This window comes from Phyllostomus hastatus, unplaced genomic scaffold (assembly GCF_019186645.2).
Source record: "Phyllostomus hastatus isolate PE091 unplaced genomic scaffold, TTU_PhHast_1.1 phas_contig_38, whole genome shotgun sequence".
Taxonomy (NCBI): domain Eukaryota; kingdom Metazoa; phylum Chordata; class Mammalia; order Chiroptera; family Phyllostomidae; genus Phyllostomus; species Phyllostomus hastatus.
Genome location: NW_025333869.1, coordinates 17,797,335 through 17,867,809, shown reverse-complemented (window position 1 = coordinate 17,867,809; position 70,475 = coordinate 17,797,335). Strand labels below are relative to the sequence as shown.

Here is a 70,475-nt window from a genome sequence, read left to right as displayed (position 1 = left end):
AAGAACCAGATGACTGTCTGAGCCATGGACTTCGTTTTCCTTCCCTGAGATACGGTACTTGGGACTGGGCAAAGGGGGAAGGAAGGAAGGACTGCGTGTTTGGGGGTGTTTTAAGGGACTTTGGGGTTTTTGATAAAGACATTAGGTCACTACTTGAAGTTTGTATAGCATTAAATAAACATTTCCTTTCCTTTTCACGAATCTCTGGCATTGAGAGATGTCTTTCCTCGGGCGGTGGACATGACGGACCTGGGGGCCTTTTAAATAATAGTATATCGTCCCAGGCCCCCCCTTGTTCTGTTCTGTAACAGAACCACCCTGGGCACAGATGAAAGAATGCTGCAGCTTTTATCTGATTAACTTGATCCATGAATTCCAAACCCCTTACCTACTTTGTTCTTCTTGTAAAAAGGGTTGGTTTAAAATGGAATTTAAGATGGTTTGTTAGGGTATAAACCTGGCAGCTTCTCAGATCGCTGGCCATCTGAATAAAGTGCCCATGAAGATTCAATCCCTGTCTCTGCTTATTGGGTCTGGTAGGTGACAGACTGCCAGCTACATGAATGCCAGCTTTTCGGTTTCTTGTTTATACATCAAAATCAAAGAGGAGGACAGACACAAGGGGGTTACATGAAATTCACTGCTGATAGATTAGGGAGGTGGGAGAAAGCAAAGTAGGAGATCTTTTGGGATTGGATAGAAAGTAAAATGAAAAGACACTGTACTTCTTTTACAGAGGCAGGTATATGATAGTTAAGAGTCAACAACTGACACCTAACAACAATGATGGGATTTGTGGTCTTCCCTCCGGGGTTTTGAACAGTCCAGGGAAGAAGAAATTACTTTGTTATTCCAAAGGTATGTTATCAAGCATATTATCCTAGAGGCAAAAAGACAACAGACAGGCTCAATTAGGCAAAGACTGACCTTTGTTAGGAAAAAATACTGCCCCAGGACATAACTACATGCCCTGAGCCACTTTTAGGAATTTTAATTTCCAACCATCCTAATGTTACAGAACACAACAAGGGGGGCCTGGGACAATATACTATTATTGAAAGAAGGCCCTCGGTCCGTTATGTCCACCGCCCTAGGAAAGACGTCTCTCAATGCCAGAGATTCGTGAAAAGGAAAGGAAATGTTTATTTAATGCTATACAGACTTCAAGTGACCTAATGTCTTCATCAAAAATCCTAAAGTACCTTAAAACACCCACAAACAGACACAGTCCTTCCTTCTTTCCCCCTTTGCCCAGTCCAGAGTACCATATCTCAGGAAAGGAAATAGAAGTCCATGGCTCAGGCAGTCCTCTGGTTCTTCCCAGTTAGTACTCCATCTCGACTGGGAGACCTCCCTGGGTTTCCGGCACCCTAGGCTGAGTCGCCGGGATCTCTGCTAAAACCAGGTGGTGGTTCCCCTTCTAAAGCTGTGGGGGTCCCCGCTCTGTCCAGGCCTCGTGGTTCTCCCTCTCAGGGCTGCGGGAGTCTCCACTCTGTCAAGGCCGCGTGGTTCTCCCTCAATGGCTGAGGTCCTCCCCATTCTGCTAAAGCCGCCATGTCTGGGTTTTAAATCCCCGCGGCCAATTTTCTTCTGCAGCCTCATTTCCGACTCCTCCCACACTCGGCTTCACATGCCTGAACTCATACCCTTCCAGCTTTACTGGGCTGCCATCATGAGTCTGGGCAGGTGTGGCCCCATGTCCTGGAGTCAATCATCTCCAAGCTCCTACGCAGGCGCTGTAACTCGGGGGACCTGCCCCCCGCCCCAGTTATGTCTTGGTGGGGAAGTTACTTCCATTCCCCTGGCTCAGGGCATGGCCACAGCTATTTAACATATCTAAGCAACCAGCCAAAGGCTATAGATATGTTAAATGACCACACCAGAGGGTAGCTGCAAGGCTGTTGCTATGCAAAACAGCTCTCAAAGGCCCTGCTCCATTTGTCCCTTCCCCCAACCCACACCCTGGGGGGTGGTGGAGACATCTTAAAATCTGGACACCTTAAGTTCTGGACCTTATTTCAAATGCCCATTTGGCGTCCCCCCTCTTGGCTGCACCCTGTAACACTAAGAGGTTACTTTAGGTCTCTGAGCTTGTCCAGCCACCATGTGGGCCTCACCTGAGCTTATCAGGTTTAGAATGTGGTCCCTTTTTCATACACAAGTTAAAAAAAACTAACAAAAAAATTGGGATATAAACAATTTAAATAACCAGATTAGCAAACTGGCTGAAAAGATGTAGAGAGAGAAACTTCTACATGTAAAGAATAAATATACACTCACAAAAACTGGGATGCTCAAGAAAACTGTATATAGGCCATAATAAGTTTCAATTCTAAAAAAATCACATTTTCTCAATTCCAAGCATTAAAGTTAGAAATCTATGACAATTTAAATTTTTTTTACTTATATTTTTAAAAAGAGAGGACTTTTTATTGCTGTGGGGGAGAAGAGACCTATTATTATTAGTAGTATTAGTATTAGTATTTTAATCCCCACCCAAGGACATTTTTTTATTGCTTTTTAGAGAAAGAAGGAGGGAGAAAGAAACATTGATGCAAGAGAGGAGCACTGATTGGTTGCCTCCTATATGCTCCTGGACCAGGAATTGAACCTGATAGGGGCTTAAGACTTGGGAAAATTTAGCTTAAGGTAAATAGTCATAAAGCTAGCAAGTAATGTGTATGTTAAGTTTTTGTTTCAGTAACTACAGATAAGGCCTATCTTGGTGCCTAAGAATAAGCAGATGATCTCTTGGAGACTTCTGTACCAGGAAGAAGCAAGTGACTACCCTTCCCCCTTGGAGGCAACTGTTGAATTTCAAAGGCTTTCGCTGACACCTTGTTTGCCCTCCCCTGACCCCCTTATAAAAGATCTGGCTGGGAAAGAAAGGGTAAGATGTTTTGTTAGCGTATGAACCCGCCATCTTCTCAGATTGCCAGCCATCTGAATAAAGCGCCTATAAAAGATTCAATCACTGTCATTGCTTATTGGATTTGGTAGTGACAGGCAGCCCAAATGCCGGTGTCTTTTCCGGTTACAAACCCACAACATTTTGATTATGGGATGATGCTCAAGCCAACTGAACCACACTGGCCAGGGCCATGACAAAAATTTTTTAAAACCATAACTTTGAAAACAAAAAAGGAAAATAGCCCTGACTGGTGTGGCTCAGTTGGTTGGGCATCATCCTGCAAAGTGAAAGGTCACCAGTTGATTCCCTGTCGGCACAGGTTGCAGGTTTGGTCCCTCCCTGCTCAGGGTACGTGTGAGAGGCAACTGATCTATGTTTCTTGATCACATTGATGTTTCTCTCCCTCTCTTTCTCCCTCCCTTCCCCCCTCTCTCTCCCTCCCTTCCCCTCTCTCTAAAAATAACTAAATAAAATATTTTTTTAAAAAAGGAAAACACTCTTCTACGTAATCTGTGAATTAAGGATGAAATCTTAACAGAGAAAAAAACAATATTTCTGACTGAGAGATAAAAACATGACATATTAAAATATGTGATGTGTAGTTAATGCAGGATTTAGAGGGACAATTATAATCATATACATTTACTAGAAAACTACAACAAATAAATTTGAAAATAAATGACCCTACTCTTCAACTCTAAAAATGTAAAAAGAAAATACCCAAACAAATCCAAAGGAAGTAGAAGAAACAGAACTCAAAGATAAAAACAGAAATTAAAGCAATGGATAATTTTTTTAAAAATTAACATGATTTTAGCCCTGGCTGTGTGGCTTGGTGGATTTGGCGCCGTTCTGCAAACAAGGGTCACTGGTTTGATCCCCTGTCGGGCCACGTGCCTGGGTTGCAGGCCAGGTCCCCATTTGGGGGGACCAATCAATGTTTCTCTTGAATATTGATATTTCTCTCCCTCTCTTTCTCCCTTTCTTCTCCCCTCTCTGAAAATAAATAAATAAAATCTTTTAAAAATTAACATGATTTTAAAAATAAAAAGTCAGTACTTTGCAAAATGTGGCAAGCCTTTCTGGATCAGATCCTCTCACACCAGGGATCCTTTGCAAAAAGGGTATTTTATTATGGGTATTAGGGTATTTTATTATGGGTATAAGGGTATTTTATTTTATTATGTGGGGTATTTACAACTTATTGGTTTCTGCATTAGACAAACACCTTTATTTAGAGCAAGGGAGTTTCCTTTTGTCCTTCTTGTAGTAGTACCTAGCATAGGGACAGTCGCTTTGGCTATGCTCAACCATTGCCTGTAGAAGGAATCAATGTAAGAAAGAGTATAATACTGTACTACTCAGAACTCTATTGCATGTGACCTTTTTATAAGATACTTACCTTTCCTTATCTCATTTGATGTGTTGGGACCCAGGAGGGGCTACCCCAAGATATTCCACAATGGTATATTATTTCAAATTAAGGTCACCTAAGAAGCAGCAAAGCAGAAAGAGCTCCCTGGCTTTTCTCTGTCCCTCTAAAGCTGAGAATAAATCACCATGATAGGTGTCCTTGCTGTTGAGGGACTGAGAAACAACCTTATCACAAGGAATATAAAATCCAGAGTCAAAGAAACATGTATAGACAAACTCTGTTACTCCTTTACTCCCCAAGGCCAAAGTTCAGATTTCTCACTACCAAATATCCAAAACTTGCTTAGATTCCTTTCTAATGAGCACTTTCCTTGTTCTGTAAATTTCTCACAAATTTTTTTGTCTAAAAAAAATTAAAAGGACGCCTCATTTAATCATTTCGTTGAACCTCATTTTATAATCAGAGCATCATATGTGATTCTCCCATCGTATGTGGTATGTACATATTAAATTGTTTTTCTTTCTGTGAATCTAGTCTTGTGCCACGTTATTACAACTACTTCATCCACAAATTAAATCAAGGGTCCTTATAACTTTGATTAAATTTAGTTTTAAATCCTAGATCTAGAAATCTCTCTTCCCTCAGAGACTGGGCCTTTCCACAGAATAATTAACACCGCCCCCGCCACCCCCATCCCCAGGCAGCAGAAGACAATAGCCTAGTAGAGTAGCCCAGACCTGACTAATGGTCACAAGGTCAAGACCCCCGACAGGCCAAAGATAACATCTTGACCCAAGTCATGTTTCAGCTCCTGAGCCCTAAGGTGGATTGATCCCCTACCTGTTTTGTGATGAGACCAGATGGAGGAACCCAGAAAAGACCTCAGAACTATCCTTCATATCTGAAGAAATGACTTATTACCCTTACCTCACATCTGACTAATCAGCGCCCACAGGACCCCAACACACTAACCCACCTGTGCCTTGTGATTTTGTTCTACATAATCTGTGACCTATATGCCATCAAAGAGTCAGGTTGTGGGTGGAAAAGGGCCACATACAAAACCTGACAAGCTCAGGGAAGGCCTACATGGTGGCCTTGCAAACTCAGAGACAGAAAGTAATCATATGGGGTGGGCTTGTTACGTAACTCCAGCCTATGCTGTTCTGGAACTGCTGTGAGGTCTGATTGCCTGCCACCAAGAAGTATGATTCACGATGTCAGAGTTTGGTGAAAAGGAAAGGAGTCATTTATTTAAAAGTTATACAAATTTAGCCCTAGCTGGTGTGGCTCAGTAGATTGAATGCTGGCCTGTGACCCAAACGGTCACCAGTTCGATTCCCAGTCAGGGCAAATGCCTGGTTGTGGGCCAGGTCCCCAGCTGGGGTGCACGAGAAGCAACCACACATTGACGTTTTTCTCCCTCTCTTTCTCCCTACCTTTCCCTCTCTAAAAATACATAAATAAAATCTTTTAAAAAACAAAATAAACACACAGTCTGCCTCCTTTTTCCAAACCAAGCCAGTTTGAGAATACACCAGTCAGAGATAACTGACTTTCAGATAAAACAGAAGTCTGAGGCTCAGCCTTCCCCATCACAGTTCAGCATTCCAGGCACCTCCCATTAATCTGTGCCTGACTGGGCAGGTCTCTGCAATTCCATCAGCCGTGCTGCCGTGTTTCCCCAGGCATGTTTCCCAGCGGGTCTCCCCTTTCTTCCCACAGCTCTTATTCCAAATCCATGTGGCACCTCCTTACACTCCAGACCTCATGGCAGGCTGATGGGGGCCCTTCCACCCCCTTTCAATCCACATGGCCACATTCATGGCTGGCTGCCCCAATTTTGAATGCTGACCCGAGGCTCCCTACATGACTTCATACTTGGCACTATACACACTGAATGTCACACAGGCCTTTAACCTGGTGGCAGTGTTACAGGGTGCAGCCAAGAGGGGGGACCCCAAATGAGCATTTAAAATGGGGTCCAGAACTCAAGGTGTCTAGGAGATTTTAGGATGTCTTCACCCCCCCCGCCACCCCAGGGTGTGGGTTGGGGGAAGGGACAAATGGAGCAGGGCCTTTGAGAGCTGTTTTGCATAGCAACAGCCTTGCAGCTACCCTCTGGTGTGGTCATTTAACATATCTATAGCCTTTGGCTGGTTGCTTAGATATGTTAAATAGCTGTGGCCATGCTCAGAGCCAAGGGAATGGAAGTAACTTCCCCACCAAGATGTAACTAGGGGGGCAGGTCTTCCGAGTTACAGTGCCTGCATGGGAGCTTGGAGAAGATTGGCTCCATGACATGGGGCCACACCTGCCCAGACTCATGATGGCAGCCCAGTAAAGCTGGAAGGGTATGAGTTCTGGCATGTGAAGCCGAGTGTGAGAGGAGTCGGAAATGGGGCTGCAGAGGAAGATTGGCGCCGGGATTTAAACCAAGATGCAGCAGCCATTGGAGAGAATCATGCACAGCCCTGAGAGAGAGAACCATGCGGCCTGGACAGAGTGGAGACTCCTGCAGCCCTGAGAGGGAGAACCACGCAGCTCTGGCAGAATGGGGACTCCCGTGGCCCGGGGAGAGAGGACCACGTGCCTTTGCCAGAGTGGAGACTCCCGCAGCTTTAGAAGGGGGAACCACCACCTGGTTTTAGCAGAGATCCCGGCGACTCAGCTGAGGGTGCCGGAAACCCAGGGAGGTCTCCCAGTCGAGATGGAGTACTAACTGGGAATAACCAGAGGACTGCCTGAGCCATGGACTTCTATTTCCTTTCCTGAGATACGGTACTCTGGACTGAGCAAAGGGGGAAGGAAGGAAGGACTGTGTCTGTTTGTGGGTGTTTTAAGGGACTTTGGGATTTTTGATAAAGACATTAGGTCACTACTTTAAGTTAGTATAGCATTAAATAAACATTTCCTTTCCTTTTCACGAATCTCTGGCATTGAGAGGCGTCTTTCCTCTGGCGGCAGACATAACGGACCTGGGGGCTTCTTTCAATAATAGTATATCGTCCCAGACCCCCCCTTGTTTGTTCTGTAACAGCAGCACAGCTTCCCTTCAAGAAGGACAGAGCTATTACTTGCCATCATCATGAAAAGTACCTTAAGCCATATCATCTGCTTCTCCCCTTCCCCCAACCATGAGCTGGTGAGGGGCGGGGAACATGCTCTGTACCCTGTTTTAGTCTGAAATGGAAACTTTATAACTAAAAGTGGTTCATGGCACTAATCATGTCCTAGGGCAATACTTTTCCCTGACAAAGGTCAATCTTTACCTTAATTGAAACTGTTGTCTTTTTGCATCTAGGACAATTATCCTATATGTCATCCTAATTTCCCTTTTTCCAGATCCCTCAATGCACAAATGACCACAAATCTCCTCATTGTTATTATTATCCTGTTAACCCTGTACCTGCCTATGTAAAGGAAGTATGTATCTATTCATTTTACATTTTATCCGATCCCAGAGGTTCCCACACTTTGCTTCCCAACACTTCCCTAATCTATAGCTAATGAATTTCAAGTAACCACCCTTGCATCTTCCCCTTTGATTCTGATATATGAAATAAGTGGTAAAACTACCTTTTTCTGGGGCATTTTCTCAGTCTGCTGAGATTTTGTTTCCCAGCAATTGTCAGTTTGGCTCAAATAAACTCATAAAAAGTCTTACAGGTGTGGGTGTTTCTTATGTTGACAGGGTCTTCAGAGCATAAGCTCCCCATCTCTGTATTGGCCAGTGCAATGTTAAACTTTTTTTTTCTACACTACAAGTTGCTGCTTATTGTTTAGGACAGTGCTCACAGGAAGGTGGACAAAAAAAAAAAAAAGAAAGAAAAAACTCACTGGGGTTCTAGTAACACAAGAATTAAAGGAAGGTAAGGTAGAGGAGTCGTTCTTCCTCTCCCCAATAATGTTTGTATCAGTGCTGAGGAGCAATGAAGCAAGAATTACTTTATGGACTTTTATAAATAATCTTGATGATTTTATAGATGAGAAAACCAAGGTTGGAAGAATGCATCACTTCAGCTTCAAGATAGCAAAACTTTGGTCCCCTTAACAGCTACCACTGTGCACACCGTTTTATGATTTTCAACCATTTATTTTCAACAAACATGTGTTAACCCTGAACTGGATGGGAACAGCATGTGGGGAAAAAGACTTTAGACTTGGTGTTCAAATATTTGGGTTCAAGTTCTGATTCTGATCCATGGAAGTTGATAGGAATTAAAATTCTAACACCTTAAAGCTGCTTTTTTGGGATATTAATTTTAGCTGTTTCTTAAGAAACACAAAGACTCAAAGAGAACCTTTGACCCTCTCTACCCACTTTCCTGTCCAAGAGATTAAGACAGAAATCTGCTTCAGGATGGAGATTTTAGATTGGGTGCTGCCTTAGCTTGATATGAACTGAGTATGGTAAGGTAAACGAGGGCTTTGGACAGGTGCCTGTCAGCTAGTGTTTCTAGTGTTGCCTGGCAAGGATTTGCCTGCCACACATGTTCCCCTCTTCCACAACTACCTGTAAAAGGCCCACTCACACTTCTGAACTCTAATACCCCTCCTCCCTCCTTTGTTCAAAATGTCTTATACATCCAAGGTCGCCTCCCTGTCTTTTGGATTTTCATGACTATGTGAATTCCCCATGAGTATGTCTTAAAACTGATTTTCTCCTGTTAATGTCTCTGTGAATTTGATTAGCCCAGCCAGAACATACAAAGTAGGAGGAAAAATATTATCTTTTTTTATAGCCCCCACACTATTAACTGTTCTGACCTTGGAAGAGCTCAGTTCTGAGGCAAGAAAATGACTGCTACTTACAGAAGGAATTCTACCCTAAATGACTTAATATTGTTTAATGTGGTGATTAAAGAACTATTCACTCAGCCATATAAAAAATGAGTCATTCAAAGAAGCTTGCTTTTGTGGCTGTGGCACTGATGAGGGGGGTACACAGGGGGTTTAGGTAGAGGAGTTGTGCGGGCGGATGCCAGGTGACCGTGGCAGACAAATCCCACTCTCCCCGCACCCAGTAAGAGCGCGAGGAATGACAAATGCTCCCTTAGAATGCTGCGGGTTAGGTGAGGGCTTTAGGCATGCGCCGCAAGTCCCTCCAGCTGCTGCACCGACCTGGCGCCCGCACAAGAGTAATGACCATGGTTTCCTCTAAGTTGCTCTGAAGCCTTTGGCCTCAGTTTCGATCTCACCCGCCCACTAATCTCCAAAAAAAAAAAAAAAAAAAAAATGCAATCCAGGCCGAGAAAAGAGCCACGCCTTGGGAGAGGCCATGGCAGACCTCTGGGTCCCCAGGGCTCATGGTGGGGCTGAGGCTAGGCTGTCAACAGGGCTAGGCTCTCTCTCGCTGAGTACCTGCTCCCCCATCAGACTGCTTCAGCCCAGTACCTGCTCCCCCATCAGACTACTTCAGCCGACAGCTTGTTTCCCGTGCCACCAGCTGCATAAAAGTAAATAGGACCAGCTGTTACTGCTTTTAACAGCCCCAAGTAGGCAACAATGAAAATAGCCTTTCCTAAAGAGCTAGGTGATAAAGAATATTGACACACGATGGCACATACTGTGCAGTTGTTAGGAAGAACCAAGTTGATCCAGCTCCGCTAGGGTGGCCCCTCTAAGATATAGTGTGAAAAAGCACATTGCAGAAAAATACTACAAGGCCGCTTTGTAAATACTGTATCTACATGAAGATACGCACATGCATGCACATATGCACAGATAATTTGTTGCAGAGAGAAAGATCTGGAAGGGCACACCTAAAAAGTGGTTGGGAGACTGAAGAGTGAATCTCAGTTTTAAAAAATATTTTATCACAGGATAAAATGTCCTTTTTCCAGGAGCCCATCCAGGATACCACTTTACATTTAATTTTCTTATATCCTTAGTCTTGGCTTGGCTGAGACAGTGTGTCTCTGACTTCCCTTGTTTTTGGTAACTTCCACAGTTTTAAGGAGTATTGATTAGGTATTTTGTAGAGTATTCTTCAACTGGGAATTTTCTCATGTCTTTTCATGATTAGACTGGGATTTTGTGTTTTGGGGAAGACCACACTTGTACATACTATTTAGTCTTTTTTTAATTAAAAATCATAATTTATTTTTGTAATGAATTTCTGTTATGTAAAAGATGGCACTTGAATCAGCAAACATTATACACAGCTATTTTTAAAAGCTATCTATGTTTATAAGATGGGTGTTTCTGAAATATAGAGAAAAATGAAATCTTGCTTTTCTGAATGTCTACTACATTCAACAAGCTAAAATACTCTTCTGAAGAGCAGCTTTATAATTATTAGAAATATTTTTCTACCAGACACTTTAGAATCAGATCTTAGTAACCTTCAGAGAGGATAGTTACACTGATTCCTGGATCATCATTTTCAAGTTCTTTTTTTTTTTTTTGGTTAAGATTTTTATTTATTTTTAGAGAGGGGTTGGAAGGAAGAGAGGGAGAGAAACGTCGATGTGAGAGAGAAACACCCATCAGTAGCCTCTCCCACAGGCCCCCAGTGCCCGGAAGGCACCGAACCAGGAACCCAGGTGTGTGCCCTGAGGGAGAATGAAACTGGTAAACTTTCACTTAGCCAGACACCCAGCCAACCGTGCCACACCAGTCAGGGCTCATCTTCAAGTTCTTTATTTCCTTCGGTAATACATCTGCCACATGCTTTTTCTCAGTTTCTTTTTCACTTATGAGAATACGAATGATTTTTCCCATTGATTTTCTCTTTGGGATGTGAATTAGTAATGGTTTCTTTCTAAAGCATGTGGTAGGCAGTTGTAAAACTTTTCAATTCTCTTCTTGTTTTCCTCCATTTTTTCATTTGTCATCTTTAATAGGAAGTTGATATATATTACTTCTCTGTTACTATCAGTTTTTCCTTACGGCTTAATGGAATTTAGCCATGTGTGCTCCGGCCAGCCGACACAGTGTTTCCTTTTCCCACTGTTAGGCCAGAGCTCCTGAGACCAGAATCTATGGTCACTTAAATGCAGAATCTACGCATCTCTGCAACAAGGGGCTCGAATGTCAAAACGTCAGCCCTATTCACTTTTTTCAGCGCTACAATTACATCATCTTTCACAGAAGGTTGGTGTGTAACTAGTAGCCAGCAACAGTTTTGTTTTTGAACCTCAAAGCCATTTATATTCCCATCATGGAGGAAGATGTGGCCAGCGCAGGAATTGGAGGTAAAAAAAACTTGTTTTCGATTCAGGAGCTGAGCAAGCTCAGCCACATCGTGTCCACACTGCCCTTCTGGCCGAGACCCACTCTGCTGAGACTTCGCCTTCCATCTCCAGCTCTGCGCTGCAGTCCACGGGAGGAGGGCTTTAGGGTCTGTGCTTTCACCTTTCGCTCTCGCCTGCTCCTGGTGGCAGCGGTATTGAAGACTTATTCACCGTGGGTGTTGGCCTTGGTCACCTGGCTGAAGTAGTTTGTCAGATTTCTCCATTATAAAGCTATTCTCCCCACCCCTTTCCCATTTCCGTACTGTTGTGTGCCCTTATTAATGCAGAAAGTTTTCTTTACTTTAAAGAGAGTCACTACCAATGGTATCCGAGGCCTGGAGGGGGTTTGGGGAACCCCCTTCCGTTGAGCGGGGCGCCCAGGGCGGCACCGATTTCCGGAGGTGGAGAGCTCCTCGCAGACCTCGGTGTCATCGCGGAGTCCTGCCCTGGGGTCCTAGGAGCGGGAAGGCCTCGGCTTCCTCTTTCATGCTACAGGAGGCAGGTCGGAGTCTCCACCTGGGCCAAGATGGCTCATACCTGCGGGCGGTGCCGCACTCAGACCACGCCCCTCGAACCTCGAGCCCCGCCCTTGGAACGAGTGGCTCCGCCCCAGGGCGTGAACCCGAAGCGCCCTCGGAGTTTTCCGCCCTGTTGGCCCCTCCTCCCGTCCCGCCCTGAAGGCTGTGGTGCCCTCCGGTACCAAGTGCCCTCCCTGAGAACCGGAGAGGGACAAAACTGCAGACTGACCCCAGGTGCCGCGCCCAGGACGCCTGCAGACACAGCTGCTGCTTCCCGCGTCCCCTTTCGCCCCTCGCGGCACCTCACCCCTGGTGGCCAGTTGCTAGGTGAGTGAGGGTCCCCAGCTCGCCTTACGGCTTCCTGGTTGCACAGCATGGAGGTGGGAAACAGTGTCCGGCTGGCCCGGAACGAGCTCCATCTACTCGCATCTCTGCATCAGCTCGATCAGCTGCGGGGACTGCCCTCCCAGTGGGCGCCCCCTTGGCTGGGGCCTCGTGACTGCGCTACGCTGCCAGGGACAGGGGTTCCGCGGGCCTGGGTCGACTTGGGACTGGGTGATCCTGTGGCCAGAAGGCGACTGGCTGGTGTGAGTCTTGGCCGGTGGCCCCGTCTCCTCCGACTCAGCTGAGTTCTGGAGAGTGTGTGTGCCCTTCCGGGAAAGGCTTGTATCAAGGAGAGAGCTGGTAGAGGAGGCTGCCTTCCGGAACTGGGAGGACACAAATTCCTGGGAGCTGCTGCTGTTGGAGTTTATTTGTAAGGCACTTGATTAGAAAGAATGCAGGTTTCATCCTGGGTGCTGTGTTCACCTGTATGTTTACCTTCTCTGCCGTTTAATCTTCTTCAGCCTTGGCCACAGTTTCAGGGAGAGATTCTTGGACTTTTATCTCCCCTGGGGCCCCAACTCAGTCCCCTAAAGGCTTAAAAAGGTAGAAACTGTGTCTGTGTCTTAAAGGAGAGTTTTGGAGTTCCTCACCTAGAAACTTTGGAGGGCAGAAGTTAAGCTAGCCTGTACTAGCCTAAGCAGGGAACAGACTGCCTGGGACATTTCTGTCCCCACCCCTCTAGTCAGTGACATTTGTGGAGATGGGTGTTTAGGACACACCCTGGTTATAGAGGTAGCTAGCTGCTCCTGTTTCTCCAGGCCTTCACTTTGTTCCCTGCTGCCCTGACCTGGGCATGGAGTAGCACTGTGAGGGGTGAACCTCTGCCCTGCCCACACACAGGAACAAAAAAGCTTGCAGGGCAGGGCCAGGTTGGGTCCAGGAGCTAAACAGGCAGGGCCTGTTAACATTGCTCACCCCTAACTGGCTCTCAAGTTCTTTCATTCCTTCCTTGTTTCAGTTAATTGTTGGGAATTCCAGGAAGATTAACAGGTACCCTTCCTTCAAGGCACCTTCTGTTCTGTGAGGTGTTCCCTGATGAGAGTGGTTAGGTGAGGTGTCAAAGCAGTTTGTTGTCCTGGCATTGGGCCCTCACCTTGGGCATCCCTCCCTAATCTTGTCTCCTACTAGTCTCCACGCTTTTGTTTTCTCATCTTGAAAATGGGGGTGTTAACAATACCTACCTCACAGGGTGATTATGAGGATTAACTGAATATATTTAATAACAGTACAGCTCAGGCAGTGACCTGAGCAAGCGGTGACTGTTATACCTGTGTGTCCCAGGTAGGTGTCACTGAGATTAGACATAAAGCTTACAGTAAGGCCTTGTGCATAAGTAATCATCTGTATCAGTGATAATATAATTGTAATAGCTATCACTCCCTTCATACAGCTGAAAGTCCCACTGAGTTGAACTGCTCTTCAGACCTGTCCCTCTCTCTTAGTTCATGCTGTTCCATGCTGTTCCACCCTCCTGGGATGCCTTCCTCCACTCATTATTGACCACCTTCTGTCCATTATTCACCACCTTCCCGGGAATCATCCAAGTGCTTACTGGTGGCTGGAAGGAATAAAATAGGCTGAAAGCCCACAAAGCTTTGGTACTGACTGACCCACTTCTTGGTACTGGCCTTTTGTAATATTTGTATGGCCACATGGCTTATCTCTGCCCATTCTTTTGTCTCTGCAGGGTGAGGGCTGTTTCTTACTTATTTTTTAGTCTTACAGCACCCAGGATGGGCCTTGCCTAATGTGGGTGCTCAGTAGATGTTGGCTGACTGAAAGAGGCAGGCCAGGGAAGTAAAGGTTCCCTGTTGTTAAAATGTTAGACCTTGAGGTGGAAATGAGTCCAGACTGAGTGGTGGAAATAGGAGCTGGCTGAGAGGTCAAGTAGGAAGCCCTTTGACTTCTTTAGGTAGCTAGGGCAAGGGTGACAGAAAGGGTACATCCTGGATTGCTGTTCCTAGAAGGGGAAGATTGATTAGTGAGGCCTTGGTCACGTGATCTGGAGGAAGCTGTGTAGTTTGGGATGAAGGAGTGAAAGCTGAGCCAAAATAGGTTAGTGTGATTCATTTTGAGAATTCACTGAAGGATAGAGAGAGAAAGAAAAGGCTGGTGTGAGCAGGAGGTGAACGTAGAAATGAAATATCTGTGCTGCTTGTTGCATGTTCAGTGGCCCTGGGCCTTTCTGGAGTTCTACCTGCTTTCTCTCTCTCCTTAGCTGCTGTCTCCCTGTAAGCCTGAAGCAGTTACTGGCACTTGTTGTGTGGGACACTTGGGGGAGAGTCTGTATGTGTGTGTGCCTCACAGTCATAGCCAAGCACATTGACACAGGTTTTTCTGGATTTTTCTCTATAACACCCTCTGATCTCATTTCCCTGGAACATCAGGAATTTGAGTGACACCTAGATAGGAAAGGTCTTAGAAGAAAGGAAGAAGCTGAAGTTTTCTTGGTGGGATTTTACATTTTTAAAAGGAGTTGCTGAAGTTTGTAGCATATCTAAATAACCACTGAAGCCATACATTTGGTCTGCTGACCGTACTCCTGAAATAAAGGTCTGATGTAATATGTTTGGGGGATCCTAACAGTACAGCCTGCAGAGACTAGTCACAGCTGACCATGCTACACTGATGTGAGAACTTAATGGGGGAGGGCAACCAAGGAAACAAGACTGAGCTCATTTGTGCTAGGTGACCTGGGACAGGCCATGCAACTAACCACATAGGCTCTCAGTGTTCTGGGTGGTAAAATGTCTGCCTCCTCAAATGGTTGCTTGCAGTAAGAAGATGTTTACAGAAGGGGTTTGAGATCTAGGAGGGGGTGGTGATGACAGTGGTGGTACTGTAGGTGTGTTACTGCAAGGAACCTAGACGCTAGGAGTGGCATATGCAGGTGGTTTTTCCCTGGCTCTGTGATCACTTAGTATCTAGTCTTCTAGGTGCTTGTGCTCCTGCAGGTCCCACTGCCTTTGCAGAACAGAAGGGAAGGATCACTCCTGAAATTGAGAGGGAAGGCATGTGTCCCTGTCCTTACACCTGGAGCTGAGGAGAGGCTGGCTTGGAGCACAGCTATGAGAGCCATCAGAATGAGGGGGAAGAAGTTAAGAGACTTTTCACAGGGAGGTGGAGGGAGCATATGGCAGATTAAGCCCAGGGAGTGGCATCTCTGGGGAAAACGATGAGTATGTGGGGGAGGCTGGTGATAGCAGATGTGAGCTTGTTGTGTCTACCTAAAAGGTCACAGTTATTTTTAGGAAGTGGGTGATGAGACTTGTTGAACTCTGTATTAGGTTGTAACTGATGTCAGAGGCATGGTGAAATGAGGAACTCACCTGGAATAGCTGATTAAAGAAGGGAAGATGAGCCTGTAAAGGAACCAGAATAAGAGCAGTTCAAAAGGGGGAAGGGAAACCCAGACATTGTTCCACCCAGAAGCTAGGTGAGTCTGCTCCAGCAGTGGCCATTGCTGCTGCTGCTGTGGGAAGTGATGTGGAGGAGATTGGTTACCTTCGTGGCCACTGCTTTTGTGGGATGATGAGAAGGAGGAATAGCAGGAGGTGATGATCTGAGGTTACTAAGTATAGACAAGCTTTGAAGATTTTGGGGGCTCTGAAGGGGAGGAGGAAGAATGGGTGGTGCTAGAGGAGGATGGCCTTGAGGGTTGTTTGTTTCTGCTCCTTAACCCATTCTCCTCCATTTCTCCTGAGGAGTTAGCCATGTGGGTGGCCTGCAGTCGAGGATCCCTCCCTCTTTCCCTCTCTCTCTCCATGTCACAGAGACACAGTCACCTATAAAACTTTGCATGTTTCACCGAATGGATTCACAGTGTGTATTCTACTCTGTAGCTTGTGCTTTCCATTACTTTATTATGGACAGCAACTCTGGGTTACTGTTCTTCTACATCAGTGACAGGTCTATGTTTAATGTTCAGATGTACCATAACTTACTCAACTTTTCCCTTATTGATGGGTATTGAGACTGTTGACTATTTTTAAAACTTGGAACAATGTTGGAATAAACAACCTATAGGATCCTAACTGGAATTTCATTGAATTTATTTATTTATAAGGAAAAGTTGACATTTTTATGATGTTAAGTTTTCCAAATCAGGGACAGATTACAGATCTTGTAATATGTCTTTGCTAGATGTTATGAATGGGATTCTAACTGCATAGGCTGAATTTGTGTGGGTAGATGGAGGGAGAGAAGGAGAGGGGAAGAGAGAGAAGGAATTTTTTGTATCCCTTTTATTTTTTTAAGATTTTATTTATTTATTTTTAGATGGAGGGGGAAGAAAGGGGGAAAGAGAGGGCAAGAAACATCAGTGTGTGGTTGCCTCTCACACCCCCCTCACCGGGGACCTGGTCTGCAACCCAGGCATGTGCCCTGACAGGGAATCAAACCAGCAACCCTTTGGTTTGCAGGCCGTTGCTCAATCCACTGAACCACACCAGCCAGGGCTTCTTTCTTTCTTTTTTGTGTGTGTATGTATGTTTCTTGGCCATTAATTTCAACCTTTATTTTTTATTCATTCCTTCTTTTGGCTCTACCAAATCTATATTTTATTGCTCTACTGTTAAGATACACATTGGTTCATTTATTTTTAGCCTTTATAAAACATAAAGCTCCACATTTTCTTTAGAGTACAGCTCTAGCTAGTGGGCTTTTGTATGAAATGCTTACCTTTTCATTGCTTTCTAGTTATTATGTAGGTAAGTTTTGATCCAAGAATTATTTATAAGATGGGATCCTGAATTTCTGAGTAGTTTTGTGAGGGTGGAGTATGATCATATTTTGTTGTTTACTCTTTTTTTTTTTTTTAAGTATTTAGAGAGGGGAAGGGAGGGGGAAAGAGAGGGAGAGAAACAGCAATGTGTGATTGCCTCTTGTGTGCCCCCTATTGGGGACCTGGCCCACAACCCAGGCATGTGCCCTGATTGGGAATCGAACTGGTGACTCTTTGGTTTGCAGGCTGGCACTCAATCCACTGAGCCATACCAGCCAGGGCTTGTTGTTGACTCTGTATTCATTGTGTTATAATTAGTGAATGTGATTAGCAAAATCTTTTTATTGAACTGTATTAAGATTTTCTTTGTGGACAACTACATGATTAATATTAAAAGGTTTCATGGACATGAAGGAAGACTATGTATTCTCTGAGGCACAATTTTAGATTTATCTGTTAATTTGAGCTTGTCCAATCTGTCAGATACTGACTGAGATGTGTATCAAAAAGTCTCACTATAGCCCTGGCTGGCGTAGCTCAGTGGGTTGAGCGCAGGCCTGTGAACCAAAGGATCACCAGTTCGATCCCCAGTCCAGGTCACATGCCTGAGTTGCTGGCCAGGTCCCCAGTACAGGGCACATGAGAAGCAGCCACACATTGATGTTTCTCTCCCTATTTTTCTCTTTCCCTTCCCCTCTTTCTAAACATAAATAAAATCTTTAAAAGCAAGTCTCACTATATCTTTTTGTTTTTTATTTTTTAACTTTTTAAAAAATTGTTGTTCAAGTATAGTTGTCTCCATTTTCCCCTCAGCACTCCCCCTACCCCTGCCATCCCTATTTCCCACCCTTGATCCTTTTTTTCTTTCTTTCTTTCTTTCTTTTTTTTTTTTTTTTGAGTGAAGCTCTGCTTACATTTTTTCTAGCTTTATGCGTTTGGCCTTCATAGTTTGATGTATGCAGGTTTATCAAGCTTATCCTTGTGGTTTGCACCCTGTGTCATTTGTTGCTTATTTAATGCTTCTGGCCATTGGCCATAAATTCCATATTATCTGTGTTTAGGAGAATATATCACCAAGAATCTGGAAGAATCCCTCCTTCTGTACAGTTCTAAAATTAATAGATAAATGCATTTTATAAAAGAGTAAGCAAGAGGCTCAGACATCTAGAGGCAGGTGTCAGTCACCATCAGGGTCATCCATGTCCCTTTAGTTTCAGTTTAGGCTGTGGAGTAGACAGTAGTCGTGTCTCCCCCACCTGTTTCTCAGCTCTGCATTATTGTGAGCTTCCCCGCTTCCCCCCACGACTGTTCCAGTGGTTCGCCTGCAAACCAGATCTTTAGGAGGGACGAATAAAATGAGATTTGCATGCAAACCCCAGGGTCAGGCCCGTGTACCCCCTTTTTTCCCTTTATGGTTCCTGCCTGCTTCCTTTATGTTCAAGGATATGGCCCGGTTGCTCTGATTGCAATGAATGTTTCCTTCCTCATTTGTAGCAACAAGATGGACTTTCTCTGTTCCCCAAGTGAAATGACAAAATGTATAGCTAGTACACAAAAAGGACCCAGGGCCATACATATGTCAGAGGTAAAGACTTGGGCCCCCAAGTCTGAGGCACTTTTTTGTACCGTATTTTAAGTCACATAAACTGTTTAAAGGGACTGGAATGGCTAAGCCTTGTACTATGAGATCCTAGTGAGTAGTTTTCCAAGTTCTGTTTTTCCAGATGAAGGCAAATGACTGAAAAATGGCTGGGAAAATCCCTCAGTTTGCTGATGCAGGATTATTGAAAAGTCATGTCCATATTTTTAATGTTAATATTTTCACTTCTGGTTTTTCTCTGTGTTTATCTAATATGTTTTTGCCTAACCCTTAATTTCTAACCTTTCTTTCTCACTTAAAAAAGAAAGTGTTTCTTTTGTAATCAGCACATCACTGGTGTGGGGGAGGAAGAAAGGGTGGTAGAAGCTTCCTCACTTAAAAAAAGTTTCTCTTGTAATCAGCATGTGGCTGGGGGAGGAAGGCTTGCAGAAGACGATGATGATAACAAATTGAAGATGGTGGCTTATGTTTTTGGCAGAAAATTCAGAGAATTCAGACTGTTAACATACTGGATATTCTTGATTTTATTCCTTGCATTTTGTTTTCTGTTTATTATTTATTATACTTGAGTGTTATTTCTTTCCTGATTGCTGCTCTCTCGGTTAAGTTTCTCATTTCCTGTCCCTTCCCCTCCCCTCCCCCCCGCCTGAATTACGGTTAAGTTTTGGTTATGAATTAAGAGAGGAGTCTATCTTTCTTTTATAGAAATGGGAGGGTTATTAAGTGTCTGTTCCATGAGGTTGTCCAGGCACCACACTCCATATGTAAAGTTGCTCCCAGCAGTCTCTAGGGCGATGGTTTTCAAACTTGAGCACGTATGAAAACAACTTGGAAGGCTTATTAAGACGCAGAGGTGGACCCCAGCCCGAGAGGTTCTGATGTAGGAGGTCTGTGGTGGTGCTTAAGGATTTTCATTTCTAGTAGTGCTACCAAACCAAAAATGGAGGTTTGGCTGTCTGTCGCCACAAAAAGCCAAACTCATGAGGCAGGTGCTGATGCAAAAGGAAAGAGATTTATTCAGGTGCCACACAACTTGGGTGCGTAGTGGACTCCGGTCTCAAAGACCATCTCAATCCTGTTCAAGCCCACAGTTCTTACAGGGATAGGGAGGGGAGGACTTTTTTTCTAATCCAATTATCATTCTAGCTTTTGGCCTGTTGTGGGGCGAGGGCGGGGGCGGGCGGGGGGCGAGGGCGGTCGTATGCATTCATCTTTATAGCTTTCCTGGCTCTGGGGCCGTGGCCATTTGTATCTCTAGCTTTCTGGTGTGCTCAGCATAAGAACCTCGCTGGGCCGCCATCTGGGCCTGTGGGCAGAGGCTCCCCAGCACTCCACTGACTGTTTTAGGGTACCAACAGGTGTCCAAGTTGTGCTGGTGCCACCATTCTGGGGACCACACTTTGGGTTGCGCTGCTTTTTCTCATTTGCAGCACTTCCCTTACCTGCCTGGCCCAGGAGAGCTGACTTTCATATCTATATGACGGGGCGTTGCGGGGGGCGGGGGGCCACAATGACGACTTTGAAGCAGTCCTTATTTGGGGCCGCCATGCGCCAGGCTACAGCTAGTTTTCTGTTATAGAAGCAAGGGGGGTCAGATGGTTTAAGGGGGACAACCAGACGTTTCTGGATCACCTCCCACTGCTGTCCTTAATTTGAAGACTCTGTGGTGCTTGTCAGTGTTGCCATTGGCTGAGCCCGTATTCCCCAGGTCAGGAAGTGGGATTGATTGGTGTCTCATGAGAGTGGTAAGCTTGCACACAGTGCAAGGCATGGCAGCCTCCGATCCTATGGGCTGGTGAAGAAACTGGCAAGCTGCCGCTGCTACTTTGCTGAGAGTCCTTGTTGCTTCCAGGCCATTCCCACTAGTCAGGACTGGCAGCCACACATTCTGCCACATGATGCCATCTCCCAATTTTACAGGCCCTACAGGATGGGGGCTGGGAGCTCCAAGACCCAGCTTTGGGGTGTAGAGTATCTTTTTGCTGTGCTTCCTCCAACCAACTTGTCTCCCCCAACTTCAAGTATCATCCATAGGTGACTATTTCTGGAAGAGCTTGGGAGCAGAGGCCATCTGAACACTGCACTGAGCTAGGGCTAATGGTTGAAGCATCTCCTGGTACCCCAGTGAGATCGGAACAAGTGGCTGCCAAGCCTACTGTCTGCTGCTAACTCATAGGGAGATAAACCTGAGGAGAAACAACGTCACAGAGACTTCCCTGGAACAGGTGACACTTTCCAAGTGGCTCAGTTCTGTGGGAGTTTATTTGGGAGGTAGCAGAGGCACTTTCCCATTCTGTCTTTCCCGGGGTAGCCTGTGTATTTTCCAAGTCCATTATTCTGCCAGGATATTGGAATGGAGCCGTTATGGGCCGAAGTGCACCTGCCTGGGAGTGGAGAAATGTGATTCTAGTGTTTGTCCTGCCACAGCCAGTCCTGAGACCTCCGGCAGGCCCCTTCTGCTCTCTGGGCCTTGGCTCCCACCTCAGTAAAATGAGCCAGTTGAACCAAATGATTCCATGAAGGCCCCTTCCAGCTCCAATGTTGTAGGATTCTTGTGTGATCCAAATGCCACTGTGCACAGGAAGTGACTTTTATTTCTAAGAGGTGTCTTTCGGAACCTGCTTGCTCAAGTTCAGTTCCTAGGTCAAGCCTAGACACTGCCCCATTGCCACTCTCCCAACCTGCTTTGCCCAGACTTCTCCAGGTGCTAGCCCTTGGAGGGCAGTGTCTGAGGCCCTGCTTGGCTAATGATTGACATGGGCTCCAGCTATCTTTAATCCATGGTGTGTGGGTGGGGGAGTTGAATGTTTAACAGCACCTCCTGGAGGCTTTTGTTCAGTGCCTGGGAAATATAGTCAGGGATGGTGGAGTGCTGCCCTGAGGCACTCCCTGGCTTGTTTCTGTGGTTTAATGGCACCTGTGACAGACACCTCAGAGGTGAGACAGCCCTATGAGAGCAGACCACTGGGGCTCTGCAGTCCTTACAGGTAGAGCCACCACCTACCTACTTAGCAGAGTTAAGGATGTTCATACACCCTTGAAGTCCTCCCCTAGCTGTATCCTCTGCCCCCAGAATTCTTGGAACCTACGTACCAGAAAGTTGGATGAAAGAGGCTGTCAGAACAGGGGCCACCCAGGATGTGGACGAGGGCCTTGCTGTGCCCAGCCCTGTGCTAGCTGGTGGCAAGAGGACGAGAAGCCTATCCTGCAGTCTGGACATTATCTCACTGGGAGGCCTAATTCTAGCTCTGGCACTAGTTGGGTATCTGACCCTTGCTTGTCAAGAATCACCTCTGAACCTTAGTTCCTTTGGCATCATAGTATTTGTCTTGCAGGAACACTGTGAAGAGTAATGAGGGATATACTCGTATAATGAAGTAATATATGTACCTATCATAGGTACTGGAAAACAGGAATATTATTAGAACACTAAAGGACATAGAAAAGATTTTAGGCCAAGTGCTGGTGAGGATCATTGTGGGTGGAGATATTAAGGTGGACTTCCTGAAAGAGGTGGACTTCATCTGGCCTAAAGGAAGGCCGGGATTTATGTAGGCTTAAGGAAGGTGTCAAGGAGACTGGAGGACAGAGCAGGGAGAGGGACTGTCTGAGCAGAAGTCCCGAAGACGCAAAGTTCTGAGGTAGCGGCTTGATTGAGCTGCAGACATGGATTTCCTGTGTTTCTTCCCATCCCACATATACCTCTGGGAACATTCCATTTTCTTGCCATGGCACAGTGTCACTCAGACGAGAGTCCTTTGGCAAGCTTAGGATCCTGTCCGCATAGGTCAGCCCTTACCTGAGATCCAAAAGAGAATCTTCTCCATTGTTATCTGTAGGCCCTGGTGGGAACTTCTGTTCAGCTTCCACTTGTAAGAGGCTGGCTGGGGACCTTGTCACCATGAGGAAAGCAGCCCTCAATAAGTGCTATTTGAAGGAGAGTATGCCTGCTGCTTCTTGGCAAGTCAGGGTGTCTCAGCCATTGGGAGATGGAATAGGTACTGTCTCAGGTGTCTAGATTTGAAGGGACTGGGGTTTCCCAAAGCTGTTTGAATAGACCCCAAGGACTGGGTGAATTGGGACCTCCTTGGTAGAGGCCAGGGGACCCTCTGCTGCCTTTAGACCTTTAGTCTTACCCTTACCTGCCAGCCTCTCCCCCCATTTTATTGTGAGAGAGGACCTGTGATGGATTTGCATATAGAAGTGGGATGGCTCCTGAATCTTAACTGGCAGGGCTCAGGGTGATTCCTGTTCCTCTGATTACAAATTCAGGTGCCTGCAGGCACCTTTGAGGTGGGGACAATGGGCAGTTAAAGCAGGCACACCTGACTGAAGGGGCAGCCGCCACAGCCATAGCATTTTGCCATGTCTCCTATTTTTCCAATGAAACAAAATTAAGTCAGAGAGTGTCTTTTGCAACACCACCCCTCCTCACAAAGAAACAAATGTTTATAAACTGCAAAACCTTCACAGAGCCCCAGATTCCGGGCAGCACAAGTTGACAACACAGGTTCCTCACAGACCCACTCATTTAAGAGGTTAGGGAGAAGAGATGCTCTAGAGACCCTTGGGTTGGTTTGCCTGTCAGAGAGAAGGGGTTTTCTAAGCCCTCCTCCTCCCAGCTCCCGAAGATTGCATTTCCTGATCTTCAGCCTTATCTCTGTTCTTCCTGGGAATGGACCTTAAACAGGTCCTCGTGGGTATTTCCTATAACTGCTGTAGTGTGTTTCTCTCTCTAGCAAGAGGGAGAACCTGGATCAGGCCAAGACTTTGTTTTCACCTTCTCTGCCCTCTGGGAGTCTAGCATAGGGGTGGAATTACTGCAAAGCTAATCAAACTTAAGCTTCAGTTTTAGACCCCTGCCCCTCTGCAATTGCCTGTGGACCTTCCAAGGCCCGACCTTGGGAGGCAATTCACAGTCATGTGCTTTTGTAAAATTTGCAAGGAGTGTTGTTTCATATTCATTTTTTTAAAGAGGACCCCTAAAATTGTACATGTTCCAGGCCCCACATAACCTGGGCCTCTCCTATAGATTCTGGGTTTTGTGTGTGTGCCTGGTTTATTTCACTTAGCATGCTTGTGAGGTTCATCTATGTTGTAGCATGTGTCAGTACATTCCTCTTTATGGCTGAATAATATTCTATTGTGTGACTATCACATTTTGTTTATCAGTTCATTAGTTGATGGACATTTGGGTTGATTACACTTTTAGGCTATTATGAATAATATTGCTAGTGTTACAGTGACGCTGTGGTAAAATGGCACCGGTTGTTGCCAGTGAAGTTGGACCTTGGTTCTTGAATTCGGCAAAGAAAGAATTTGGGGCCAGGCACTCAAATTATAAGAAAAAGTTTATTTAGAAAGTTATAGAGGTAGTACAAGTGAGGCAGCTGGGCTTTGTAGGCTCAGGAAATGAGTTACAGAGGCAAAAGGAGGGCCCTTGGAGCTCAGGAGAAAGGCAAAGGTAACTTGCCTGGCCAGGAGAAGGGGAAGGGAACGGTGTGCCCAAGAGGTGCTGGTTTTTACCAATAATTGGTTGGCATCCTATCTTTTGGACAGTGGGCTCTTGGCTTAGAAGCAGGAGGTGTAGGGGTCCCTGGCCAGCCCTGTTAGGATTCTGATGTTTCACCTGGCACATCACTTCCTCCTCTCTGGCTCTCAGCTTCCTCATTTGTGAAATAAGAGAGGAGGTGGGGTGGGAGGAACACACCCAGTCATCCCTGGGCTGAGTGACCTCTGACTTTTCATTTGCATGGCCCTAGCCCTCTGCGTGACATTGCCCTGCTCCAGCCGAGTACACTGGGACCTTTTCCCTCCCTAGAACATTTGCATCGCTTGCGGGTGTGGCTGGCCTGCCCACGGGGAGCCCATTCAGTCTCTCCATGGTGACTGATGTTGACTGATAATACAAGTGAGCAAAACTTTTTCAAGCTCTTATTCCCAGACTTAACAGGAGAGGTGAGTTCCCAGTCCTTCCTTTCTCTGTTGGGGTGGTTTTTCTTGGTGGTCTTAGTGGTTTATTTTTGTGCTGGCCAAAAAGTTTGTTTGGTATTTTCCGTACAATGGGTATAGTAGTGCTTAGTTGTCTTTAACGTCATTCAAAACAACTTTGTTAGATTGTTTGGTGACAGCTGTGCGTTAAAAAAAAAACTTATCAAAATTGGTGAATTTTTGTGTATCCATTTTAACATTGAATATGGATGAAAATATGTAACATTTTCAGCATATTATCTTTATTATTTCAAAAAAGGTAAAAAACGCAACTGAAACGCAAAAAAAAGATTTGTGCAGTGTATGGAGAACGTGCTGTGATTGATCAAGCATGTCAAAAGTGGTTTGTGAAGTTTCATGCTGGAGATTTCTCTCTGGATGATGCTCCACGGTTGGGTTGTAGTGATAAAACTGAGAATTGATTGAGAACAATCCATGATATACCATGCAGGAGAGAGCTGACATACTCAAAATATCCAAATCAGTAAGGTTATTGATGAAAATGAAAACTGTTTTTTATGGAAAAAAACCCTAAATGGACTCTTTAGCCAACCCAATACTTCCCCCGTCTAAAAAAGCTTGCTGAGCTGGAGAAACTTGTGCGTAGGTCTCTTATACAAAGAAAGCAGAGTCCTTTTCGAAGAGGACACCATTGAAGTGTTACTGGATGTGTCGCTCTGGTTCCCCAGCAGCAGAGTTAGAAGACGCTGCGTGTGTGGGCTGTGGGAAAAATCCATACAGCAGAGCTGAGAATTTTCTGGTGACTGGAGTCCTGTGATGTCTGTGGCTCTTGATGGGGGAGTGTGGGCTGTGTGAAGATGGGGAACTGGTTTAGAGCATGGGAGGGAGAGTAACTGGGGGTGGTAGAAGGAAGGACCTGCCTAGAATATAGAGTTGGACATTCTGAGACCCACTGTTGGTGCTGTTTGGCTGCGGGACCTGGGATGAGCCACTTAGCTTGCCCTTTACCCACCTGGACAAGGAAGGGGTTCAGAGAAGTAGCTCCCCAAGTTCCCTACCAGCTGAGCCAGAAGGGTTGTGTTATACAGACCGTAACTCGGGGCTTGGGATGTGTGGCAGCCCCGTGGGCGGAGGTGATCATGCAGAAAAGGCACTTGAGTTGGACTTTTCAGGAAATGGAGAGACTGGAGAGCTAAGTGGGGATGGCAAAGCGGGGAGTGGCTCAGACCCTCTGGGACTTGTGCTTGATTAACATTTGCTGGTCCCTCCTGCTGTGTTTCTCAGTCTGGTCCTGGGAGGAGCCCGTTCTGATCCCGTGGTGTAACTGGGAGCAGCGTCTCTGGGTGGAAGTGGTGAACCAAAGACATAGACCTGTCTCCCCAGCCTGAGCTGCACTTAGAAACACAGCTCACAATTTCCCTCTTTTTGAGCTGGGGTGTTGGGGGTGTTTCCTTTTTTCCTGACGATACTTTTGGTGTCTGTAAGGACTGCAGCCTGAGTCCTGTCATATTCTGGGCCTGGGTTTCTCCCAGATAGTGACACCCTGTCTGGGTTCACCTTTTCCTTTGCCTGTTTTCCACTCCTTTGAAATCCCGGACTGGGGTTAGCATTTGACTGAGTGATGTCTATTCCAGAAGTCCATGTAGTGTGGGCAGGTGTCAAAGGGGGCTCTCCCCAGGAACAGGAATGAGCCAGGTTTGCCAGAGAGCTGTGCTGTGGAGGGTAGGTGGAGAGACCTCATGTATGAATCTTTGTGCATGTGCAAGCCGTCCTTCCTGCCCCACTTCCTCCCTTTCCCAGTTTCAGTGACCTGGTCTGGAAAGGCATCTGAGAGGAGAGAGCAAATGGTGTCTGTCAGGGTGAAGAGCCCAGAGGGCAAGTATAGCCATCCCTCAGTATTCACAGGAGATTGGACACCAAAATCCAAGGATGCTCAAGTCACATATAAAAAATGGATGAGTATTTGCATATAACCTATGTACATCTTTCCATATACTTTATGTATTTATTTTTCAAATTTCAAATTTGATGTTTAGTTTTTTATAAATCTTTATTATATATTTATTATCATTTAGTCCCCTTATATACTTTAAATTATCCCTAAATTGCTTATAATACCTAATATGGTATAAATGCTATGTAAATAGTTGTTCTACTGTATTATTTAGGGATCAACTTTCAGGAATTTTTTTTTTTTTTTCAAATATTTTTGATCGATGGTTGGTTGAATCAGTGGATATGGAATCAGTGGATACGAAGGGCTGAAGATACTGACAACAGGCTCCTGGATGCCCCAGAGCTGGAGCTTTGTGCAGGCCTAGGCCCTGCTTCCTCCAGCCCCTCTTCCCAGGCCGGTTTCTTCTCCTAGGGCCCTTTTCAAAGGTGCCGCCCCTTTCCCCCTCCCCCGCAGTCAGCTTCTCCTGCTTCCTGCCCAACACCATTCCTGCAGCTTGGACCAGGCCCTGGGTACCCAGCGCACGCAAAAGGAATTCCTTGGGGATATTGGAAAATAAAACACAGCCTTTCACAGGATCTGCTGCCACAGGACTCGACCTGGTGTGGGGGAAGGAACCTGCAGATTCTGCTCCACTCCTCCCTTCCTCTGTCCTTCGAACTGTCCTGACTTTCCCACCCCTCCTGTTGCTCCCCCACCCATCCCCACCCTGCTCCCACGTTCCTAAGTATTACCAAATGGCTCAGGGTCCTCTGAGACCCTGTAATCCTGTATGCTGTTTTTTGTTGGGGAGACTGATATAATGAGAGGTTAAGTGATATGAAAACATTTGATATTAAACTGTTACCATCCGCGTTTTATAGATATGAAACACAGAGGCCCAGAAAGGTTAAGTATAAGCTCACATACCTAGTAGAGAGCAGAACTGGAATTTGAACCTGGGCCAATTGGCTTCAGAGTTCATTTCTTACTATTACCCTGTCCTGCCTCTAATGAAGTGCCTGGGGTACAGGGAGACCTGACATCCTGATTCCTAATCCATCATTCTTCCATCACTCGGTATTTTAACATTTCAGTCTTTGAAATACTGATTTCTGGGGAAGGTGGGCTCTGTGAGGACGTAGAGCGTGGCTGAAAGCCCTGGGCTTTGGGGCCTGACTGCCTGGGTTGGAATTCTGGCTCAGTCATTTACCAGCTGTAGCCCTTAAATGCAAATTCTGTAATCTCTCCATTTCCTTATCTATAATATGGGGATCATAATCTTAGTATTTGTTGTATAGAGTTGTTGTGAAGTAAAATTCCATGTAAAGCACCTAACACAGTGCCTAGTATATACTAAGCATTCAGTCACTGTTAACTATTACTGCCTAATAAGTTTGGGAAGTTTGGGGTTAGAGTTAAGCAAAGCTCTTTTGTTATGGGCCTTGTCAGAACCTTTGTTATGCTGTTATGAATTGGTACTTTCCTGGAAGGGGATGCAGTAGGCAGTGTTTTCCAAAGATTTTGGAAAACTAATCTCTCTCTTTTTTTAACTGGGTAAATTTTCAACTAGCAAGATGTTCAGCTGGTGTAGGTGAACACAGGTCAGGAAGCACTGAGTTGTGTACATCATGCAGCCTGTTTATGCTTGCCAGCACTGAGCTGGGAATGGGGGTCCAGGTTAGACCTGAGACAGCCTTTTTACGACTGCTTGTGGCAGAGCTTGGGCTATGCCTGATCTCCCTCTTTCCCTTTCAATAGGTATGGGGAGAGGGAAGTGATGTGAGCTGAGGCTCCTGAGGGTTTCTGGAATGTCCAGACCATGAGGAATGGCCTTGGCCTACCCCAGTTCAAAGCTCAGTTACTGCACTGTCTTCCCACTGCCCTTAGAGGAGGGGTTTTTAAGAAGGGCACCCACTGCAGAACCAGCTGGGACCACCAAACAAGCTAGCCTGGCTTAGGTTGAAATGGCCACAGGTTATGCAACACTGTGAGGGGGAGGAAGGCAGCTCTGCTCTCAGCTGGCTGAGTTCTAGCATGTGTTTGTGACTTGAGTAAGCCATGTCCCTGGCATGTTTTAGCTACGAAACTGAGGCGGCTGGAAACTAGATCATTAATCTTCAAGATCCCTTCTAGTGTGGACATTTTGAAAGTCTGTAAATCTAGGACTGGGCTGAAAACCTAAAGAAGTGTGTCCCCTTCAGGAGTCCTAAAATCAATAGGAGGAAGAGCCCTGAAAAGTGAAGTCCCCTGTCATACCCATGGGATAGCAAGGTCTATGGAGGTGAGAGCCTGGCTCCAGGTTGCACTGCTTGAGATCCTTTTCCACGCGAGAGTCTTGGAACTGAACTACCTTAAATAGACGTTTCTGTCTTGCTTTGGGTCCCATTCACAGACTGCTCTGGGTTGTTGCCTCCCACTGTCCAGCGCAGTGACCTGGGGAGGAATGTCTCATGCTCTGGGGTGGTGTAGAGAGGCCGGGAGCTGCTCAGACCAGCAGAAGGCTGGCTAACCTTTCACCTCCCCACCAGCGCCAGGAGGTATGCCGGCAGGAGGTATTACACTAGGGCTAGGAATGTGGATGACTAATTACGCTGAGTCTAATTACAGCTTTGTACTGGAGGGAGGAGAGTTTGCAGATAAACAAATACCTGTTTTTTAAAAATTATATATATATATGAATATATAAACTAATATATACAAACATTTATGCATTTACATTTGTATGTGTGTAGTTTTAAAACATATTTTTAGAGAGAGGGGAAGGGAGGGAGAAAGAGAGGGAAAGAAACATCGATGTGAGAGAGAGAAACATTGATCTGTTGCCTCTCGAATGCACCTCAACCAGGGACTGAACCCACAACCTAGGCATGTGCCCTGACTGGCCATCAAACCAGTGACTCTTTGCTCCACAGGACAATGCTCAACTAACTAACTTGAGCCACACTGGTCAGGGGCCATGTATATGTGGGTTGGTTTGGTTTGGTTTTGGTCGTGAATTCTATTTTAGAAACCGTTCAGTGGTGACCTTTGGGTAGGGGGGTTAGAGAGGAGAGTGACTTTTGCTTTTCACTTTGTTTCTTTATGTTCTGTTTGAATTTCCCTGCATTGTGCTTATATTCCATTCATTTTAAAATATTCACTTATAATTTATTTATAGAGTAGTTTTAGATTCACAGCAACATTGAGTGGAAAGTGTAGATTTCCCATATGCTCCTATCCCCAAACATGTACAGCCTTCCACCCCTCCTTTTCTCCCATGTCCCTGAAGGTCAGGCAGGACACCAGAAGGTGTTTGAGGTGCAGAGTCCCGCCCATATCTCCATCTCGAGTGGCTGGGTAGGAGGAGTGAGGCCCTTGTTCTGGGTGATTCTGCCTTTTCTAGATTCCTGTATTTGGGGACTATGTCTAGTGCTGTTATGGAGCCCTTGACATTTAATGGTATATTTGTGTATGTATACACAGCCATAGGGGACAGGTCCTTTTACCTTCCCTGAAAAGCCCCCTATGTACTTGCTGTATTTTTCGAAAGTCCCCTAATTCTCTGAAACTCAGTTCTGATGGGATCCTGGGCCACCCAGGTTCTGGTGCTTTTCCTCAGAGGCAACTGCTGAGAGTAAAAGATAGAACATGTCTAAGTGTTACAGAACAAACAAGGGGGGGCCTGGGACGATATACTATTATTGAAAGAAGGCCCCAGGTCCGTTATGTCCGCCGCCCTAGGAAAGACATCTCTCAATGCCAGAGATTGGTGAAAAGGAAAGGAAATGTTTATTTAATGCTATACTAACTTAAAGTAGTGACCTAATGTCTTTATCAAAAATCCTAAAGTCCTTAAAAACACCCACAAACACAGTCTTTCCTTCCTTCCCCCTTTGCCCAGTCCAGAGTACTGTATCTTAGGAAAGGAAATAGAAGTCCATGGCTCAGGCAGTCCTCTGGTTCTTAGTTAGTCCTCCATCTTGACTGGGAGACCTCCCTGGGTTCCCGGCACCCTCTGCTGAGTCGCCAGGATCTCTGCTAAAACCAGGTGGTGGTTCCCCCTTCTAAAGCTGTGGGGGTCCCCACTCTGGCACAGGCACGTGGTCCTCTCTCCCAGGGCCACGGGAGTCTCCACTCTGTCAAGGCTGCATGGTTCTCCCTCCTCGGGTCTGCGGGAAGGGAGAGTCCCCACTCTGTGCAAAGCCGCGTGGTTCCCCCTCCTCAGGGCTGCCGTGTCTGGGTTTAAATCCCCCGCGCCAATCTTCTTGTGCAGCCCCATTTCCGACTCCACCTACACTTGGGCACACTTGCCCTCAATCTGCTGTCTTCTCCAGCTTTTCTGGTCGCCATCGTGGGTCTGGGCAGGTGTCACCCCATGTCATGGAGCCAGTCTTCTCCCAGCTCCCACGCAGGCGCTGTAACTCAGGGGACCTGCCCCCCAGTCACATCTTGGGGGGGAGATCCCTTTCCATCCCCCTGGCCTTGAGCCTGGCCATAGCTATTTAGCATATCTAAGTGACCAGCCAAAGGCTATAGGTATGCTAAATGACCATGCCATGGATTTAGCTGCAAAGCTGCCCTGCATGTTCTTACTCTGTGTGCCCCTTCCCCCAACTCACACCTGTGGGGGAAGGGGTGAAGACACCTTAAAATCTCCTGGACACCTTAAGTTCTGGACCCCATTTCAAATGCCTATTTGGGGTCCCCCCTCTTGGCTGCACCCTGTAACATAAGTGCCTTAAACAAAGAGTGTTTTCTAGAGTGGAGCACAGGATCACTGGGGATGGGGATGGGGATGGGGATGGGGATGGGGATGGGAGTGCTTCTTTAAGTTTCAGATCTAGAATCCATCTAGGTTGAAGGGCCCAGAATGACTGGGCCTAGCCTGCTGCATTTTTAGTGAGCTTTCCAGGGGAGTCTCATGCATGATGAGGCAGTGCTGCCCAAAGTGGGCTCCATAGTCAAGCAGCATCTGGGGCCCTCTCCCAGACCTTCTGATTCACACACTGTGGGGGAGGGACCCAGCAATCTGGTGTTAACAAGCTCAGCAGGTGATTGTTTTGCAGACTGAAGTTTGAGAAGCACATGTTTACCCAGAGGCCACAGCTGACTGAAATCGGTCATACAGCTGCAGGTAGAAGGGCCCAGTGAAGAAGAGAGGGTGGTGTTTGTGCTGCAGCAGCCTCAGGAGAGGCAGGACCACAGGCCCGAAGTTCTCTGGAGCCTGCTTTCTAAGAATTGGAGCAATCCCTAAAAGCCAGCTGCCTGCCCTGAGTCCTGAGTAGAGTTCTATGACTAGAGCCGGATGTGCCCTGTTAGAATTGTGTCAGCAATGTGAAGCATTCCCCCCCTACCCCCAGGCACCGTTTTTCTTTGTGAGAGGACAGAAATAGAGAGGCGCAGAGGGTGTAATACTCAAGGATACCAAAGAGAAAGCACGTTTGCTAGAATGCATGGCACTGTGTTCCCTTCTGTGGGGCAGAGGGTTGGACAGGCTTTGGGAGAGGAGGGTGAGGGGCCCTGGAGGCCCTTCCGAGCTCCCCTGTGAGCCCAGGACACAGCGGCTCCGGGGTCCTGGAACTACTTTACCAGTGACAGCAGGCCCTGGTGGTGGTTTCTTTTTAGAAGAAGGGGAGGCTGGAGTTACACAAAGACTGAAGGATGAGCAGATTTCTTAATTTTCAGAAAAGTGGGGAAGATTGTAAAAGTCGAGTTAGAGCCACATGAGTTCCCTGCAGCCTTGGAGGACAGGCCCTAGTCAGGATGGGAAGAGGTTGGCACTGGGAGCCAGGATAGTGCACCCCACGGTTGCCCCAGGCTCTCCATCTGGTCTGCTTTTCTTCTCCTGGGAGTTAAATTGGAGTTTCTAGCTGTGGGAGATAAGTTAGAACCCTCATTTGATGGAAGCCCTCCTTACACTGTTGTGAGTGCCATGGGGAAATGTGCACTGTTTTGTGGTTTGGTTAGGTGGCCAATTAGGCTGTACCCACTGTTGTCTAGCTGGGGACTGGTCAGCTGTGACCGTTCGGGAATGTCTGTCCTTAGCCCTTTCTGTGTCGGTGGATGTAAAGTAAAGCTTAGAGAGCACACCGAGATGTTTGCTGTTGGTCAGAATCCCAGGAGATCTCAGCAGGCGGGAGTTGCAGGCAGAACGTAAGGGAGGAATTGAATAGGAATCTGCCTCAGATCTCCATTATCCAGAATACCCAAAGTGTTATCAGTACAGGGAGGTGGGGAGAGGGAGGAGAGGAGGGGTGGCCCTGCTCTGCACTGTCGAGTCCACAACTGGGACCTCTGGTTCAGAAGAGACTTGGAGAAAAAGAAAGGAGTGGATTATAGACCTGAAATTATTTCAGGCAGGAAATGGGAAAAATGACTGTTCTTTCAGGAGAGAAGACTGGAGGTCTCCTGGGGAGAGAGGGAGACCCAGAGATGAAGGATTGCTCATTGGAGTAGGTTTAGACCCAACCTGTGGGCACGCTAGGGCTGCCTTCATTGCCAGGGAACAGTCTCTCTGACTCTTGCTGGGAACCATGAAGCCCTGGTAGGAATGAACACAGTCACCCCGGGGAGCACAGGCTGAGGCTGACCTGTGGTCCTGCCCCAGGCGGGGAACACCCAGGTGGAGCACACCAGCGGTCCAGTCCCGAGTCCCATGGTATATTTATGTAATAATGCTAACCCCAGGCTCAGTGGGGGGCTGTCTGGGACTGAATGGAGCCTGTATGTTACACAAATCGTGCAAAAACAGCCCCAGCCTCCAGTGAGCTCAGAAATCCCCACCTGAATTGGGTCTTTTAAAAGTTTTTTTTAATAGGCAATACTTACATGGCAAAAAATGCAAATATAAACAGTAAGCTTTGTTTCCATCCCTAGTTTTTATGGCCAAAGGCAAGGAGTGTTACCAAGTTTCTTGTTTATTGTTCCAGGGATGATCTCTGTGCATGTGTATATGTATACACACACTAAGTTTGTATGTTTTCTTTTTAAAAAATGCTAGCTTAGTATTATACCTTGATTAATAATGAGGATCATTTCATATCCCCATTTATAGAGCTGGCTATTCTAAAAATAGCTACAGAGTATCCACTGTATGGCTCCATTGTGATTTGTCTAGGCTCATATCTAGAGGTTTGTTTTAACAAATAATGCTGCTGCCAAGTCCATGTGCGGATCATTTCACACAGGTGGAAGTGTATCTGCAAAATAGATGTCCAGAGTTGAGTTTCTGAGTCAAAGTGTGTCATTTTTAATTTTGACATCTCTGTATTTTTAATTGGTGATTTTCAGCATACTAGTGAGCGTGAACCTCTTTAATCTTTAGTTCTTTCTCTGTAATCACCTGTTCACATCATTTAAGTTTTTTTAGTGGTTATTGGTCTTTTTCGTTTGGTAAAGCAGTTTTTGTAAATTTGTCATTTTTCTTTCTGATCTTTTTGTTGTTTTCCTTATATTTTTTCTTATCATGCAGACCTTTAATTTTTTTGTCTTTGGAGTTTGGGGTCACTTCTTACATTTACATCTTTGTGCTGGCTGAAATTTATTTTGCGGTATGGAACAGGGTAGTATCCCACTTGTGTTTTCTCCCTGCCACCTGGCTGTGGCTGGCCTTTTGCCGTCATGGCTTTGGGAGAAGACGAGAATTAGACAGGGTCTTTGGTGCCCAAAGTTTCTGTGCAGTTAGTGTTAGTCTCCAGGGAGAAGGGTGTTGGGAACACAACCACAGCTCACCCTGTTCTCTCTCACAGGAGTTCCTCCTTCTCCCATCAGGAGGTTCCTGGCTCGTCCATCATTCAGATGCTCAGGGTATTTCCACACCAGTGAGGTCTGAGGGTTCTGGCAGAAGGGTCAGGTCTAGGGTAGGACTTGGAGGGCCTTGTGCCGATTGCTCAGTGAATCAGTCTCAGGGCAGCCCCACTGGGGTCTTGACCATTGTGCTACAATAGACAAGGGTCTTTGGTCCACACTGCAGGTAGCCAGTTCTCTTTCTGAGGTCACTTGGCCATCATCTGGCCTTCCATTGCTTTGCCTACAGTAACCTCTGGGCCCACTGACCAAAACAAATGACCTCATCCTAGGGCTCAGAACCAGGCCCACCCTGCAGAGACCTGTGATACCTCAAGGAAGGCCTGCAGCTTCCTTGAAAACTACATGCCCAGTTCTCCAGCATAGCTAAGAAGAGCAACTAGAATCTTGTACATTGACAGCAGCAGCCTTTAGTGCAGTATTTCTCAAAGTGGGGCCCTGGACCAACAGGCAGCATGATCTGGGAATGTGTGAGGCATGCACATTTTGGTCCCACTAATTGAGACTTCTCCTGTAGGCGGAGCCTACTGCTGTGTTTAACAAGCCCCTCACCCCCCACCCCATGGTTCTGGTGCACTGCAGTTTGAGAGCCAGTGGTCTGTGCTGGCTTGGAGCCCAGTGTACAAGGAGCAGCTCACTTGGGACCAGCAAGTGTGATTGTCTATGGGTCCTACAGGTTCCAGCAAGAGTAGGTAGGTTGTATGATAGTGTGAGTGCCAGATGTCACAGCAGATCTGTGTCTCTTCTGGGCAGTTTAATTAGCATGGGACATGGCAGAGGGGTCTGTATACAAAGGGACTTTTGAGAGCAAGTATCCCATCTAGCACCAGCCCGAGAGGGCCCCTGCTCCCAGGCCTATTTTTTTTCCCTTGCCGCTGATCTGTAAGTCACCTACCTTTCCTGAGCTCCAGGTGCCCCATCTCAGAAACAGGACAGTGCTGGCTCACTTGCCTGATTCCAGATTCTGGATCAAATGAGCCCTCCTGAAGTCCCTTCTTGTTTCTGGGAGCAATGATTCCATGTCTGGTTCCCTTGCAGGATGAACCAGGGGCTGGAGAATGAATGTGTAGCCTGGGGCTGTTCCAGTTTGGGGGCCGCTGTGAGAGTGTGGGATCTGTAGGATGGGCACAGGAAGATGAGCTCTGGTTTCCTGTTGGATGGATGATGATAATAAGGACACTGGAGACAAAGGCCAACAGACCTGGACCCCTGAGAAGGAGGCAGTGTGCTGTCCTGAGGCGGGAGAGCATCTACACACATGCAGCCTCCCTTGTCAGGAGAGCCGAGAGTAAGCTGAAGGTGAAAGGGGTTTTCAAAGAAACCCACTGTTCCTGGGTGGCAAATCCTATAGTGGGTGTAGCCCTGAACCTGGCCTTAAAGACCTGTGACCCTGGTTGTAGCTGGAGGCCCTGGCAGGTAGAGGATAAACTGGTTGCCACAGTCCATCTTGATGGAATTTCTCCGGGGGGGGGGGGGGGCTGGCTTGTAGGTGTTGCTGTTCTCCCAAGAAGCTGTTGGTAAGGCTGGTGGGAGCTCCTAGCAGACCCTGAGTGAGACCCTTTTTTCTTCCTTTCAGATCTGACCATGAGCTATCCAGGCTATCCACCTCCTGCAGGTGGCTACCCCCCAGTTGCACCAGGTAAGAGGGTTGGGGAGTGGATTTCTTTCCAGTCATTTCCTCATTCCCATTGTCTCCCACAGTGTAGCCAGGGGCAGAGGGGCAGGTGTCTGGAGGTGGTTGGAGGGGAGCATGGACCCTGAGGCCAGGAGAGCCTGGGTTTGAAGCTGCCCCTGGAAGGCCAGGACCAGGTCTCTTAACTTATTTATTAGCTGATAGCAGTGGGCAGATGCCCTCTCTTCTCTGACTCAGTTTTCTCCTTTGAAAATGGCTTCATGGATCTGTTCCTCACTGGGCTGTCTCAGATACTAACAAGGTAGCTAGGTAAAGCCTCTGGCATAAATGTCCTTGAAGCACTGTTAGGTGACTTGTCACTTCTACCCTGCGCTCAAGAGTGCATGGTTTTGCAGTGGCAGGGGGACCTGCACATGGGAGGAAGTGAAAGTGGTCTCTGTCAGTCAGGTGTTCCTCCTACAGCTGCCAGAAGCTGTGGGCTGATAGCCACCAGGATGCACTGGCAGGTGAGGTGCTCAGAACCTGGCCCCAGACACAATGGTGCTCTTCATACCTGGGTTCCTGAAATGAGATTTGACCTCCAGGGGAGAGGAAAATGAGGGCTCCTGGGATAAGGGGAAGAGAAGGCACCATTCCAGGCCAGTCATCCAGAGCTGCATTGCCCCATGCCCCGGGAGACCTTTGGGCACATTTGACAAGGGCTCCACAGGCCATTTGGACCCACCCTCCCAGTCAACTGGTGAAGAGCAGGCCCAGAGCTAGGAGGCAGCTCAGCCACTGGCTTATCAGGGGTTGATCTGGGCCATTTCGCTTTGAACAAGCCCTTGTCCAGATTTGCCAGCACTGGCCTGAGCCCCCTCTCCCTAGTAGGAATCCTATTCCTGTTCTGCCACTGCCACCTCTGTCAGCTCCTGAGCAGCAAGAGAGAGCAGGGAGGTGATTCTGGGAAGGCTCTGTCCTGAGTGTCCCAGAGCCCTGCAGCTGGAAAGCCAAACTCGAGGCTTCAGGACCGTTATGCTGTGGAGCACAAATGCTGCGGAGCACAATGAGGCTAGCTGCCATGCTGCTTGTTACAATGACAGCTGTAACACAGGAGCTCATTGGGCACACAGCTAAGTCCTGCACGGGCATGAACTCTCAGTCCTCAGCACAGCAATTTGAAGCAAACACTAATTATCCCCACGTGTCAGCAGTGAAAACTGCACCCCAGTGGTAAGGGCCTTGCCCCAGGACACGTACCCTAGTTCTGCTGGTTTCGGAGCTGGGGCTTTTCACTGATGTTCTCTCACTGTCCTTCCAAGGACAGGGTCTGTGTTTTCTGTGATTCAGGCCCATCTCCCTCCATCTTTCCAACCTGCGTCTCTCCACTCCTGACAGACTTGTGATAGCAAAAAGCCATAGCTATAGGACTCCCCTGACCCCCACCATGCTTTTGCATGTCCCTGGATTCTCCATGCTCCCTAAGCTCACTGCTGTCACAGGCTTGATACAGTGTCCTAAAATGACCTGTCCTTGTGTCTGTACTGCTGCTCCACGATGGTGAGCCTAGGAGGACAGGTCTGCCTTTGACCCTCCTGCATACTCAGTACCCCTCAGAGGGGCTTGGGAATATTTGCTGAACCACCCCCTTCCTCCCTAAAAAGGGGAGAAGTCTCTTTCTTTTCCTCTGGCAGTGAGATTGGGTTAGACTTTGTTGCCTGGGTGTTTTTGTGTGGTCTGTAGTGCTATTGCCCAGACCCTGCTTGGCATGCCCCTGGGACACCTGGGGGCTTGCTGTCTCTGTCTTTCCCTGTTGGGGGCTGACCAGGGGCTAACAGGCTTGGTGTTGGTTTCAGGTGGTGGTGCCTGGGGAGGTGCTGGCTACCCCCCACCCAACATGCCCCCTATTGGGCTGGATAATGTGGCCAACTATGCAGGGCAGTTCAACCAGGATTACCTCTCGGGAATGGTGAGTGCCACCTGCCTGCTGGGCTGCCCCTGGGCCCACTCCTGCATGGCCAGAGGTGCATAGGCTGTTGGCTTCCCTGGTGCCAGAGGTGTCTGTGTGTGTTACCTATGAGTGCTGAGTGTATTGAGGGTCATTTTAGAACATCTGGGTTTTTATCAGGGCTCTCCCTGGCTCACAGTCCCTCTCTGCATCCCCATTTACCCAGCTGTAAAATCAGGAAGAGGAATGTATTGGGCACACAGTCTGTTAGGTCCTTTTTGACTCTGGGGGATTGGGTAGGGTAGTGCCTTTGTGGAATGTGTATTGAGTGCCTTCTGTATGAGCTCAGAATAAGGTCTGCAGGGAGGTGAGGGTGGGTATGTGTATGCGCGTGCATGTGCTGTGTAAAAGTGTCCACCTGCATGTCCATGTGTGTGTCTGTATGTGTACATGCCTGTGGATGGCTATTCTGGTTGGGCCTTGAAGTGGGTGCCTGGTAGCATGGACAGACATGCTGCTTTTAGTTGCTTTGCCTTTAAAATGGTAAATTCTGTAATCTGAAAACAAATGTATATTCAATGTAAACAGTGCAACCAATAGGCAGTCTAATATGTGCCAGGCCCATTCTGGGTACTGGGGATATGTGAATAAAAAAACCCACAGGCTCAGCCCTGGGGCACTTAAAACTCACCAAGAAGAGATAGGAAATTACCATAAGTAAACCATGTGGTATGAGAGCAAGTGTGGGGGCTTTGGGTACAAGAGCAGGTTAGGGAGTCAGCAGTGCATGTGGAATGCAGGTAAGATAGTATCAAGGTGCTTGGACTCTGCTTGGTGTCCTAGTGCAGCCCCTGGGACTCTGCTGCAGGGCTTGGGACAGGGATGGACAGTGGAGAAGTCTCCCTCTTCCTCTGACAGTGGGACTGGGTTAGACTGTCTTGCCCGGGCGTTTTCTGTGTGGTCTGCAGTGCTGTCCCTGGGGCCCTGCTTGGCCTCCTCACCAGTCTGCTTTGTGGACTTTCAGGCAGCCAACATGTCCAGGACGTTCGGAGGAGCCAATGTGCCAAACATGTATCCTGGGGCCCCCGGGGCCGGTTACCCTCCGATCCCCCCTGGGGGTTTTGGTCAGCCCCCTTCTACCCAGCAGCCTGTTCCTCCCTATGGAATGTACCCGCCCCCTGGAGGAAACCCACCATCTGGGATGCCCTCCTACCCACCATACCCAGGGGCCCCTGTGCCAGGCCAGCCAATGCCGCCTCCCGGACAGCAGCCCCCAGGGGCCTACCCTGGGCAGCCGCCAATGACCTACCCTGGGCAGCCACCAGTGCCACCTTCTGGGCAGCAGCAGCAGCCGGTGCCAAGCTACCCAGGGTACCAAGGGTCCGGGACCGTCACCCCTGCTGTACCTCCAGCCCAGGTGAGTACCAGCCCTGTGCTACCTTCAGTCCCAGTTTGGCTCCAAAGACCTAAGATGTGTGGCCCAGTGTCCTCTGCTAGCAAGGCTGTGGAGGGTCTGTGGGGGACAGGCCAGGGCTCAGTCCTCCAGCTTGAACTTCTTGTTTTAACAGTGCCAATTTCTCATAGACTCCCCAGTGTGTATTCCTAAGACCTAGGGAGCTGCCCTGTCTCTCCCAGTTTGGTTACATGTTCTGTGTGCCAGTTGGGTATGAATGTCCTGGGTGCTTTTCATTCCCCTGTGTTATTTATTTACTGCTGGGCTCTGTGTTCTGGAAGAACTGCTCAGGTTACTGGGCTCACGGCTTTATGCCCCAGAGCTCTCAGTCTTCAACTCCTGGATGTGCCTGCCTCCCAACTCATTTGAGAGGATTTGTAAAACCTCCTTTGGGTAGAGAAGATTGTTGGCCATTCCTTTAGAGCTTACTGTGGGCTCATTTTGGAGAGCAGTTGATGTTTGCAGTGCCTAGAATTCATTGCCATGGTTACATGGCCAAACCAGGCAAATGCAAGGCTAGTGGTATGTGCTTGATGACTATTTTTAGACAGAGGGTTCCCCCACCCATCCCCCGCTCTGCATCGTCCCACCCTTCCTTCCACCTCATCTTTTCTCTGAGTTTATCTGTTCAACTCTGTTAAAGTCAGTTTGTATTAACCACAGAAGATAATCCACCAAAAGACCATTTCGACAGGAACATTTAAGTGTGCTGGGGAGCACAGCTGTCGATGACCAGGAAGAAGTGAGGCAGGCAAGCAGGTTGTGGAGTCTAGAAAACACACCAGGAGACCAGTGCTGGTCCGGGAGGTGGTCAGGCTGCACAGATCATTGTGAGGGTTGGACACCTACATGCCCCCAGAGGTGCTCCATGGATTAACTGGTCCCCATTGGGAGGACCCTGCTGTGTGTTCACATGTGCTTTGGTGGTAAGGCATCAAGAAGCCAATGGCTCCTGCACCTGAGGTCTCTTCCTCAGGAGGAACCCAGGCCAGCCCTGGAGGACCTGGGAGTAGGGCAGATTCTTCAGCATCAGGATTCAGCTATAGATGGGTGGGCTCTTAGCCATGGGAACCAGACCGAAGCTTCAGTACCAGGACACAGGACAGATAATGGTCACATTAGAGCCACTCAGTGTAGATTCTTCTGTGCTGATAATTGTGAACTCCTTAAGGTAACCCGACTTTTAGAGAAAAGGTTATTCCCAGAGTCTGGGGTGGGGCAGTCATCTTGCATCTGCAGGATGCAACATACCACCCAAGTCTGTTTGTCTGAGCAGTTTGGAACACGAGGCACCATCACAGATGCTCCTGGCTTTGACCCCTTGCGAGACGCTGAGGTCCTGCGAAAGGCTATGAAAGGCTTTGGTGAGGTCCCCGTGGCTCAAGTGTCCACTGCCCTGCCCCCCACCCTTTCCCAAGGCAGCCACCCAGTAGCTCTGTGGGCTGGGGTCATTGGGTGGAGGCAGCCTGGCCCCAGTGGTAGTGGAGAGATGGACGTAGAGGTGCAGTTGGGGTGCCCAGAAGAATGGGAGGACCCACGCCTGGAAGTCTCCAGCTACCGAGCATCCCCATGACCCCTAGCCCTGCCTGCTCCCACCCCCATTTCCTCCAGGGACTGACGAGCAGGCCATCATTGACTGCCTGGGGAGTCGCTCCAACAAGCAGCGGCAGCAGATCCTCCTCTCCTTCAAGACAGCTTATGGGAAGGTGAGTGTGTGCAGGGGAAGTGTACAGAGAGGCCTGATCTCTCCTGAGTTAAGGCATATCCTGCAGCACAGCCTTATGCACCCAGCTTTTCCTCGGGGCTAAGTGGACCTCGATCTCCTGCATGGACTGGAAAGCACATTAGGGCATTTCCTGCTGCCCACCCAGCCCGTGGGCTCTCAATTGATGCCATCTCCTAGGGGTGAATGATCTGAGGGAGAAATTCAGAGTTCATAGGGTGCTGAGATTTGATGAGAGGTGCACAGATACCGGGGTTCTTACATTGGCTCTGCCACAATCCACCGAGACCCTCGGCCAGTTATTTCCCCTCTACTCCCACCTGGCCTGTGTTCCTCCTGGGAATCCTGGCTGTTGTCTCTGTCCTCCTCACGGCCACCCTGGGAGGTCTAGCTGATAGCAGGGCTTTGAACAAAAAGGCTTTCGGTACTGAACAAATGCAAAGGGGACATATTTTGAACTTTTTGGGCTTTTTGAATCTTAGAAAGGTAACACTTGGGTAGATATTGAATAGTCTAGTGTTATAGCCAGTTCCTTCTCCAGTGTTAATGTGCCTCAGATGCCTTGGGGATTAGGGCCAAATGCAGCTTTGACTCTACAGATCTGGGCTCAGGGTGGAGATTTGGCTTTTTTTTTTTTCTTTCTTTTTCTTTTTCTTTTTTCCTTCCCTTCCCTGTCCTAAGATCTCTGATTGTCTCCCTGTTAATTACCTTCTATGGATTCTATAAACAGGTTTTTTGTTTGTTTGTTTGAATATTCAATCAGGATTTGATCAAAGATCTGAAATCTGAGCTGTCAGGGAACTTTGAGAAGACTATCTTGGCTATGATGAAGACCCCAGTCCTCTTCGACGTTTATGAGATAAGAGAAGCCATCAAGGTGTGTATGTGTGTGTTCATGTGCCTGGACACAGCCCCTGGGGAGGCCTGGACGCACAGGTGTGTCTTCGCCCACTCACTAGCTACTGTTGCCATTTCGGTTCCTATGCCCCCTCGGGCTGGAGTCCAAGTGCCTTAAAAGGGGAACTTTAGTGACTTCCTCAAGTGGAAAACGAAGTGTCATTCATTGTCAGGAAACATCTAAGTCTCTCTCCATCTTAAAAACATGGTGAGAGCTGGGGTTGTAGAGGGGTATGAGGCATGGGAAGGGTCATCCTCATCCATTAGGACTCTTATTATTATTATTATTGTTTTAATTTATTGATTTTTGGAGGGGAGAGAAACATCAATTTATTGTTCCACTTATTGATGCATTCAATAATTGCTTCATGTATGTGCCCTGCCTGGTGACGGAGCCCGCATCCTTGGCGTATTGGGACGACAACCTGACCAACTGAGCTACTCTGCCAGGGCGGGACTCTATTATTAGCAAATAACAGAAACACCCCTGAAGACCTGAAGCAGAATAAAGTGGAGATTTGGTTATTAGGACAGAGACAAGCAGCCTGTCATGGAGAAAGATGGGACCAGGAGATGTCACAAGCAGGCACCCAGGCAGAGTTTCTCTGGTCTCTGCTTCTTGGGTCCACTTTATTCTTCGTCTGTTTCCCTGCTTCTCCTTTCACGTCTGCTTGGCACAGGATCCCTGTCCATTTACCCATCAGAGATCCAGCCACAGAAGAGACCAACTGCTCCTGAATCCAGATTCCAAAGAGGATCCACATTGTGATTGCCTTAGTTTGGTGTAGTATCTGCCCCCAGCCCCTCAGTCATGACCAAGCTCAGAGTCTTCTACATTCCACACACTCCTGGGGTTCCCAGTCCACAACAGGAATCCTGTGGATGGGGAAGGGCAGTCCCACAGAAGGAGAATTCTTGTGAATAGAACAGGTGCTTCAGAAGGAATCTAATATTTCATCAGAGATGGGGAGGCACAGTGACCCTTCCTGCCCCCAAGAGGGGAGGTAGAGAATTAAGTGTGGAGCCTGGAAGGGAGATAGGACTCTATTGAAACACCTGACAGCAGGAGTCCCCAACCTCTGGCCTGTTAGGAACTGGGCCTCTAGCAAAGCTCCACCCTGCCTCCTCCCACATCTGCCTGTCCCTCCCCTCCCCTTCCACAGTGGGTGAGCAAGGGAAGCTCACCTGAGCTGTGCCTCCTCTGTCCTCCCCTCTGTCCTGTCTTCCAGGAAACCAGTCCCTTCTGCAAACAAGGTTGGGGACTGCTGCCCTATAGTGGGGGGCCTATAGATAATTCTACAGAGGGCTTCTGGAGGAAGTTGGGGAGGGCACCTGGGAATGGCCCCAAGACCTTTGCCTAGCCCCCGCCCCCAGCCATTTATGAGGTGGCAGTGGTTGTGGGGTGCTGGAAACAGCACAAGTTTGGGGTCAGTGTCCTTGAGCAGCTATGTGTCCTTGAGCACCTGTAAAATGGGAATGTGGTTGCTCTTGTGACATGGTGAGCACTGAGCCAGGGGCTGGTGGAAGTGCTTGGTGAACTCTTGAGTCATCTATAGTAGCTGGAAACATGAAATAGCCCAGCCTTTGTTGTGCTTCCTGAGTGACAGGCACTGTTCTGAGTGTAACAGAACAGTGTAACTTGTTTAACTTATGTAACTCATTGAGTCCTCGTGACTTTCCTGTGAGGTAGGTACCAGTGTCACTTCCATCTTATGGACAAGTGAGCCGAGGCACAGAGCTTAAGTAATGTGTGTAATATTACACAACTAGTCACAGCACAGCTGAGGTTCAAACTGACAGGAGCCAGGCTGGAGACCTTGCCCTCCACCTTGTTGCTGTCCTTGGCATGGTTCACCCTCATCCTCACTCTTGCTGCCTCTTCCTGGATGTCTCCAGATGCTCCATGGTCCATTCTAAGACTTGCTTTTCCACATGTCCATGCTTAGTTTAAACCCATTTTCTTAGCCCATCTCATTATGGGCTGAACTTGGAATAAAACAGTTCTGGGTCCACATCTCAACCTACTGTTTCCTGTGCAGCCTTGGACAAGTCACGACACCTCCCTGATTCTCAGTTTTCCAGTGGGTGGAATGGGGATGATCCTTCTTTCTACCTCTACTCTTCATCACGATGTGGCTGTCATTAGCTGTTGCTTTCCTGAGGCTGTGGAGGACAGCTTGGCTGCTTGCGGTCAGATAGCAGCAGCAGCCCAGAGGCTCCTCACGGCTTCTGTTGCTGGGATTTGTACTCTGGGGAGGAGGGCAGTGGCATGGCACCTGCTCTCTTTCCTGGTGCCAATGAGGGGGCTGTGACAAGCCTGTGGTTTGTTGTGTTCTCTGCAGGGGGCTGGCACTGATGAAGCCTGCCTCATTGAGATCCTCGCCTCCCGCAGCAATGAGCACATCCAGGAAGTGAGCAGAGCCTACAAAACAGGTTAGGCTGCCCCAGGTCCTCTGCGCCCTACAGATCCCTGTGTGTTCAGGGCCTTGGCCACACCCTCTCCCAGGGCATCTATTCCTTCCTGGTATGTTTATCACCTCATCTACCACAACCAACACATGGGGCTTTGATCCAAGACCCAACCCTGCCTGCTGTTTGCACACAGGACAGGTGACTAAGGGAGGGCCTTGTGGGTTTGGTTTGGGCTAAGCCCGAGGAGAGGCCAGGTCAACCTGGAGTTCACAGCCCCTCCAGCATTTCCAGTTGTGTGTCCCTGGAGAGTGTTGGGGGCCACCTGTCTCCTCGAGCCCAGGACCCTCAGGCCCTTCTCTTCTCAGTGCCCACTGTTGACTGTGTCTGCAGTGGGCAGCTTCGTCCATGGGGATACAAGGTAGGCCTTCCCTGTGTCTCCTAGAATTCAAAAAGACCCTGGAGGAGGCCATTCGAAGCGATACATCAGGGCACTTCCAACGGCTCCTCATCTCTCTCTCTCAGGTACCTTGCCCACACAGAGCTCAGAACCAGAGCTCAGCGTGGAGAGGGGGACATCCCTGAGCAAGGAGGAAAAGGAATGGGAAGGGAGGGGTACATCTCCAGGGAGTGGACTTTACCACACAGCCTGTTTCCATTTAGGGAAACCGGGATGAAAGCACAAACGTGGACATGTCGCTCGTTCAGAGAGATGTTCAGGTGAGTGTGAGGCCAGTTCAGGCACCCAACCTGGGCTTCCTAAGTGGTGGGGGTAGCCCACTTTCTTCATGGGGGAGGAGCTCTGGGATGGAAAGAGGACCTATAAGGAGTAGGTTCTAGGTGCTGTAACTCTCAGAAGGGCACTGCTACTTGTCAACTGTGTGGCCCTGAGCATGTCATCCAACCTCTATGGGCTTCAGTTTCCCTCCCTGTAAGAGGGAACATACGCCCTAACTCCCACAGCAGTTGGTAGATCCCAGTACATGTGACCTTGTACTTTGTCTCTGGTTGCACATGCCATTACATTTGCAAATGGGCCAAAGTCACACTTCCTTGTGAAGCGTTTGAAGGTTTGAGCCTAGAAACCAGCTTTTGAATTCATTGTACAGCCTTATAATTCCATTCTGTCCCCAGCCTGATGTGACTGCAGACAAAAGGGGAAACGTCATCATTTCCTCTTTGTCCAGGTATCTGACTGTCCCTCTAGAGGAGTTTGGGTTTCCACTAATGAATTCAGACCTTCGAAGTTTTGGAGAGAGCCATGGCTTTCTGGTGGCATCGAGCTGGCCATACCTCTCTTCCTCCTCATTGCTCCTGCTACCCACCCCAAGCATCAGCAGGGCTTCCCAGGAACTGCCCGTGGTCTCCTTATCTCTCCCATCTGTCAGGTTGAAGAGGACCTCTGTGGAATGCCCTCTTGTTAGGGTTGGAAGAGAGCCACTCTTATGATCTGGTTCATTTTGCTTTCCAGATAGGGAAACTGAGGCTCAGAGAGGTTGAGCATTGTACCCAGGGATATCTGGAGGCAGGGCCTGGGCAAGGGCCCAGACCCCTGGCTCAAATGTCTGCAGGGAGCACACAGACCCCCTGGTCCCAGATGCCCTCCTGCAGGGTCTGCCTTCACATCTCCCTGTCTTGAGACATCCATTCCCATTTCTAGATTTGGCTGAACAATTTCAAAGCTCCCAGACTGTGGCTATGGCCTCAGTGAGAATATTCCTATTCCTGTTTTCCCGTTTCCTATATTGGCTGTTCTCTAACTGATGCTGAAGTTGCCTCAGTTTCAAGGTCTCATGCCTGCTGCTCTGCCTTCAGTAGTTCTGGACCTGTGTGATTTCTGAGCCCCTGATGGCTACCCTCTTACTCTGGGTATTGGTGCCTTTAGATTTAAGAGCTGTTACCTGAGGCCAGAAGGTACTTTCAAGTCATCTGTTGCAGGGGTGGCAAATTAGCAAATATTTTAGGCTTACACTTTCAAAAGCCTTAACAGGTAAATGCAAATTCTGCCCGTTTGCAAACATAAAAGTGTACCTATCATTTGAAATCCCACATCTGTAACTGATCTCTATCAATTGTAATAATATTTATTGTCTCACATGTTTGCCCTTATAGATAGGGAAGCTGCTTTTAAAGATTGGGGAACTTTACATAGAAACTAGGATTTCTGGCTATTTATGTGAAATGGATCTGGCACCCGTGAGCTTGAATTTCTCTGTCATTGTCTCGGCTGGCACTGGACAGTAACCACCACTCTGTGTGGTTAGCCTTGGTCCCCAGCACTTTCTGGCCCTATTTCTAGCCTGCTTTCCTCAGGTTACCCAGCTGGCCCCTTTGGGCTTTTCAGTTTGTGACCCCTGAATTGAATCCAACCTTCATGAGGAAACAGGGCTGAGGGGGCCAGAGTGTCTCATGGCAAGTTGGTTGTAGAGCTAGGACTCAGACCCACGCCTCTTGTGCCATTTTTTCCCTTTGTACTGCTGCTCCCTTGGTTGGGTAAAACTTCCTTGCCCATCCTGGGCTCTAGTTGGCTTTGGTTTTCCTGGTTCTGAGTTCTTGCGAGCATCAGAATCCTTTGTGTTGCTCAGTAAGGGGATGTGTGGATGGATGGTGTCTAGCTCTGCACAGTGAATGTAGCACAGCTGGAGCACTGCTCCTGTATCCTTCCCCTCTGGGGCTGCAGGGCCCAGCGCCTCTACCCATGTCTCAGAAGTGACCTGAGCCTTGTGTCTGGGATGAGATCTGCATTGTGTGCCCATCTTTCCCGCTGTCTGTCCAGGAGCTGTACGCGGCTGGGGAGAACCGCCTGGGAACAGATGAGTCCAAGTTCAATGCAATCCTGTGCGCCCGGAGCCGGGCCCACCTGGTGGCAGGTAAGGCAGACCCAGGCCGCCCTGGGGCCAGGTAATGAGGGCAGATAGGTATGGTGGGGAAACAGCTTGTAGGAACAGTTGGCAGTTCCTTTCTGCATGGGGCTCTCACTTGCTGGTAGTAAAGGGTAAAGGGGGTCAAATAATATGGTGATGAAAGATGATTTGACTTTGGGCAGTGAGCAGACAATACAATATGAAGATCATGTATTATAGAAATGTACACTTGAAACCTAGATAATCTTATTAGTCAATGTCATCCCAATAAACTTCATAAAAGTAAACAAAGAGTATCAGTCCTACATGTACATGACCCAGGATGGCCCGCACTGTGGAACTGTTGGCAAAGAATATCTTTAAAGGAGTTTTAGTAGCTGAATTTGTAGGTATTTGGGGAATATATATCTTGTTTAATAAGATGAACATAAGCCAAGATTTCAGACAAACAATGAGCAAGAAATCTCCCTTCATCTTGGAAGTTCATTACCAGTCTATTCGGACCTCCTGTCTGGGTCTATGTGACTGTGGCTAGGCGGTCTCAACAGGAAAAGGTGTTTATAAGATACCTTGGGATTGTGAGTCAATGATGCCATCTTTAAAAAATTAAAAAAAAATTTTCACCGGAGGATATGTTTTTATTGATTTTAAAGATAAGGGAAGGGAAAGAGAGAGAAATATTGATGTGACAGAGAAACATCAACTGGTTGCCTTCTGTACGCAACCCTACCAAGGATTGAACCCTCAACCTAGATATGTGCCCTGACTGGGAATCAAGCCCCCGCCCTTCTGGTACATAGGACAGTGCTCCAACCAACTGAGCCACCTGGCCAGGGCAGTGACATTATCTTAAGAGGCAAAAGAAGAGAACAGAGCTACACATTTCATGCATGCTTAACAGGCCACATTCTTCTGTTGTCTTAAGCAGAGCATACCTTCTGAAACTTGCTTTACAGGCAGGCCTACAGGCCCCAGGACAGCACTACATTCTAGTGCAGCTATGACTCTTAAGAAAGAGTAATTTAGACCCACCTGGCAGGGGAGATGCCATGATCATGAAGGTGGTTTCCCAGGATGAGGCTTAGCCATTGCACTCCAGATGTGCTAGACCCTGCGATTTCCTCAAATGCGGAAAACTCGACTGCATAGTTTGTGATAGTGGGGATTGCATTTGTGCTCCCCGCTATTTAAAATAAAAAGCATTCAATGTTATGGAATGTATGGGATCAGAGAGCAAGATCAGGAAAAATACTTGAAGAGTAAAAGTTAGGAATATGGCCACCAATCAAGGTTTACCCTATTTCATGGTATTGGGCAAGATTAAAATGCCAAAGTGGACAAGGGTGGGTTTTGGAATATTTAAGGCAAAATGTAAATTCTAATTAAGCCAGAGGTTTTACTCTTTTAATTACCTGTGAAGATATTGGTGGAAGGTATGCTTATTAAGTTATAAAGGTTTTTTTACATATATTTTATTCATTATGCTATTACAGTTGTCCCATTACCCCCCCTTCATTCCCCTCCACCCTGCACACCCCCTCCCACCCAATTCCCCCCTTTAGTTCATGTCCATGTGTCATAGCTTCTTTACCTTCTACATTTCCCATACTATTTTTACCCTCCCTCTATACTACCTACCATCTATACTACTTACTCTCCGTACTTTTTCCCTACCATCTATCTATTTTCTACCTACCATCTATACTACTTATTTTCCATACTTTTCCCCCCTCTCTCCTCCTCCCACTCCCCTGGTGCTAACCCTCCATGTGATCTCCATTTCTGTGGTTCTGTTCCTGTTCCAGTTGTTTGCTTAGTTTGCTTTTGTTTTAGGTGTGGTTGTTAATAACTGTGAGTTTGCTGTCATTTTACTACACATGTTTTTTTATCTTCTTTTTCTTACATAAGTCCCTTTAACATATCATATAATAAGGGTTTGGTGATGATGAACTCCTTCAACTTGACCTTATCTGAGAAGCACTTTATCTGCCCTTCTATTCTAAATGAAAGCTTTGCTGGATAGAGCAATCTGGGATGTAGGTCCTTGCCTTTCATGACTTGGAATACTTCTTTCCAGCCCCTTCTTGCCTGCAAGGTCTCTTTTGAGAAATCAGCTTACAGGCTGATGGGAACTCTTTTGTAGGTAACTGTCCCCTTATCTCTTGCTGCTTCTAGGATTCTCTCCTTCATTTTTACTTTGGCTAATGTAATTATGATGTGCCTTGGTGTGTTCCTCCTTGGGTCCAACTTCTTTGGGGCTCTCTGAGCTTCCTGGACTTCCTGGAAATGTATTTCCTTTGCCAGATTGGGGAAGTTTTCCCTTATTATTTGTTCAAATACATGTTCAATCTGTTGCTTTTCCTCTTCCCCCTCTGGTACCCCTATAATTCGGATGTTGGAACATTTAAAGATGTCCTGGAGGTTCCTAAGCCTCTCCCCATTTTTTTTGAATTCTTATTTCTTCATTCTTTTCTGATTGGATGTTTTTTTCTTCCTTCTGGTCCACTCCATTGATGTGAGTCCCAGCTTTCTTTCCATCACTATTGGTTCCCTGTGCATTTTCTTCATTTCATTTAGCATAGCCTTCATTTTTTCATCTAATTTGCGACCAAATTCAACCAATTCTGTGAGCATCCTGATCTCCAGTGTTTTGAACTGTGCATCTGATAGGTTGGCTATCTCTCGGTGGCTTAAAAGGATTGGTTCTGGAGCTTTCATTTCTCATTCTGTTTGAATCATCTTTTGGGGGGGGCGGTGGTCTGGTCCTGCCTCTTACATATGAGGGGCAGAGCCTTAGGTGTTCACCAGGGCGGGGCAACCCAGTTGCTGGGTTGTGATGCTGCATGTGGGGGTAGGGTCCAAGGGGGAACAATGGTTCTTGCTCCACTTTCTGTCAGATTTCAGTTCCTTCCGCTGCTTCCCTCAAGCAAACTGGAACTTTCTGGTGCTAATTCCTGTGTGGGTGGGCTTGAGCACCCCCTGGGTCTTTCCAACAACCTCTCCTGTGAGGCTGGGAGTCTCCCTGGGCTGCAACCCCCCACAGGTGTTTTCAATCAGTGCCCCAAGGCTCTATTTCCCAGCACTGGGAGTAGTGCCTTGCTTCACAATTGCCCCCTGGCTGCATCTGCCTGGCTGGGTCTGCCTCACTGGGTTTGCTGGTTGCCACCCCTTGGCTGGGTTTGTCAGCCACCGCTTGTGCGCCCAGGGTCCGCCCGCTGTGGTCTTATGCGTCTGGTCCCAAAGGTCTTTGTGCCTTTCTACCCCTCTCCTCCCTGGCTGCCCAACTCTGTCTGCCCCTCCTATGGGTCTGGATGAACGGGTCTATTTTAACTCCTTGGTTGTCCGACTTCCATACAGTTCAATTTTCTGTCAGTTCTGGTTGTTATTCTGTTTCTAAATTGTTGTCCCTATTTTGGTTGTGCGAGGAGGCACAGTGTGTCTACCTATGCCTCCATCTTGGCCGGAAATCCCAAAGTTTTGTTTTTAGGACTTAAAGTGGTTCTCCTTTAAAAAAAAAAAACCCTAACCTATAATTCTGAATATAAACTTTTCAAAATAGACAAAATAATAACATCTCTTAAAACATTTATTGAATTTTTCATACATTTAAGATTCCAGTATCTAAAAATGTTATAGAAATATTGATGTTAGTATACAGGCATACCACCCTGAACGCTCGTGATCTTGTCTGATCTCGGAAGCTAAGCAGGGTCTGGCCTGGTTCGTACTTGGATGGGAGAAATATTGCTTTTATCCATTTCCTGAAACAGCACTACCCAAACTCTTTGCATCTTTGACATCAGTGTTTCTGGAACTACTAGAGGGACAATTTTTTAAATTATCATTGTGTTTAGTCCTTACCTGAGGACCTGTTTTTCGCTTTTTCTAGAGAGGGGGAGGGTGGGAGACAGAAAGAAATATCAATGTGAGAGACAAACATCAATTGGTTGCCTCATACATGTCCTGACTAGGGGCCAAACCTGCAACTTCAGTATGTGCCTTGACTGAGAATGGAACTTATGACCTATAGGTCCAGTCAGGGGCTAGAGCCACTTTTTAAAAACAACTTTACTAAGGAAAAAATTTTCTATAAAACTCCAAAAAAAACTCTCCCCAAAAGATATCAGCACATTTCCTACATTTCTGCAAGCATCAGTTCTGGAGGGAAGCAAAGGAACAGATGAGGGAAATGTCAACCTCCTGTTGGCTGGTACCCGTCTGCTAAAATGTGGGATATTAGATTTGAGAGAGCCATCAAGAGCACTTGATCCAATGTTCTCCAAAGTGTGGCATAAAAAGCCTAACAATAAGTACTAACAACGTTTATTCATTCACGGGTATATAAATCGAGCTCCTGCCATGTGCCAGTTGTGGAGACGGGGAAGGAAGCAGTAGGGAACAGAACTGTACAAGCTCTGTTCTCATGGCTTCACACACTTGTTTGGGGGTTCAGGCAGTAAAACGAAATCAAGTAAAATCTGTGCCAGATGGCAAGTCATTTAGACCAAAATAACAAGGTTGGCACCAGAAATCTGGAGTGATGCGGATTGGGCGGGGGCGTGCTTGGGCAATTCCCACTGAGGCAGTGGTATGTGAGTTAACAACGTGAAGGTGCTGCGCTGCAGGGGGCTCTGAGCACAGCTGAGAAACAATGAAAGGGGGCCTGGTGAGGCCAGAGCAGGCAGAGTGAGTGAGAGCATGCAGGTCAGAGATGGCCAGAGACCCTGCTGACAACTGCACGGGCTTAGGTTCCTATCCTGAGTGAACAGAAAGGCTTTGAGGACTCTGAGTGGAAGAGGATGTGACTTGGGTTTTACAAGTTCACTGGCTGTTGTGCTGAGAAGGATGAAGGGACCGATGGCAGAACAGGACACCAGCTAGGAGGCTGCCGCAGTATCCAGAGGAGACACACTGGTGTCTTGGACCAGGTGGCAGGGATAGGTAGCGAGAAGGGGTCAGCTTCTGGTCTTGCTTGCCAATGGCTTGGATGTGGAGTGTGTGCAGGAAAGCATTCAAGGGTGTGACACAAGCATTTCCTCTGACTGGGTCAGTGGAAGAATGTGCTTGGGAAGCTGTGGATGGAGCAGGCCTTACAAGGGAAGGAAATGAGAGCCTAAGGCTAGAGATATCAGGTAGAAAATTGAACTTGGGAGTCAGGAGGTCAGGAGAGGTCTGGGCTAGAGATGGAAGTTTGAGGTGGGTCAGTGGTGTTTGGGGTTCTGGGGCTGCAAGAGGCCCACTCAGGAAGGAGACTGGAGAGAGACCAGCAGCCTGAGGGCAGGACCCTCTCCTTAGCAGGAGACTAAGATGAAACACCCAGGGAAGGGGACTGCTGGAGGCTAATATGTGAGGGCAGGTGAGGACTAGAATGAGGACCATACATACTTAGCAACTTGGTGGGTGGCCTGGGTGAAAATCTGGGCCCCTACATGTGCATGCAGTAAGCCTTCCAGTACATGCAAGTAAGTGCTGTTTTTCTCTCACTTTATAGATGAGGAAGCCAGGTGCAGGGAGATGGGGAACTTAGGTTACCCAGCTGAGAACCTGACAGAGTTTGGATTTGAACTCACGGTGTCTGGCTCCAGCACATACTTTTTAACCTGTGCACTAGACAAGGAGTGAACATATTTTCATCTTAGTCATTATTTATTTTAATGAGTTTAACATGTAAATAGCATTTTAAACTCTGGTTTCATGGAAGTTATTAGGAGAAAAGAGCAGCTGATCTAAAGAAAATAGTAAGTAATGAAGACAGATAAAGCAGAAATCACCACACTGATATGCAAATGACAGAAGTTTAGGGAACAGTGATAGAAACTAAGACCTGGGCTGGGGAAAGAGGGTTTATTTACATCCGAGGTCAGAGCTGGACTTGGGACCCAGGGCTTCACAGTGCCACCTGCCTCTCTAAGAACCAAGTCACTTCCCGCCGGTGCTGGTCCTGGGGTAAGTTGGGGGATCGGATAGGTGTTAGCTCACGGTCAGATTGAGAGAGACAGGACTGACGCATGAAACAATGGAGAAGGAATGGTGTGGACTGCAAGTGCAGGGATTTCAGAAGAGAGGGATTACTCTGTTGTGTTTTTGGTGGGAGGTCCGGGATGGGGGCTTAGGTGCAGTTTGGGTAAGCAGCCTGGTGAAGGCAGTCCTTTACATTGGGACTGCATGAGCAGGCGTGGGTTGGGGTGCACACGACTTGTGGGGTGAAGAGCCTGGCTGACTTGAGTGCTGGACAGGTGTGGTCAGTGGGGCCATCCAGATGCCAAGAGCAGGGGGAGAGGTGGCTCGGGAAGGGACAGAGCCTCCTCACCGTGTATCCTGTTAGTTTACTCTGGCTGCCATAATCAATACCACAGGCCAAGTGACTCAAACAGCATGAATTTATTTTCTCATGGTTCTGGAAACTAGAAGTCCAAGATCAAGGTGTCAGCACATTTACTTTCCTCAGAGTCCTCCCTCCTTGGCTTTCGGGTGGCCACCTTTTTGTTGTGTCCTCACATGGCCTTTCCTCTACATGCATATCTCTGGTGTTTTCTTGTGTGTCCAAATTTCTTCTAAGGACACCAGTCAGATTGGATTAGGGCCCACGCTAAGGGCCTCATTTTAAATTAATTACCTCTTACAGATTAGTAGTTACAAAATAGTCATGAGGTTATAAAGTACAATATATGAAATATAGTCAATAATACTGTAATAACTATGTATGGTGCCAAGTGGGTACTGGAAATATTGGGGGGAATACTTTGTAAAGTATATGATTGTCTAACCACCATGCTGTATACCTGAAACTAATACAAAATAATATTGAGTGTAAACTATAATTGAAAAAATTAAAAATATATTAAAAAAGGAAAAAAATTAATGACCTCTTTAAAAGTAATTAGATACCTCCACAGTTACATTCTGAGGTACTGGGGGGCTGGGACTTCAACATATGAATTCAGAGTGGGGTGGGGGGGTGACAGAATTCAGCCATAACAAGTCTATTCTCTCTTCTGCTAGTTTTCAATGAGTATCAGCGCATGACAAGTCGAGACATTGAGAAGAGCATCTGTCGGGAGATGTCTGGGGACCTGGAGCAGGGCATGCTGGCTGTGGGTAGGTGTCCGGGGCCTGCCTTTTCCACCGCCTGCCTTGCTGGGACTGACGTGTTGTACTGGAAGCTTTCAGGGTGCTCACCATTCCCTGGTTGAGGGGCAGGCAGTGCAGTCAAAGAACCACAAGGTCTAAGCTTGCTAAGCCTAACATGCCTAAGTGGTGGGAAGTCACACTGCTTCCCGGATCACTGCGTGGTTGTACCCCCAACCCTCCTGGTGTCTTGTTTCTATTTCCAGTGTGACTCTGGGAAGGGAGCTCCAGTGTGGGTATTAGTGGGAGAGCAACCAACTGCCCTGCTGGAGGAGATGACTCATATCCTGCCAAGTTTCCTCTAAAAATATATCCCTGCAGGCAGTTGTCAGATGTTTGTGATGGAAACACGTGGTTGCAACAGCAACACATGCCTTGCTAAAGGAAAGCTGGCCCAGCTCCCAGGACGATGGTGTGCTTCTTGCAGGCCTGTGCCCTGCCCTTTAAAGCAAGGGCCTTAGGTCCTGCCCTATCAGGGGTTGGCCTCTCTTTAAACCCACTTGAGAAATTCTTGTTTTGCCCATCTTTTGCTTTTCTTTTCTTGGAGCTTTCTGTTGGGAGACATGATGAACCCGCCCCATTTCCCCGCATGTCTCCCATGGTAGGTTTAGGTTTCACACCTGAGAACAGCGGGGAGACATTCACCTGCCCCGCCATCCTTTCTCCATGAGGCTCACAACACCTCCAGTTCAGCCCCTCCTGCTTGCGCAGCACCATGGCTCCTAATCCCCAGCCTATTTCTTCCCTGCACAGCTCCCTTCACTATGCTGGTTGCCAGGAAAGGGCCTGGGCTGTTGTCCAGGCTCTGCATGTTTGTATTCCAAAGAACTGGAGCCGAGACCAGGGATAATTGGTTGAGCCTCGAGGAGAAGGGGGAGACAAAGGTGGCCTCCTAAGAGGACACTGTGTACTCTACTCCACTGGAGTTCCCGGCAGATCGAGTTATGCTCTGTTTCTCTCTTCCAGTGAAATGTCTCAAGAATACCCCTGCCTTCTTTGCTGAAAGGCTCAATAAGGCCATGAGGGTATGCAACATCTATGTGGAGGATCTGGGTTGCGGGGGCGGTGTCAGCCCTACCTGTGCCTGGGACCACGGGCTCAGGGTCAAAGGCCTGGGGAGACACACCTCAGCCAAGAGGACAGAGGGCCCATGGGCAGGAGGGGGCTAGAGTCCCGAGGGAAGCTAGGTGGTGAAGAGGCCTGTCACTCACACCCTTGGTGGATGTTCTTTAGGGAGCAGGAACAAAGGACCGGACCCTGATTCGAATCATGGTGTCTCGCAGTGAGATTGACCTCCTGGACATCAGGATGGAGTACAAGCGGCTGTACGGCAAGTCGCTATATCACGACATCACGGTAAGGGCCCAGGGGCGTGTAGTGGGCCACCTGCGAACCCCTTGGTCACCTCCTACTGTCTCCTTTACCTCCCCCTTGGAATTCCCACAGCTTGGCCTTCTCCGTGCATGGGGGTCTTGTTTGTGGACCTTTACTTTCTTCAACTTTACTTCTTCATCCAGTTGCCCCCAAACAGATTGTAAGCTCCGTATGGCAGGGGGGTCTTCACGCTGCTGTCACCCCCACCTGGGTGCCTAGCCTCTAGAGTCCCGGCTGCCCTGTGATTCTGTCACTGTCAGTGACACTCGGGCTCAAGGCCTCCTGGATGGACACTTGATTCACTAGGAGTTGCTTCTTTTTCTCAGCTTTATGGTGGGGGCAGTGGGGAAGGCAGTTCAGAGTGAGGATTCTGGGGTCGGGTCATGCTCCTTGGCACCCACTGCTGGCTTTTCTGCTTGTTTGAGATCTGTGTGATCTCGAGCAGCGACCTTAAACCTCCCTAAACCCCATTTCCACGATCCTTAAGAGCAGGGTAGTGACAGCTCCCCCAGGACTGTTGAATCTTGAGTGATGTGGTCCGTGTAAAGCACATTGAGTGACATGTGTAAAGAGTCTAGCTAACACCAGCTACTCTCATCACTGTGTGCTGGAGCCCGTGTGACAAAAACGTATTCCTGTCTGGGTGACCTGAAAGTTAAATTCTGAACTCACATGGACCTTTCAACTGAAGTCACCATGACCAAGTCCTGATTTCAAACTCACTAGCATTTGATATTGGGTGTGTCACTGAGAGAAGCTAACCTTCATTGCCCTGGCTGTAAAAATGATGTTGTTGGTAGCAAAGAATTAGTAACTAGCCACGGAGTATTATTTTCTGTGTGTCAGCAGGCTGTGGGCACCTGGAAGAAGCCATAGGTCTTGCCCTCAAGGAAGGAAATGATTAGAAATTAGCTTAGCATGGTCTGCACTTCTGAACTCTGTTAGTTCTGTGGGCTCAGGTGGAAGAGGCTGCACTGTGCACTGGTGCGCCCAAATAATAACAGTGCCTTCCATCAGAGGGTCGTGTCAGTCTAGTATGTTTCTTGAGAGGGACACACTACCATGTTATGGTATAATCCCAACTGAGTGCAACAGAAGTGCCCCAGGAAATGCTACCCTTAGTTAGCCCTGGGTGGTGGTGAGTTTATTTTTCAAAGTTTGGCTTTGATATTGGTGTGATTGTAGCTTTCTGTTTTTTAAAGGGGGGTGCGGGAGGCTGAGCTGCATTGTCCAAGGCCTGTGACACCTAGTGTGCGAGTCTCGGCTGCCCTGGGAACTGCATGATGGCACATTTCCCTGGGATGGGGCCTGCTGCTCTCTGTAGGGGAACTTGGGGCACAAGAAAATGAGGAGCCAGGAGGCCAAAACTGGCCATACCTCCCTTAATGGATGTACTTGTTTCTGTGACCAGGGAGACACCTCGGGGGATTACCGGAAGATTCTCCTGAAGATCTGTGGTGGCAACGACTGAGCGGTGATGGGTGGTTCACTTCTGACCACCTAGCAGCAACACTGATGCCAGGAAGAGGCCAAAAGAATGTCTTTTTCTATCAAACCCACAAAGTAGTCCCTTAGGTGCCCCAGTGCTGACAATCGTAGAGCCTTGGCCCTGTGCTCCTCTCGCCCCTCCTGATCATGTGTCATGCTCGTGCTGGAAGGCCAGGGGTGGGTCTGGAACTCAGGGTGCCTTTTCCTCCCACCCTCACAGCCTCTAGCCACTCAAGTAGCTGCTTTGTTTCCTGACTCAGGCAGTCATTCCCTTTTGCTTATAGCTGAGACACTCGCCTTCATTTTAGTCCTGTAATTTTAATGTTTATTTTGAGGAACTTTTTAAAATAGTCATTGCCAGACAGCTGCATCCAAGCCTCTCTGCTGCCATACTCAGTCTCTCTGCTGTGAAGTTGGGGAGCCCCGTGCCTCCGCTGAGGAGTAAAAGGGAAGACCTTTAAGGGTAATTGAATCTGGTGAGAATGTGTCATGAGCTTTGTTATTGCCAAAGTCACTGCTTTTTAGAAAAGAAAAAGCCAGAAAGTCATCTCTTCCTTCTTCCATGTAAAACCACAAAAACAGCCAGCTCCCTGCCAGTGACAGGGCTTCGTGTAATTGAGATTGTGCCTTAAACCTGAATGTTGATAGCCAAAAGAAGTTTATAAATTAAAGCCAGCCAGCTCTGGAACATTCTGGAAATGATTCCCTGTGCCAGCTTGTTTTCTTCGGCTCCATGACTTTGCTTTTGTAGCCCAGGGGTTCTAACCTTGTTAGCCAGTGAAAAGGTATTGACTTTAAATAGAAACCTGTGTTCAGGAAATCCTGAGCATAAGCAATTTTCAGGAACCCAGGTTTTAAGGATATGAGAAAGGGATGCCTCTGAAATCCATGCAGGGGCTCAGACACTGACTAGGCGCAGGGATTTGGGTCACAAGTGGACACAGTCAAGTTCCCTGAGAGCAAGCCAGGCAGCATGTGGCCCTTCACTCAGGTCCTGAAGCAGGAACACTGGCAGGAGGGAGTGTGCTGGAGTCCTGGGGTAGGCCTCACAGCGGGGTTCCAGAGAGGTGTGAGACCAGCACCTTCCCCTAGGACCCTTCAGTCTGAAAGGGTGGTCCTTGCAGGCTCCTTGCTGCTGCCGCCCCCACTGTGGTTGATGATGTCAGTGTAGGGCAAGTCCAAAAGGGACAGCATTTCCAAAAACCACTGTCATGTCCAGAACCCAGAACTTGACTTGCTGGTCAGGGGGTCTCTGTTCGCTCCCTTTCTGACTTCCTATGTAGAAAGTTTAGAAAGGAGAGAATCCAGAGACAAAGATGGCAGATCAACCTGGGGGCCATGGCCAGGGGCCCCAGGGATGGTTTGTCCACAGAGCAGACATCTGCTTGGGGATACCTCCTGACTCCTAACTGCCCCTTGGACATGGTGAGAGGAGGGGACAAACCAAGGGGCATGGAGCAAGCATTGGATGGACACTAGCATGGTCTACCTAGACCTGCCTTCCCCAAGCCAGAGAAGACTGATGTGGGCATTGGAATCGATGGCAAGCCTGACACATCCCTTCAGCTCTGCCTCGGTTTCCATGCCTGGAGCTTCTTGACCAAGTCCCAGTATGCTTGGCTGAAGTGTTCCTCTCCTGCTGCCCTCTGCCCTTGAGGGCCAGGTGTGACTGCCTGATGGGATGGACTACTTGGTATTGTGTAACCTGTCATGTACTCAGGCTGACCCTAGAGGCCTCTGGGGTTGTGCCAGGGCCTCAATTCAGTCTGTTATGATGTGACTGAATGTTCTATGACATTACTTTGTCCAGTTGTCTGTACCAGAGCCTTCAGCCTGGTGCCCCAAAAGCACTGTCTAACCTGCACATGCATTTACTTTGGTCTCCAAAGAGTCTTTAGACATTTGAATTTGTTGCCAACATTTAAGCATTGAAAGATTTTATATTTAAGGGAATTTAGACTCCTGGCTTCTTTGAAAAAAAAAAAAACAAAAATTTTGGCAACACTGGCCCAGCATTCCTGCAGAGCAGTTGCTGCTGGAGCCAAATTGCTGCTGCTGCCTTTAGGCATGTATTATTCATTTTGCTACAGGTCCCACCACTCCTTAATATGCTCCATCATCACATGTGACCTATTGGCCCCCGTAGGCCTTTGAGCATGAGACACTGGTCTCTACACTTGGACCACCTGTGTTCATCCTGGTCCTGGTTCTTTCTGCCTCCTGTCCTTCTGGCTGCCCTCTTGCTCATGTCCAGGGAACCCGGCCCATGGTGAGTAAGTATGGGCTGAAGGACTGTGAACTCCTCACAGATCTCTCCAGGAGCAAAGGAACCTACTGGCTTTTAAGGGCAGTGGGAGGTTGTTGTTAACATTGTTATTATACCCAGAATGAAAAAGATGGGGAGGGGAGAATATTCGATTTATAGATCACCTTTCTGTAAGAGTACTGCACTGGGTCTTTTGCTGCCTCCTGGAATTGATAGTCAAGGCCAGTCCACAGTACACATCCAATGTCACTTCCAGAAGAGAGGGTGAGACAGATTAATTCAGCCTTTAGTCAATCTTCAACAGCTGTAGGGCATTGGAAGGAACACTATGTGTTAGGGATAGGACTGGGACTAAGGTGAGGTGCAAAATTTAGGAGAGAAACCTTGGAATGCTCATGGGGATAGGCATGGGGAAATGGTCCTTATATCACACACCTTTGCATGATATAACATATCTAGGAAAGACACTAGTAACCTTTGGGGAGGGGGGAAACCCTATTGCAGAGTCAGGGAGTCAGTATGCTGTAATGAGATCCCATGGAGCTGAGGCTTGAAGTGGTAGCTCAGAAGATCAAAAAGGGAAAAAAGCCCAGTAGGTAGGTACCACTGTTAAGCATCATGAACTCCTATAGATACTACTTTGGCTCTGAGAATTAAATTCTGCCTTTACCATGGAAGGCCATTCAGTATTTCCATGAAGCTGTAAGCAAGTTGGTCCTAAGCACTTCAGCTTAGAAACTAGGATGGAAAATGAAGCACAAGGGGAGGTAAAACTCCAGCTCTACATTCACTACCTTCTTAACCACAGTAATCTTGACAGTTCATTTATCAGGAAACTGCAGAAACAATTTTGTCTCCATAAAAATGTGAGTGGAGAATTAATCAGACGTTAGCCTTTTTAAATACTATTGATGACTTGTCTGAGACATGTGTTTCTGTGACACTGAATCAGATAAAATAAAAACAACAAAATGAACCTTAGTGTGCATCAGGATCATTCGAGGAGCTTGTTAAATGTGCAGGTCTCTGGGCCCTATCCTCACAGATTCTGAGCAGGCATGGGGTCCAGGAAGCTGCATTTGTAACCTGCTTGCTTTGTGATTCTGGTGCTCATCTAAATACTTGGGCATTGAATGAACTCTTGACACTAGAGGTGTCCATAGAGGGCAGGTGCACAGGTGGCAGAGTATTTGGAATTCGGTCAGGTAATGGGAGACAAGATGTGTCCTACTCCCAGCTTTGGGAAGTGGGATCTAAGGAGAACCTTTGCAGATACCCATGATCCCAGCAACAGCTAGATGGCCATACCATGTCTATTCTCTTCCTTTGGTAGGGAGTTATAGTCCTAGCCTAAGACTTGGCCTTATCTCTACTGTCAGTGTGTTCCTGCCCTGGCTGATAGGGAGTAGAGTTGAACCCAGAAGAAATCAACCTAAACCATTTCCCCAGGGAGATAACAGCTTAAATTTTCACTCCACTGCACCTGAAAGCTCTCATTACCTACCTGTGTTCCTCTGGGAGACAGAGGTATCATTACTCTGTCTTTCACTGGCCAAATACCAGATCCCCTCTCAGCAGAGGATTCAATTGATCAACTCCCAGTTCTACAACGGGCTCTTAACCTCAGTCCTTGCTCCTTGGAAAGCTCCCCTTTGCCTAATACTGGGGTCCACTCTGAACCTGATTCCTTCCCAACAATCAGAGTAGATCTAGTCCTGAAGTAAAAAGAGCACTGCTCTGGGAATCAAGCATCCCTATTCTGATCTTAGATGAGCCACTGATTTGCTCTGTGATCCTACAAAAGTCACTTATCCTCTTTGGGCTTCTTGCCCTTTGTAAAATGAAAAGTAGAGTAAGTCAGAGCTTTTGAAATTTTATGTCAGCAAAAATGGTGGGGTAGTGACTCCAAAAGTCTGGGACAAGTGATACAAATTGAGCTTGGGGAGGAAAAGCTGGAGATGAGATGCTTTAAGGAATAATAATTTTGAAGTGTTTCCACAAATTCCCAGAAATCTAGAAAGACAAGTATGTGCCCAGGGCTGGGCACATGCTTAGAAAAGACTTGAGAAGGCCCCAAGCTCTCACCTCTGTCTGACCATCAGACTCTGCACAACCAGGAAGTGAAGGCTAAAGTAGAGTCAGCTTATGGCAGTTTCAAAAGATTTGCCCCAACACACAAATCTGCGAAGACTGGGAGATTTTGTTTTCCTTTGCTCTTTCTTTCTTTTATTTTTCGTTCCAGGAATTTAAGGAAATTTGTTGAATCACTAATAACAACTAAGCTAATGGAACAGGAACTTCAATGGCCACACCTGACAGTACAAAAGTTTAAAAAATTAGTTTTAGAAAAGTCATTAAACTATAGTAAATAAGTAACAACAACCTTTCCTCCAGAGAGAGGAAAGAGTCATATTTGTAGAGTTGTCACATTATAATTTTTTAAAATATATTTTATTATGCTATTACAGTTGTCCCATTTCCTTCACTCCCCTCCACCCTGTACACCGTCTCCCACCCACATCCCCCCCTTTAGTCATGTCCATGTGTCATACTTATAAGTTCTTTAGCTTCTACATTCCCCATACTATTCTTACCCTCCCCCTATCTATTTTCAACCTACAATCTATACTACTTATTCTCTGTACTTTTCCCCCCTCTCTCCTCCTCCTACTCCCCTGTTGCTAACCCTCCATGTGGTCTCCATTTCTGTGGTTCTGTTTCTGTTTTAGTTGTTTGCTTAGTTTCTTTTGGTTTTGCTTTAGGTGTGGTTGTTAATAATTGTGAGTTTGCTGTCCTTTCACTATACATGTTTTTTTTTAATCTTCTTTTTTTAGATAAGTCCCTTTAACATTTCATAAAATAAGGGCTTGGTGATGATGAACTCCTTCAACTTGACCTTACCTGAGAAGCACTTCATCTGCCCTTCCATTCTAAATGAAAGCTTTGCTGGATAGAGCAATCTTGGATGTAGGTCCTTGCCTTTCATGACTTAGAATACTTCTTTCCAGCCCCTTCTTGCCTGCAAGGTCTCTTTTGAGAAATCAGCTTACAGGCTGATGGGAACTCTTTTGTAGGTAACTGTCCCCTTATCTCTTGCTGCTTCTAGGATTCTCTCCTTCATTTTTACCTTGGCTAATGTCATTATGATGTGCCTTGGTGTGTTTCTTCTTGGGTCCAACTTCTTTGGGGCTCTCTGAGCTTCCTGGATCTCCTGGAAGTCTATTTCCTTTGCCAGAATGGGGAAGTTCTTTATTATTTGTTCAAATACATGTTCAATCTGTTGCTCTTCCTCTTCTGGTACCCCTATAATTCGAATGTTGGAATGTTTAAAGATGTCCTGGAGCATCTCCTCGTTTTTTTGAATTCTTATTTCTCCATTCTTTCCTGTTTGGTTGTTTTTTTCTTCCTTCTGGTCCATTCTATTGTTTTGAGTCTCAGTTTTCTTCCCATCACTATTGGTTCTCTATGCATTTTCCTTCATTTCTTTTATGGTAACCTGCATTTTTTCATCTAATTTGCACCCAAAATCAACCAATTCCGTGAGCTTCCTGATCACCAGTGTTTTGAACTGTGCATCTGATAGATTGGCTATCTCTCAGTCGCTTAAAATGATGAGTCCTGGGGCATTGATCTGTTCTTCTGTTTGAGACATGTCTCTCTCTCTCTCCCTCTCTCTTTTTTGTTTTTTGGTCTGGTCCCTCCTTTTATGGTGAGGGGCAGAGCCTTAGGTGTTCGCCAGAACTGGGCACTCCAGTCACTAGACTGTGATGTTATATGTGGGGGCAGGGGCAGGAGGGAACAATGGCGGTAGCTCCGTTCTCCATGGGACCTCAGTCCCTTCTCTGGGATCCTGGGTTGCACGCTCTGCCCTGCTCCACAATCACCGCCTCACTGGGTCTGCCAGCTGCCGCTTGCGTACTTAGGGTCCACCTGCTGCGATCTAGTGCACCTCAGATAGCTTACGCACCCCCAGTTGCCTTATGCGCCCAACTCTCTCTGCTCTCCTTGCCGAGACTGGAGCCTGGCTGCTCCTCCCCGCCCCTTCTACCAGTCTGGATGAATGGGTCTACTTCAACTTCTTGGCTGTCCGACTTCCATTCAGATAAATTCTCTATCAGTTCTGGGTGTTATTCTGCCTCTAAATTGTTGTTGTTCTAATCTTGGTTGTGCGTGAAGGTACGGTGTGTCCACCTATGCCTCCATCTTGCCAGAAGTCCACATTATAATTTTCAAAATGCCCAGTTTTCAACAAAAAATATGAGGCATGCAAAGAAACAAGAAAGTACAAACCATATGCAGGAAAAAAATCTTTAAGTACAAATATGAAAGCCCAGAAAATTGGATTTACCAAAGACTTTAAGTCAAATGCCCTTAAAAAGGTAAAGGAAACCATGAATGAAGAACTAGAGGAAACCAGAGAATGATGTCTCACCAAATAGTATAAATAAAGAGAAGGAAGAAAAGGAACCAAATAGAAATACAAGAGTTGGAAATTACAGTAACAAAAAATTCACTAGAGGGATTCAAGAGGTTTGAGAAGACAGAAAAAGAATTGGCAAACTTAATGATAGATCAGTTGAGAATTCCCAGGCTGAGGAGCAGTACCATGTGTACCAACATAACACATAATGGAAATCAGGAGAGAAGAGAAAGCAGAAATATTTGAAGAAACAATGGCTGAAAACCAAATTTGATGAAAGATAATCTATACATCCAAGATTATACATTAAATGTAAATGAAATAAATCCTCCAATTAAAAGGTGGAAATTGGTAAAGGATATCAAATTATATCCTGATAGGAAGGTTAATCTATTGAAATATAACAATTACAAACATATATGCACTTAACAATAGAGCCCCCAGAAAGTTTGGAACAAAAACTGACAATTGAAGGGAGTAATAGTTAAACAGTTATAGTTGGAGACCTCAATGTCCCACTTTGTCTACTGCATAGAACAATTAGACAAGATAAGCCAAGAAAACAAAACTTGCACAACACTATAAACTACCTAGACCTAACATATATAAATAATATACAGACTATATACATATACAGTTTACCCAACAACAGAATATACATTCTTCTGTAGTGCACAGGGAAAATTAGATAGACCACAAAACTAAATAAATTTTAGAAGATTAAAACCATACAGAGCATATTCTATGACTATATGGAATGAATTTAGAAGTAAAGAGGAAATTTGGAAATTTTACAAATATGTGGAAACTAACAAACCTTTTTTTGTTTTTACCCTATTTTATTCTATTTCACTCTACTATATTCTATTACAGTTGTCCAATTTCTTTTTTTCCTTTTCCCCCACCTCCACCCAGCCCACCCCTCACCCACAGTCAATCTTCCCTCTGTTTTCCATGGCCATGAGTCACTCACACATGTTCTTTGACTAGTCTCTTCTTCCTTCCATCATTCTTCCTTCCCCCCTCCCCTCTTACAGCTATCAGTCTGCTTCATGTTTCCATGTCTCTGGGTTTTTTTTCTTGTTAGTTTATTTCATTCATTTGATTTCAGGTGTAAGTGAGGTCATGTGGTATTTATCATTCACTGACTGGCTTATTTCACTTGGCTACTAGTCTTCAGTTCGTTTTGTGCTGTTGCAAAAGGTAGGACTTCTTTCTTTCTGCTGCGTAGTATTCAACAACATACTCTTTTTAAAAACCTCAGTGGGTTAAAGAAATTACTAGACAAATTAGGAAATACTTTGGGATTAATGAAAATGAAAACACAGCATACAAAAATGTGGGATGCAATGAAAGCACTGCTCAGAGGGAAACTTACAGCTGTAAATGCCTACATTGAAAAGAAGAAAAAAGATCTCAAATCAATAATCTAATCTTCCATTTTAAGGAATTAGAAAAAGAAAAAATTAAACCAAAAGGAAGGAAATAAAGATTAGAGTGCAGATAGAACAAAATATAGAAAAAAATAATAGAATCAATGAAACAATGAAAAAGGCTGTTTGAACAAAATCAACAAAATTGACAAACCTTTAGCTAGACTGATGGAGGGAGGAGAGACGATTCAATTACTTGAATCAGAAACAAAAGTGGGGACATTACTAACAATCATACACAAATAAAATAGATTACAAGCAAATACTGTTAGCAGTTGTATATCAACATACTAGACAACCTAGAGGAAATAGAAGTCCTAGGAACATACAAGTTCCCAAATCTGACTGAAGAAGAAATAGAAAATCTGAATAAACCTATAATGAGATTAAGTCAATAATTAAAAAACTCCCAACAAAGAAAAAAGGACCAAGAGACTTCACTGATACATTCTATCAAACATTTAAAGCGGTAACATCAATCTTTCTCAAGCTATTCCCAGAAAATAGAAGGAACACTTCTAATTTGGCCTATGAGATCAGTGTTACCTTAATGCCAAAGCTAGACAAAGACATCACAAGAAATGTGCAAAAATCCTCAGTGAAATACTAGCAAACTGAATCTAGCAGATGTTAAAAAAATTATTTAACATGACCAAGTGGGATATATCAAAGGAATACAAAAATCATTCAATATACAAAAATCAATGTAATACACTGTTAATAGGAAATAAACACATGATGATCTCCATGCAAAAAAAGCATTGGAGAAAACCCAACAACCTTTTATGATTTAAAAAACCCAAGAAACTAGGAACAGAGAGGGAGGCAAAAGGGGGGAAACTAGGATGACTGTAGTAGCATATATGATAAAATACAATAATAATAAATTTATAACCAGAAAAAAAAATAGAAGGGAAATTTATCAACCTGAGTTAAAGGGTATCTATGAAAAGCCACAACTAACATACTTAATGATGAAAGAATAAACACATTCCCCAAAGACTGGGAACAAGGCACAGTCATCTTTCCACTACTATTGAACATTGTATTGGAAATTTCAGTCAGGGCAATTAGACAAGAAAAAGGCATCTAAATTGGAAAGTAAGATGTAAAACTCTATTCACAGATGGCATGATTGTATATATAGAAAATCCTAAAATATTCATACCAAAACTATGAGTTAATAAATGAATTCAACCAAGTTGCAGGATAAGATATATGATGCATATACAAAAATCAGCTGTATTTCTAAACATTAGCAATGAATAATCTGAAAAGAAAATATTCCATTTACAATAATACCAAAAAGAATAAAATACTTAAGGATAAATTTAACCAATGTACACTAAGACTTGTACACTGAAAAATACAAACTATAAAACATCCTGTGTTCATGGATTGAGAGATAGTATTGTTGAGATAGCAATACTCTGCAAATTAATTTACAGCATCAGCCCAATTCCTATCAAAATTTCAACTGCCTTTTTGCAGATATTGACAAGCTGACCCTAATATTTATATGGAATTGCAAGGCTCTGGTTCCCAAATAGCCAAAATAGCCTTGGAAAAGAATATCAAAGTCAGGGAACCTATACTTTTAAATTTCAAAACTTAATGCAAATCTGTAGTAATTCATATAGTGTGATACTGGTGTAAAGATAGGTGCATAACTTCCGGCCAAGATGGAGGCGTAGGTAGATACACTATGCCTCCTTACACAACCAAAATAAGGACAACAACAATTTAGAAATAATGTAACAACCAGAACTGACAGATAATTGAACTGTAAGAAAGTCTGACAACCAAGGAGTTAAAATAGACACATTCATTCAGACTGGTAGGAGGGGCAGAGTCAGGCCACTGGGAGGGTGGACAGGGGTCTCAGCAAAAAGAAGTGGTGGCACCAGATGTGCAAGGCAGCAGCTGACAAACCCTGGGAGCACAAGACAGCAACGGGTGGGCCCTGGGCACACGGGCAGGGGATAACAGACCCCAGGCCCAAGGTGGCAACTGGCAGACCCAGCAAGGTGGCGATTGTGAAGTGGGGGCACAGTGTGCAAGGTGGCTGGCTGATCAGGTGGCTCCAAATTTGCATGCAGATAAACCAGGCGAAACTGAGGAGCGAGACAAACAGCACAACTCAGAGTCCCAGCACAGGGAAATAAGGCTCAAAACATCAATTGAAAACACCTGTGGGGGTTGAGGTGCCAGGAGGGACTCCCAGCCTCACAGGAGAGTTTGTTGGAGAGACCCACAGGGTCCTACAACGTACACAAGCCCACCCACACAAAAGGCCCAGTTTGCTTGGGGGAAACAGCAGAAGGGACTGAAATCCGACAGAGAGTGGAGCAAGAGCCATTGTTCCCTCTCAGACCCCTGCCCCACAAACAGCATCACAACCCAGGGACCTAGGTTGCCCCCACTGGTGAATGCCTAAGGCTCTGCCCCTCACTATAGAACAGGCACAAAAAGACAAAAAAAAAAAAAAGGCCCAAATGGAAGAACAGATCAAAGCCTCAGAGCAAATACTACTAAGCGACGAAGAGATAGCCAATCTATCAGATGCACAGTTCAAAGCACTGGTGATCAGGATGCTCACAGAATTGGTTGAATTTGGTCACAAATTAGATGAAAAAAATGAAGGCTACACTAAGTGAAAGAAGGAAAATGCACAGAGAATCAATAGTAATGGGAAGAAAACTGAGACTCAAATCAATGGAGGGGACCAGAAGGAAAAAAAGAAAGAACCAAACAGAAAAGAATGAAGAAACAAGAATTCAAAAAAAATGAGGAGAGGCTTAGGAACCTCCAGGACATCTTTAAATGTTCCAACATCCGAATTATAGGGGTACCAGAAGGAGAAGAGGAAGAGCAACAAGTGGAAAACTTATTTGAACAAATAATAAAGGAGAACTTCCCCAATCTGGCAAAGGAAATAGACTTCCAGGAAGTCCAGGAAGCTCAGAGAGTCCCAAAGAAGTTGGACCCAAGGAGGAACACACCAAGGCACATCATAATTACATTAGCCAAAGTAAAAATGAAGGAGAGAATTCTAGAAGCAGCAAGAGATAAGGGGACAGTTATCTACAAAAGAGTTCCCATCCACCTGTCAAGCTGATTTCTCAAAAGAGATCTTGCAGGCAAGAAGGGGCTGGAAAGAAGTATTTCAAGTCATGAAAGGCAAGGACCTACATCCAAGATTGCTCTATCCAGCAAAGCTTTCACTTAGAATGGAAGGGCAGTTGAAGTGCTTCTCAGGTAAGGTCAAGTTGAAGGAGTTCATCATCACCAAGCCCTGATTATATGAAATGTTAAAGGGACTTATGTAAGAAAAAGAAGAGAAAAAACATGTGTAGTAAAATGACAGCAAACTCACAGTTATTAACAACCACACCTAAAACAAAACCAAAAGAAACTAAGCAAACAATTAGAACAGGAACAGAACCACAGAAATAGAGATTACATGGAAGGTTAGCAACAAGGGAGTGGGAGGAGGAGGGGGCAGAAAGGCACCGAGAATAAGTAGCATAGATTGTAGGGAGAAAATAGACAGGGGGAGGGCCAGAATGTTATGGGGAATGTAGAAGCTAAAGAAGTTATGACACATGGAAATGAACTAAAGGGGGGAATGTGGGTAGGAGAGGGTGTGCAGGGTGGAGGGGAATGAAGGGGGGGTAATAGGACAACTGTAATAGCATAATCAATAAAATAGATTTAAAAAATATAGGTGCATAGACCCATGAGATAAAGTTGAAAAATCAACCTAAACATCTCAGCTCAATTGATTTTGATAAGACTCCCAGGGCCATTCAATGGGGAAAGAATATTTTCTTTAACAAATAGTCCTGGGAAAACTGGGTATCCACAAGAAAAAGAATGAAGTTGACTCCCAACCTCATATCATATACAAAAATTAAAAGAACTAAATGTAAGAGGTAAAGCTATAAAAATCTTAGGAGAAAACAGAATAAATATATTTTCAATGATTTTTATTTATTTATGTTTTAGAGAGGGGAAGGGTGGGAGAAAGAGAGGGAGAGAAACATCAATGTTGGTTGCCTCTTGTGTGCCCCTCACTGGGGTCCTGGCCCATAACCCAGGCATGTGCCCTAGAATGGGAATTGAACCAGTGATTGTTTGGTTTGTTGGCTGGCTCTCAATCCACTGAACCACACCAGCTAGGGAAAAATATATTGATGACCTTGGATTTGGCAGTGGATTCTTAGCTATGACACCAAAAGCACACACAACAAAAACAAAAATATTGGCCTTTATCAAAATGAAAGCTTTTGTGGTTCCAAGGACACTATCAAGAAATTAAAAGATCTGGTAAAGATGGAGGCATAGGTAGACACACTTGGCCTCCTCACACCACCACAGAGAGAATTACAACTAATCTCAAAAGAAATAACATCCAGATCTGTCAGAAAATCGAACTGTATGGAAGCCTAACAATGCATAATGTAAAGAAGCCACATTCGGGACCTCTGGCCAAGATGGAGGCATAGGCAGATACACTGTGCCTCCTTGCACAACTGAGATAGAGACAACAACAATTTAGAAACAGAATAACAACCAGAACTGATAGAAAATTGACCTGTATGGAGGTCAGACAACCAAGAAGTTAAAATAGACTCATTTATCCAGACCAGTAGGAGAGGCGGAGTCAGGCAGCCCGTGCGGGGCACAGTGCGGAGAGCAGAGAACATTGGGACCAGGTGTGTAAGGCATCTGGCATGCACAAGACCGCAGTGGGTGGAACCTGAGTTCGCAAGTGGCAGCTGGCAGACCCCAGCCAAGGGGAGGAAAATGGCAGACCCAGCAAGGCGGGAATTGTGAAGCAAGGCACTACATGCAACCCAGAATCACAGCACTGGGAAATAGAACCTCGAAGCACTGATTGAAAATATCTGCAGGGGTTGAGAGGCAGGGAGAGATCCCAGCCTCACAGGAGAGGTCCTTGGAAAGTCCCACGGGGTGCACAAGCCCACCCACAGGGGAATCAGCACCAGAGGGGCCCAGTTTGCTTGGGGGAAGT

At 46.6% G+C, this 70,475-nt stretch overlaps 2 protein-coding genes, 1 non-coding gene and 1 pseudogene across 5 annotated transcripts; 3 read left to right on the top strand and 1 right to left on the bottom strand.

Moving 5' to 3' along the window:
* Positions 1-10,625: 10,625 nt before the first annotated feature.
* Positions 10,626-11,956, bottom strand: LOC123821152 (annotated as a pseudogene).
* A 79-nt stretch (positions 11,957-12,035) lies between these two features.
* On the top strand, positions 12,036-58,020 carry ANXA11 (annexin A11). Of its 3 annotated transcripts, XM_045842056.1 has the most exons (16): positions 12,241-12,369; positions 35,461-35,710; positions 35,999-36,061; positions 37,891-38,003; positions 39,007-39,399; positions 40,712-40,799; positions 41,047-41,141; positions 41,922-42,035; positions 44,398-44,488; positions 44,910-44,989; positions 45,128-45,184; positions 47,241-47,334; positions 54,331-54,426; positions 55,423-55,481; positions 55,690-55,812; positions 57,242-58,020. In XM_045842056.1, the coding sequence occupies exons 2-16, from the start codon at positions 35,485-35,487 to the stop codon at positions 57,299-57,301; spliced, it is 1,752 nt and encodes a 583-aa protein (XP_045698012.1). In that variant the 5' UTR covers positions 12,241-12,369; positions 35,461-35,484; the 3' UTR covers positions 57,302-58,020. The 3 variants fall into 3 exon arrangements, with proteins under 3 accessions (XP_045698011.1, XP_045698012.1, XP_045698013.1); XM_045842055.1 differs by lacking the exon at positions 35,461-35,710 and having other exon boundaries at positions 12,036-12,369; XM_045842057.1 differs by lacking the exon at positions 12,241-12,369 and having other exon boundaries at positions 35,580-35,721.
* Positions 47,651-48,598, top strand: LOC123820925 (protein CEBPZOS-like). The gene is made up of 2 exons (XM_045842058.1): positions 47,651-47,835; positions 48,541-48,598. The coding sequence occupies exons 1-2, from the start codon at positions 47,651-47,653 to the stop codon at positions 48,596-48,598; spliced, it is 243 nt and encodes an 80-aa protein (XP_045698014.1).
* LOC123821201 lies at positions 48,353-48,511 on the top strand. The gene has a single exon (XR_006786066.1). It is a non-coding gene; the product is annotated as a U1 spliceosomal RNA (small nuclear RNA).
* Positions 58,021-70,475: the final 12,455 nt, after the last annotated feature.

Coding starts and splice junctions, on each gene's coding strand:
- ANXA11 (XM_045842055.1), top strand. CDS start 12,051: ATGGCTCATACCTGCGGGCGGTGCCGCACTCAGACCACGCCCCTCGAA. Junction 38,004..39,006: donor AGGATTACCTCTCGGGAATG/GTGAGTGCCACC, acceptor GTGGACTTTCAG/GCAGCCAACATGTCCAGGAC. Junction 54,427..55,422: donor GCAGGGCATGCTGGCTGTGG/GTAGGTGTCCGG, acceptor TCTCTCTTCCAG/TGAAATGTCTCAAGAATACC.
- LOC123820925 (XM_045842058.1), top strand. CDS start 47,651: ATGGCCCGCACTGTGGAACTGTTGGCAAAGAATATCTTTAAAGGAGTT. Junction 47,836..48,540: donor TACCAGTCTATTCGGACCTC/CTGTCTGGGTCT, acceptor CATTCAATGTTA/TGGAATGTATGGGATCAGAG.